This window comes from Solanum lycopersicum, chromosome 10 (assembly GCF_036512215.1).
Source record: "Solanum lycopersicum chromosome 10, SLM_r2.1".
Classification (NCBI taxonomy): Eukaryota; Viridiplantae; Streptophyta; class Magnoliopsida; order Solanales; family Solanaceae; genus Solanum; species Solanum lycopersicum.
This window is the reverse complement of record NC_090809.1, coordinates 37,429,365-37,501,453: the sequence shown is the minus strand read 5'-3', so window position 1 is coordinate 37,501,453 and position 72,089 is coordinate 37,429,365. Positions and strand designations below refer to the sequence as shown.

At 33.4% G+C, this 72,089-nt stretch overlaps 1 protein-coding gene across 3 annotated transcripts; it reads left to right on the top strand.

Annotated features, from left to right (window-relative positions):
- The first annotated feature begins 29,195 nt into the window (after nucleotides 1-29,195).
- On the top strand, nucleotides 29,196-33,224 carry LOC101248434 (tubby-like F-box protein 8). 3 transcript variants are annotated; one of them, XM_026033113.2, is made up of 6 exons: nucleotides 29,196-29,339; nucleotides 29,754-29,808; nucleotides 30,297-30,740; nucleotides 30,837-30,924; nucleotides 31,232-31,364; nucleotides 32,312-33,224. In XM_026033113.2, exons 3-6 carry the CDS (start codon nucleotides 30,393-30,395, stop codon nucleotides 33,021-33,023), a joined length of 1,281 nt encoding a protein of 426 aa, XP_025888898.1. In that variant the 5' UTR covers nucleotides 29,196-29,339; nucleotides 29,754-29,808; nucleotides 30,297-30,392; the 3' UTR covers nucleotides 33,024-33,224. The 3 variants fall into 3 exon arrangements, with proteins under 3 accessions (XP_025888898.1, NP_001294886.1, NP_001294885.1); NM_001307957.1 differs by lacking the exon at nucleotides 29,196-29,339 and adding an exon at nucleotides 29,392-29,616 and having other exon boundaries at nucleotides 32,312-33,219; NM_001307956.1 differs by lacking the exon at nucleotides 29,196-29,339 and adding an exon at nucleotides 29,392-29,644 and having other exon boundaries at nucleotides 32,312-33,219.
- Nucleotides 33,225-72,089: the final 38,865 nt, after the last annotated feature.

Genomic DNA, 72,089 nt, shown 5'->3' with positions numbered 1-72,089 from the left:
ATAATAATAATAAATAATTAAATTATTCATTGAATGCAAATTTCAGAAATTTTGATATAATTGGCTAGTTTCGGTAATTCTAATACTGAGAGTTAAATAGGATGTAATTGTAGATTTCAAATTTATATGGAGGAGTGAGATTACAAATTTTTAGTGGGATAATCTATATTTTATTGTGATATGATAATTCATTCATTTGCAAATTAATCTCATCATTGGAAGCCTCATTTAATAAGTTTGTGGTTCCTACTGTGCTTCATTAATTAATCGATTTTGAAAAAGAAAAGGAGAGTTCCGAAAGAAGTAATATTACTGGTCTCGGTAATGAAAAAAATATTTTGTTTTTAATGGAAATATTGCTGATTTAAAAACATAATATTCTCTATTAAAGGGAAAAACATTTTTGGCTATTTTGGGTTTTAATTATTTAATTTTACTTGTCTTTGTTCGCCCTAAATGCATGTGAACATTACTCCTCTTCCCATTCCCCTCTTCTGGAGGATTATCAGAATAAATAGAGGTGATTTCCATCAAAGAAGAACATCCTTTTCCCAAAAAGAAAAGCATTTGTCTACACAAGAATTTCAATGAAAGAGATTATCAGGAAAACATTAGAAAGTCAGAATTCTAAATTTATTGTTGTTGTTCATCTTGTATTCCAAACATACTTAGAAAATTTTAAATCTATAATCACCAGAGTATAGATATCAAAAACTCTGGTGTCAGCGAACCACTCAATGACAGTAAAGTACACTTAGAATATTAGATTTAGTAGTTGAAGAAGAAGTCCATGAATTCTATTTAAAATGAGAGGAAATCCCTCAATTTATAGAACATCTTTGTAAGAAAACAAAATTTAAGAACATTTTCACAACTAGAAAATTAAAACTAGTAGCGAAACTAGAATCAAAAATAGATTTTTTTAAAAAAAATATACTAAATATTTTTCTTAAAGAAGAATTGTTGTTAATATGTGTCTAAAGAATCTTACTGATTCCAACAAACTTTGCAGAAACACGAAGTTACCTAGTTTAATGAATCAGTGAAGAACAAAAGAATAGAAGAACTGAAATTAATTCACAAATTTAAAGTTTGTAAAACACATACCAGAATCTGGAAAATATTTAATAGGAAAAAGATCAAGTCCACTGAATTCACAGTGTCCCCTTAAGGAAGTTTTTTCCCTCTAGTATCCGAGGTTTGATTTGGAATATGACCTCCCAAGATAAAATGATCTCAATCACCGAGTATAGATACCAAAAACTCTGGTGTCAGTGAACCACTCAACGACAGTAAAGTACACTTAGAATACTAGATTTAGTAGTTGAAGAAGAAGTTCATGAATTCTATTTAAAAAGAGAGGAAATCCCTCAATTTATAGAAAACAAAGGATAATGCGAAAAGGTTCTTATTGTGCCTTATAGGAAATGTCACAAACCTTTGGAAAAATCACAATCTTTCAGAAAGGTCATCGCCTTTCATAAAAGTCACAACTTTCCATAAAAGTCACAATTTTTTATAAAAGTTACAACTTTTCATAAAAGTCGCAACATTTCATAAAAGTCACAACTCTTCATAAAAGTCGCAACTCTTCATTTTCCATTCACACCTTTTTAAAATCCAACAATTGCTTGTAAATTAATTGTGTAGAATCCTTGAAGACATTAATACATAACCGTTAAATTACTCCGAAATACTACATGATAAAGATGCTGAAATATAGATTGTTGCTATGAAATCTGAAATGGAGTCTATGTACTCAAACCAAGTATGGGATCTTGTAGAGCTTAGCACGGGTTTTCATCCCCAAACCTATGAAATTTGAAATGGAGTCTATGTACTCCAACCAAGTATGAGATCTTGTAGAGCTTAGCACGTTTTTCATCCCCAAACCGATGGGCAAGCAGAGCGTACCTTTCAAACGTTGGAAGACATGTCAACGACATATGTCATAGATTTTAAGAGTAATTGGAATGAGAACTTGCCACAAATAGAGTTTGCCTACCAATAATAGTTATCACACAAGCATCGGTATGACCGGCTCCCTTTGAAGCCATGTATAGTAGGAGATGTAGGTATCCAATTGGTTGGTTTCAGGTAGGTGAAATTTCTCGAACTGGTCCCAAATCATCTTATGGAGCTATTCAGAAGGTTCGTCTCATTAGAGAGAGGTTAAGAACGACGCAAAGTCGCCAAAAGTCTTATGTCGATGTGAGAAAAAGGAATCAAGAATTTGAAGTTAATGATTGGTCTATTTGAAAATCTTACCCATTAAGTGTGATGAGTCTTGGAAAGAAAGGGAAACTTATTCCCCGGTAAGTAGCTCCATATCAAATTTTAAAGCGCATTGGGAAAGTTGCCTATGAGTTGGAATTGTCAAATAAGTTCACCCAGGTTCACCCAGTATTTCGTGTTCTATGCTTAAAAAGTGTATGGGAGATCTGATGTCCATTATTCTGGGTTGGATGCTGATGGGAGTCTTTCATATGAAGAGGATCTGGTAGAAATCATAGATTGACAAAAAGAGGTTGAGAAATAAAGAAATAACTTATGTTAAGGTATTATAGAGGAATAATCTAGTTGAGGGTTCTACTTGGGAGGCCGAAGTCGATATGAAGTCCTGATATACTTATATTTTTCATTTTACCCCTATTCAATCTTGAGGTAAGTAGTTCCTCTAGAGGTATCTTATTTTGGAGGTCATGTGTGACATATTTGTTTCCATGATTTCCTTATCTTATTCATGTTTTTTAGAAATTCATATTTCGTAAGAAAATGAGTTTTCATTATTTATGTTTCTCATGTTGTTGTGCTTTTAGTATGAATTGCCTATTTGACTTCATGAGATGAAACAGTGTACATGCTTTAGTGTGCTTTTGAGAGTAAAATGCAAATTGGCTCCATGATGTTGTGTTGAGTATGTTTTGAGTTGGATAAGGTGGTTCCTCCCATGAATATGAGAAATGTTGAGTTTCATGCATAATGGGTTGTTAGATGTAATTCCCACTCCTTTATGTTGCATAGATTATGTTTTCGATGGAGTTGAAGTTTCCTCCTTTGGATTGTGCATTATCTTGAGGTTCATGCATGTTGGGCTGCTAGTTTTGAGTCTTTAATTCCATAAAGTGTCTAGATCGTCATTGAGGACAAATGTTCCCAAGGGAGAGATATTTTAATACTCTAGAAACTTATAGGCTAAACTAAAGCTTAACATGAGGGTTAGAGTCGTAAACGTATAACCTAGTACCTAAGAATATAGGGTTTTGTGTTACAACATCCAGGTACGACCCCCATGGACCAACCATAAGTCCTTGAGGAGGAACCAAAAATATTGCATGGGTAGTGACCCACGGAGGACACCCAAGACTCTTGGGTCAGGCCACGCCTCGTTGGTGAGGGGCGTAGGTCAAGGCCTGCAAAATAAGCCTCTAAACCCAGACCACAATCCAACATCAGTGGTTGGTCGTGGGTGAGGGAGAAAGTATTTGTCGAGACCACGAATGATCAAGACTTACCGTAGGCCCATCCATGGTCCGTTGACGTGGCCTTGTGTGTGAGGCCTGAAATTGCCAAATGGTAGTTACACTTAGGGGCATTATGGGATTTTTTAGTATTCATTAATATAAAGTGATGTCATTTAATACTAAATTATACCAACTATATTAGGTCTCTAAGTCACCAAATCAAGTCATCTTCCTCGTACTTCTAAAATTCTAAATCAAACCAATTTTCCCCCAAACCTTCTCTATCTAGAACTCCAAGAAAGAAGAAGAAATGAAGGTAAAACTTGGATTTGAAGGAACAAGGACTCCTACTCAAATTCTCTGGATTTTTATAGCTATGGTATATTAGTCCTTCATCTAGATAGTCTTCATCCATAGGGTCCCTCCAAACTCAATTCCAAAGATAGCACCCCACCCCTACCCCCAAAAAAGCTAGGGTTTTACTCCAAGTCATGTATTCCTTTCAAAAACAATTCTATTGATTTAATTACATTATATTATGATTGAATTGATGATTTATTATAATTTTATGATGAAATATCCCAAGAATCCATGAAATCCCCATATTCCCAATTTATGACTTTGTGATGCGGGTGAGTTGTAAAAAGACGAGTATTATAATATTATACTTGTAAAAATTGAGATATTTGAATCATGATATTATCCATATCTAATGTAATAATTCTAGATGTGTTGGTTTAATATGTCCTTGAAGGACAAAATATGAGAAGTATGATTATGAGGTTTATGTGTATGCATTAAGAACACTTTGAGAGTGAAGTGTCCATGATTATGATGATGTTGTTGTGTTGATTGAAAGGTTATTCTCATGAACACATAATCGACATAACGTGAAGGTTTTCTCACACAATGGAGACTCTAGATTGAAAAGCAATACTCACCTTATTGAATCTAATGTTTTATGTAGACATTAATAGTGAAAGGTTATTCTCACGCATGATCTGATGACCTATCCTAACGAAACAAGTTATGAATTAATAAGTACTCTATTGGGATAAATTATTAGCATTGAGTGGATATTGAATATGAGACGGAAGCTATCCTATTAAAAATGTTGTTTTCTAGAAGTAATCTCATAAGTTGGAAGCTCTCCCGTTAAGAAAGGTCGGGATTTCTAGTAACAATATCCTTATCCCATAACTACATGTCCCCTATGATATTTAGCTAGTCGATCCACCTAAAATATAACAAATGATGTCTAGCTTGTTGTATAATGGAGTCTGAATTCATCACTTTAGACAAGGCAGGTGAAGAAGTTGAATGACTTTGAAATTTCTTAGAAGATATTTCGTTTTGGCCCAAACCAACGGCTCGTATATGCATTCATTGTGATAGTCAAGATGCAATATGAAGGGCTGGAAACATTATGTATAACGGAAAGTCTTGTCACATAAGATGAAAACATAATTCTGTTAGACAACTACTCTCTAGTAGAATTATAACAATTGACTATGTAAAGTCAAAGAATAATGTGTCGAATTTACTTACAAAAGGCCTAACTAGAGAGGGAGTTGAGACATCATCGACGGGAATGGGATTACTGTCGAGAACAAGTCATCGTTGCGGTAACTCTACCTAGAAGAATGGAGATTCAATGATCTAGGCTCAAGGAGATAAAACAAAGTCATTGATGACGGTTCAACATTGTCAAAAATTATTTTTTGGTCCATTCTCGTTATGAGACAATGTTCAGTAACCAGAATAAAGGCATAAGGACTTTTTAGTGGTTTCTAATTTTGATAAAGGGTATATCAAATAGTGTATCTACGGGATAACACATTTAGAAACCACCTACATGAGTGTGAAGTGTAAGTCGCTTCAAGGAGAATTTGATAAGACTAGTTCTCTAAGAACTTATTAACCGAGATGTATTCATGGTTGAAACAAACAAAACAATGAGAACTAAGAACAATTAAAGGGTTGATTATTTATGTTGTCTAGGTATACACCAAAGATCGATGGTTCAAAGATATCAAATCTACCGATTGATCGAGTATATCAATTATATGTTCACTACGAAATGTTTAAAGGGAAACCTACTTATCCGGATGCGATTAACCCTTACTTACAAGACACACAAGTTATTCATGCAACATGCATATGTTCTAACAATAGACATCACCCATTCATGTGGGGAATTTTTGGATTTTAGCAAAATGTGAATGGAAAAAGAGAAGAGAAAAATGAAAAAAAATGAGGAAACCAATTTTGGAGAGAAAATGAAAAGTCATTTCTCCCATATTGGCATAAGAAAAGAATTGTTGTCCTTATATTAGGAAGCACTTCCTTTACTTCTTAAAGGGTTAAGAAGAAGGTGTCCCCTCGCGCCGTCGTCGTCGCTCGGCCTCAACATCGATTTCGATTTTCGTTTCGAATTTGAATTTGGCCAATGATTTGATTGATAAACTTTTTGGACAAAATTTATCTAATCAATTTTGTTAATCGAATAAATCTTGTTAATCGATTTCTTTTATATTATAAATTATTTCAGAATGTTAGTGCTACAACAATAACGATCTGAAGGGACCTATTTCTTTTGAAAAGTCGTTATTTTTTCCAAAAGACACAAGTTTCTAGAAAAAAACAGGTCTGAACAGATTTATCTAAACAAGCATGTTTCTTGCTGAAAATGGCCATAAAAATGAGGTCTTTTTCGTTTCTTCAAACACTGAAATTTTTCCTCTCTGCATATGTTTTCTCTCAAAAATAAAATTCGATCGATTGAGTTTGTGTGTGTACTTGTTACTAATTTTACATTCGCTGAAGTTTGAGGTAACGCTGCTTCTTTTACAGGTTAATACGTCTTATCTTGGGAGAAATTAATCTGTAATCTCGGGTACAGTGAGAGAATTAAATTTCTTAAGAAAATACAGTGATTTCTGTGGACTCGCATTCAAAGTTTTTCTGTCTATTTTATTTCTGTTTTCGTATTCTTTTACTAACCTTAATACATGATATAAGAATTAGAATTTAAAACATTCTTCTTTAAAATTTATTAGAATAGAACTTTTCTTGTATTTTGATGTTATAGTATTATTATATAAGTTTGTTTTAGGAAAATATGGATTATCAATTATAGTTTACCATTTGTATTATTAAAAGAAAAGATAGAATTAAAAATCATAATAGTTCATAGTTTCATCTTCATTTTACATATTCCTTAATTTGCTTTTGAAATTATACAATGGTTAGTTTATATATATATATATATATATATATATATATAAAAACTAATTTGTTTACAAAGAGAGAATGTTCCATAACCATATAATATTCAGATAGGTAATATATAGTAATTTTGTGTTTTAAAATAAAAATTCAATTTTTCAAAATTAAAATTTCATATGCAATATAGTTGTGATGGTGTTTTGGAATTAAAGTTGTGCACAAACAAATTCTTGAAAAGGATGAAGAGAAGAAAGAGCTAATGGGAAAAAGGTTCAAAAAAATAATTTGGTGTGAGAGAATAGTCATTGTTGTGTATCATTTAATTGTAACTAATAGCTAGTTTTAATTCTATCATGTGACGTTCTATTTTTTTTCTCCTGTTAATATTAATATTATTATGACAACAATAATAAATCATATAAATATTTAGGCTTGATATCTTGGAGGAGAAAAAATTTCTTTGGAGAATGTTGTAAATAATTATATATAAAAAGTTATTTGTGAATCTGCAGTACTTGAATTTACATAGAATTTATATTAACAATTACTTATAACAACAAATTTTCAGAAACATATACAACAAAGTTTAAAACATGTACTCAAAAATAACATTAATATCATAAGCATAAATTAATGAATGTAAAAGAATATGTCAGTGTCCATAACAATAGAATGAAAAAGAAATAAAAAATCGAGTTCATTGAATGCACATTGTCTCCTTAAGAAAATCATTCCCCTATAGAACCCGAGATTTAAGGAAATAGTTTCTCTTAGGATGAAACAATTGTATTCACCAGTGTAATGATACAAAAACAGTAGTGTCAGTGAGCTACAAAACAAGATCAAAGTACACAATATTTAATTATGAAGAAGTAGTTCAGAATTTTGTTGTTTTAAAATGAGAAGAAATCCCCTTGTTTATAGACAACAAAGAGTAGTGCGAGTAGTTACTTATTGTGTCTTACCAAAAAGGTCACAATTCTTTAGAAAAGTGACGACTCTTGAGAAAGGTCACAACTTTTCATAAATGTTACATCTTTTATTTTAAAAAAAATGACCTCCTTTTTTTTAGTTTGTTTAAAAAAGAATGACCTCCTTTTTTTTTAGTTTGTTTAAAAAAGAATGACCTTTTTTTGTAACATTTTAATTTCAACTTTCCACATGACATGTTTAAGGCTACAAGATTAAAGGAAAATTTTGTACATTTCATATATTTTAATGTAGGACCACAAAATTCAAAAGTCTTTTTATTTTCTTAAACTTTGTGTCAAGTCAAATTAGGTCATTCTTTTTTAAACAGAAGGAGTACAATGTTTCACAGGAAAGGTCACAACCTTTTTATAAAAATCGTAACTCTTCATAAAAGTCATGAGCAAATCATAGGGTTATATAACCAAATAAATAAATTAAAAGAAAATCTTTTTTTGTAGTGGCGCCACATAAGCAAATCATGGGATTATATATATATATATAAACTTATCCAATAAAACAGTGTGACACTACTTGGGTCTTAGTAAATTCGCCATTGATTCAACACCTCATCTTCATGACCCACCCCCACCCATACCCCATCCTCTCAAAAAATGCTCAACTTCACCATCCTACACCCCTAGTTCCCGCCTTGAACCTTTCATATTATTTGTGTAGATTATATTCATATAGTAATTTTTGTTTGTATATTTAAAATATAAGAAAATAAATAATGAACTCAGTAGAAAATATTTTTCGTTGGTACCCAACACACCTTTTAACATGGATTGAGACCATCAACTTCCCTTAAAATATTCTGTGTTATAGATAGAAAATCGGATATTAAATTGCATGTATATATTAGGAATGAGAATTGCAAAGAAGAAATTACGTTGAGAAGTCATATTGTTTTCTGTTTCTGGCATTCTTTTTTCATCCATTTTCTCTCTCTCACAAACATATATTTGAGTTTGTGAGAGGAGAGAGAGATAAAGAAAATGGGAGCTTGTGCAAGTGTACCAAAGGGCATGAGAGCTGAGGCAATGGCAGCCCCTCCACCAGAGCAACGGAAGGAGGAGGAAACCACAACCTCTGCCCCTGAGGTGGTCGAGGTGACACAAGATAATGACAAGCACCAATCTCTCGGATCTTTGCTCAATGAGGTAACTTTAATTACTATTGAATTGATTGATGAGAAATATATATTGAAAAAAACGAGATCCACCAACAATAAAATTGGGACTTGTTAATTACTGATTTTATATGTAATTACACTTTGGAACAGATTGAAGATGAGAAGAGCTCAGACACCAAAGAAACAAAGGGTGAGGAACTACCGATATCAAATGCAGCTGCAGAAGCCTCTTAATCAAATAATTACATTCTCTGTTGGAGGCTATATTCCTGCTTTTTTGGTGGATGTATATTGTTTTAGAAAATATATCTGAATATTTTTTCCCCCATATTTAATGGACTTCTCTTTATCTTATATATTTTGTTATTACCGTCTTTAATTTGCACCTCTTGAACAACCTGCTTTGCTAGCATTGAAGGAGTTGTGATTGTCTTTTCAAAAATTTGTTGGTTCCTCTCCTGCAAAATAAGGCAGACAGGACAGCTCTTGATTGCTTGCCTTTTTAGTAGGTATTTACCTCCTCGAACCTCCCCAGGACCTTTTTGCCACACTTGAAATTAGAACATATATATATATTTTTGCCAATCTGTGTTAAGAAAATCAAAAATTACTGGTTGTAATAAATCATTCAGAAACACGAAGTAACTGAGATTTTTAGAACCAGTAAATAAGATGAACAGAAATTTATTTGTAAAAAATAATTTAATCTGTAAAACTTAACAGAATGTTGAATACTCTTTTATTTCTCTTTTTAGGAAGAAAATCAAGTCCACTGATTTCACAGTGTCCCCTTAAGGAAATTATTCCCCTCTAGTATCCGAGGTTTGATTTGGAATATAACCTCTCAGGGTAAACTGATCTTAATCAGTAGAGTATAGATACCAAAAACTCTACTGTCAGCGAATCAATCCACAGCAGGAAAGTACACGAAGAAATATATGTTTTTTAAGAAGAAGGAAGATCAGAAAATTCGTTGAAAAATATTCTGAATACTGAATGGTATTTATAGGCAAGAATAATATATTCTGAAAGGTTGCTACCCTTTCAGAATTGACACGACCATTAATGAAAGGTTGCAAACTTTCAAATGGTATTGACTGTTCCTGAAAGTTGCAACCTTTCAGAACAGTCATGGCGGGAAATTTTATATATAACGGAATTTAAAACGGGTCACTCGCGCGGATCCGAGTCGGGTCAGGTTAACTAAAAAGTTGAAAACATTTCGGTTAAATTCTATTATCAACTAATTTATTGAAAAATAATTTTTGGCCATTTAAATTAATTAATAAATAATTAAAATAAATTTTGTCCAAAAAATTATCTCTCAATCGATTATTTGCCAAAGCCGAAGCCGAAGCGAGCGACGGCGACGACGGCGCGAGGGGGGTCCCTCTTTCCAACCCTTTTAACAATTAATAGGAGTGTTTATTTATTTAAACTCTCCTATTTTCATTTCCATTACCGATGAGGGACTATTACCTTTTTTCAATAAAGCATTAGAGGACTTTTCAAGATCCCAACCTTTCAAATTCTAAACTTTTTAAATTCCTCTCCTTCCCTATATTTCCCATCAATTCTTGCTACATACCCAACAATCCCCCACATTGATGGGGAATAGTTATAACATAGGAATGCACGAACAATTGTGTACTTTACAAGCAAGGATTAATTGCATCTGGATAAGTAGGTTTCCCCTTGGACTTTCCATAGTGAACATATGTCGGATATACTCGGTCAATCGGTAGATGTGATATCTTTGAACCGTCGAACTTTGGTGTATACGTAGACAACCATATGTCACACAATTAAACCTTTACTGTTTATGATTCTTACGGTTGTGTTCGTTTCAGCCATGAACACCTCCTGGTTTCATGAGTGTATAGAGAATAGGCTTTTGACATAAAATTCTCTTTGAAGCGGCTTCCACTTCACACTCACATAGGTGATTTCTAACTGTGTCATCTCGTAGATACACTATTTGGTCAAATCTACCAAACTTAGCAAATCATTAAAAACTTTAAGCTTTATTACCTCATTAACAAACCTTAAAGTTTTAACCTTTTCCTGAACATTATCTTCATCATGAGAATGGATTGAGTTAATTGACAATGTCGAACCGTCAGCCACAACTTTGTTTTTCTCCTTGAATCTAGCTCTTGGGATCTCCAGTCTGCTAGATAGAGTTACCGCCATGCTGACTTGTCCTAAGCCGTAAACCCATTCCCTTAGATGATCTTTCAACTGCCTCTCTCACTAGGCCTTTCGTTAGTGGATCTGACACATTATCGCTAGACTTTACATAGTCAATTGTGATAATTCCACTAGAGAGCAGTTGTCTTATGGTATTATGTCTACGTCGTATATGACGAGACTTCCCGTTGTACATAACGCTCCCTGCCCTACCTATTGTTGCTTGACTATCGCAATGTATGCAAATTGGTCCAACAGGTTTGGTCCAGAATGGAGTATCCTCTAGGAAATTCCGGAGCCATTCCGCTTCTTCACCAGCCTTATCCAAAGCAATGAATTCAGATTCCATTGTGGAGCGAGCAATACATGTCTGTTTGGAAGATTTCCAAGAGACAGCTCCTCCACCAAGTATGAATACATAACCACTCGTGGATTTTACATCATTTGACCCGGTGATCCAATTTGCATCACTATATCCTTCAATCACAGCGGGATATTTATTATAATGCAAAGCATAATGTTGTGTCCATTTTAGATAACCCAACACACGTTTCATAGTCATCTAGTGAGTTTGATTCAGATTACTAGTGTACCGACTCAGTTTACTAATAGCACATGCTATATCTGGTCGCGTGCAATTCATAATATACATCAAACTTCCCAACACTCTGGCATATTCCAATTGAGAGTCACTTTGACCTTCATTCTTTTTAAATGTACAACTTAAATCAATTGGAGTTTTGACTACATTGAAATTCAAGTAATTGAACTTATCCAATACTTTTTCAATATAATGAGATTGAGATAATGCCAGTCCTTGGGGAGTTTTGATAATCCTGACCCCTAAGATCAAATCAGCAACTCCTAAGTCTTTCATATCGAACTTGTTGGACAACATGCGCTTAGTAGCATTTATATCGTCAATTTCTTTACTCATTATTAACATGTCATCAACATACAAACAAAAAATGACTTCATGATTCATAACGTTTTTAATGTAAACACATTTATCACATTCGTTAATCTTGAATCCATTTGCCAACATTATTTGATCAAATTTAGCATGCCATTGTTTGGGTGCTTGCTTGAGTCCATAAAGTGACTTCACAAGTCTGTACACTTTCTTTTCTTTACCAGAAACTATAAACCCTTCAGGTTGTTCCATGTAAATTTCTTCCTCTAATTCTCCAATTAAGAAGGCTGTCTTTACATCCATTTGGTGGATTTTAAGATCATGCACTGCTGCTAGTGCTATTAACATCCTAATTGATGTTATCCTTGTTACTGGAGAATATGTGTCAAAGTAGTCCAGACCATCCTTTTGTCTGTACCCTTTGACTACCAGTCTAACCTTATATTTGTCAATAGTCCCATCAGGTTTCATTTTCCTTTTAAATATCCATTTTGATCCTAAAGGTTTATTTCCTGGAGGAAGATCAGTCAATTCCCAAGTGTGATTGCTTAAAATTGATTCAATCTCACTATTGACTGCTTCTTTCCAATAAGTTGACTCTGACGAAGACATAGCTGCTTTAAATGTTTGAGGCTCATTTTCAAGCAATAGTGCTACAAAATCTGGTCCGAAAGAAACAAATTTTCGTTGTCGAGTACTTCGCCTAGGTTCCTCACTAGTTAGAATATTTTCTATTGATTCTTCTCGTGGTCGTTTAGGTATTTCACTTGTTGACTCACTTTCAGTTTTATACGGATAAATGTTTTCAAAAAAACTCTGCATTATCTGATTCAATTATCGTATTAACATGAATCTCAGGATTATCAGATTTGTAAACCAAAAATCGACAGGCTTTACTATTCACAGCATATCCAATAAAGACACAATCTATTATTTTTGGTCCAATTTTAATCCTCTTAGGTAAAGGAACCTCTACCTTGGCTAAACACCCCCACACTTTGAAATATTTCAAGTTGAGTTTTCTTCCTTTCCACAACTCATATGGAATTGATTGTGTTTTTCGATGAGGTACTCTATTGAGTATTTTATTAGCTGTAAGGATGGCTTCCCCCCAAAGATTTCGCGGTGAACCAGAATTGATCATTAAGGCATTCATCATTTCCTTTGATGTTCTGTTCTTCCGTTCTGCCAAACCATTTGACTGTGGTGTATAAGGTGCAGTAGTTTGATGAATAATACCATATTCCAAACATATCTCTACAAAAGGAGATTCATATTCTCAACCCCTATCACTCCGAATCATTTTTATCTTTAGATTCAATTGGTTTTCCACTTCATTTTTGTATTGCTTAAATGCATCAATTGCTTCATCCTTACTATTAAGCAAATATACATAACAAAATCGAGTGCAGTCATCAATAAAAGTTATAAAATACTTTTTCCCACCACGAGATGGTGTTGACTTCATATCGCATTTATCTGTGTGAATTAAGTCTAAAGTTTTAGAATTTCTTTCAACAGACTTGTAAGGATGTTTAACAAACTTACTTTCCACACAAATTTCACATTTCGACTTATCGCATTTAAAATCAGGCAATACTTCTAGATTAACCAATTTTCGCAAGGCTTTGTAATTTACATGTCCCAAACGGGCATGCCATAAATCACTTAACTCCAATAAGTAAACAGAAGCAGAATTTTTGTTAATACTGTCAATAACCATTACATTTAGTTTGAAAAGACCCTTATTGAGATAGCCCTTTCCTATAAACATTTCATTCTTACTTATTACAGCTTTATCACTAACTAGGACACACTTAAACCCGTTTTTAACGAGTAGTGCAGCAGAAACTAAATTCTTCCTAATAGTAGGGACATGCAGAACATTGTTTAAAGTCAACACTTTGCCGGATGTCATTTTCAACATTACTTTCCCAGTTCCTGCAATCCTTGTTGTTGCTGTGTTTTCCATGAATAAATCTTCATCGTACTCAGCAGGAGTGTACGTTGCAAAGGCTTCTTTTGCAGAGCAAATATGTCTAGTAGCACCTGAGTCGAGAAACCACTCTTTGGGATTTCCAACTAAGTTACATTCTGATATCATTGCACACAAGTCATCTGCATCTTCCATCTTTTCCACGATGTTTGCTTGACTTTTGCCTTTGCCTTTGTTTTTGTCTTTGTCCTTTCTTGGAGCATGACAATCAGAAGATCTATGACCAGCCTTGCCACAATTATAACAGTTGCCTTTGAATTTCTTCTTGGCCTGTTCTGACTTCTGCCCATTGGACTTCTTTCTCTTTTTGTCTTTGGTAGGAGCTTCTTCAACAATATTAACTCCAATGATTGTTGAACTCTTACGCGACTTCTTTTCGGAATTTCTGTTATCTTCCTCAATCTTGAGATGAATCACAAGATCTTCAAGCTTCATTTCTTTACGGTTGTGCTTTAGATAATTCTTGAAATCATTCCACGAAGGAGGCAACTTCTCGATCATTGCAGCCACTTGAAAAGCTTCATTTACTACCATATCTTCAGCAATCAGATCATGGAGAATAAGTTGAAGTTCCTGCACTTGTGATCCAACAGTTTTACTATCTACCATTTTATAGTCTAAAAACTTAGCAACCACAAATTTTTTCAAGCATGCATCTTCTATCTTATATTTCTTCTCAAGTGCATTCCACAACTCTTTTGAAGTTGTTATTGCACTATAGACATTATATAAGTAATCCTCTAAAGCACTCAAAATGTAACCTTTACATAGGAAGTCTGACTGTTTCCATGCTTCAACAATCATAAATTTTTCCCTGTCTGGCATATCATCAGCAGGTACTGGAGTATCTTCACTTGTAAATTTCTGCAGACCAAGAGTGGTAAGCCAGAAAAATACTCGTTGCTGCCATCCTTTGAAATTCACACCTGTGAATTTACCCGGTTTCTCTGCTTGTGATACAAGAGTACGGGTTGGTGCAGCAACAGCCACTGTAACACCAGTGTTTTCCATTTCTGATACACAAAATTGATACAATATAAGTAAGCAATAAATTATAATTGCAGACTTAAAGGAGTATAAAATCACAAAAAATTTTGTCTCCACCAGAAACACAGAATTATATAATTTCCTTAAGATTTTTGTCAATCTGTGTTAAGAAAATCAGAAATTACTGGTTGTAATAAATCATTCAGAAACACGAAGTAACTGAGATTTTTAGAACCAGTAAATAAGATGAACAGAAATTTATTTGTAAAAAATAATTTAATCTGTAAAACTTACCAGAATGTTGAATACTCTTTTATTTCTCTTTTTAGGAAGAAAATCAAGTCCATTGAATTCACAGTGTCCCCTTAAGGAAATTATTCCCCTCTAGTATCCGAGGTTTGATTTGGAATATAACCTCCCAGGGTAAAATGATCTTAATCAGTAGAGTATAGATACCAAAAACTCTACTGTCAGCGAATCAATCCACAGCAAGAAAGTACACGAAGAAATATATGTTTTTTAAGAAGAAGGAAGATCAGAAAATTCGTTGGAAAATATTCTGAATACTAAATGGTATTTATAGGCAAGAATAATATATTCTGAAAGGTTGCTACCCTTTCAGAATTGACACGACCATTAATGAAAGGTTGCAAACTTTCAAATGGTATTGACTGTTCCTGAAAGTTGCAACCTTTCAGAACAGTCATGATGGGAAATTTTGAATATAACGGAATTTAAAACAGGTCACTCGCGCGGATCCGAGTCAGGTCGGGTTAACTAAAAAGTTGAAAACATTTCGGTTAAATTATGTTATCAACTAATTTATTGAAAAATAATTTTTGGCCATTTAAATTAATTAATAAATAATTAAAATAAATTTTGTCCAAAAAATTATCTCTCGATCGATTGCCAAAGCCGAAGCGAGCGACGACGACGACGGCGCGAGGGGGGTCCCTCTTTCCAACCCTTCTAACAATTAATAGGAGTGTTTATTTATTTAAAATCTCCTATTTTTATTTGCATTACCGATGAGGGACTATTACCTTTTTTTCGATAAAGCATTAGAGGACTTTTCAAGTTCCCAACCTTTCAAGTTCTAAACTTTTTAAATTCCTCTCCTTCCCTCTATTTCCCATCAATTCTTGCTACATACCCAACATATATAACGAAAGAATAAATGATTATGTTTCTCATCCATAGTTTCACAAAGGGTGCAATGAACATCTTCCACACACCCTCATGCAACTAATTTATCTCTTCTGAGCAGCCTTTTCTGTAGTGCTAAGTACAATATGAAAATCCAGTTTGGGACAGGTTGCATATACCATATAACAATTTAATAGATCCAGTAATGTCACCTCTACTAAATAGTAGTAGAAGATCATGATCAACAAAACTTATCACTCTTTAATTTGGATGGAAATTAATAAACACAAGAACATTAGTTCTACAAAATCATAAGCCTTCTTCATATCTACTTTAAATATATAAGTTGGAGACACTCCCTTCCTTCTATATATACTATCTAGAATATGATTCTGAAAACAACATTTAGGCTTAATTGCATACCATTCAATGTATTAGTTGTAAATATATATTGGAGTTTTAGGTAACTAAGTTTGAAAGTATTAATGTAAACATCTGTGCATTCTTTCATGATAATAAGACATCTAAAACTTTCCCTGTACGTGTGAACAGTTGAACTTTGTGTTTAATTAGCTTGTTGGATGTGATCAAGACATCTTTTCGTTCAAACATACCTTTTAATACTGATACTTATATACATTCTCTTTTGTTAACGTTTTTCGAACCTATAGCATAGTTCTTTCTGGATAACCATATTATGTTAGCATAATTTCATTTTATTGATTACTCTTATATTTGATCAAAAATTTCATAATGCACTTTGACTTGAAAGACTTTAATAAGAAAAGGAAATGAAGAAGAAAGAGGTGAATAAACTTAGAGAAGTACGGTTCTGCGGTAAAGAAGAGATAGAAAATGGTGCCCAAGTTATGTAAATATATATACTTGGTGTAAACAAAAAAAAGTATATGACTTGACTATAAAACGAATACAGGTGTGAAAAACACCCTTGTGGCAACTAAGTTAAGTAGGGAAATATTCAGAGGATAGTGGAAAAGAGAAAGTATCATTTAAAGTTGAAAGTAAGGTCAATTGAGAAAGAAGAGCTTTATATATATTGTCAATGTTTAAAGTACATGGGAAAGAGTAGTCCCCATTTGTAACCAAATACTCCTACAAGTCTCTTAAGTGACATTACATCAAAAAATAGTCATTTTGATCCTACAATTCAAATGCTTTTATTGGTTCAGACGTTCAGTAAATATGATATGTCTTGAACTTCATTCTGAGAGTGAGAAAATTGATATTGTCATGCCCTGCTTATATGAAACAAATGATGAGTGAAAAAGAAAATTTTTTTAATATGAGGGCATTAATTGACAGTTACACTTAGTAATTTAATGATTTCAATATTCCCATTTTTATCATGTTAATTAATCATATATATATACTTAGTGAATCAGAGTTTGTAAGCAACTTTGTCTAACTAGCAATGATGTTATAAATGGTAGCAATTATGTTATAACAGGTCTATATAGGATATGATGGGTTGTTCGAGGATAAACAAAAGGTTTAAGTATGAGGTGGTGATTTGAGGATGAGCTGTATTTACACATTCAAACATCATATTTTTTCCATGCTTTAGTTAAGCTATGAATATAAACTTGTTAATGTCACGTTTCGATCCTACATCCTAGACGTGGCCAGCATTCAATGGACATTGATGATTTAAGCGAACCGTTAACCTGACTTACTTAATTCAGGGAAAGACTTAACTCAATATAAGAAGATAATCTCATAATAAAACGTAAGATAAATAACTTGGCCAAAATGGTACTTAGTGTCTCATAGCAAAGTATCTGCAATACAAATAAGACACTCAAAACTAAATTGTCTGGTAGTTTAACTATCTCTGAAGTCTCTATAATACTAAGATGAATGTTGGGACAGACCCCACAACATTCTATAAAAGAGAAGACTGAAAAATAGTAAATATGTGTCCTCCAAAATGCAAGGAGGCTCACCACTAACTCTGAATGCTTGGTTGGATCAACGAGGTGCTAGGTGATGTTGATCCTGGTTACTTGCGTCTGCATCATGATACGATACAGGTCAACTGGCATCAGTACATTGAATGTACGAGGTTGCGAGTTGGAATGCTAACAAAACTTAAGCTTGAAAGGGAGTAAAAAGAAGCACTTACCTCGGCTCTGCTCAATTCATGAATAACTTGACTATATATATATATATATATATATATATACATACACACTTGTAAAACAATGTAAATACTTAGTTCGTCTAAGAAAATGCAATAACAAACTCAACTTTACTTATATATGAAGTAATTATAGTTCTGCGGGAGATTCTCTAACTGATAACCATCACTATGACCCTAAGTGGTGATACAACGTCTTTGCCACGCTGCCAGAACTTTCCTATACTTTGTATTCGCATAAAACTCCTTAACTTATTGGATCCACTAGCTTAATTAACGTGATCATCTAAAAAGTATGACCCGTTAATACCCATGATATATACATGATATATAGCTACATGATTTTCATGGACACTTGAGTTGGTATAAACTCTCATCCATCGGTGCTCAATACTACTCCCAAAATATACTCTAGCTCACGCTTTTAATATCAACTTCCTTTCTTTGGGTTTAGATAATGCTCAACACTTAGCTTTAAAAAGCTCTCTTGGAATAATGTTCCCTAGTTCAAAACTCTTTGGGGAAATCTTAGTTTCCTCATAACTTGAATGTGAAAACATTTATAAACTTTCTAGGGAATACTTAGTTCCCTTATAACTTTTGAGAAATGAACCCAACTATTTACTCTTTGCTTTACTTGAAACTTGAGTCTTAAATCAACTCCTAGGGAATACTTAGTTCCCTAACTTTGAAGGAAAGACTTCAACTTTTTACTCATTTTTTTAACTCAAAACTTGAGCCTTAAAACGAAGTTAAAACATTTAGTAAAGACGCTTGAAAACCTTTAAGAACTTTGCTTTGGACTAGCTTCTTAAGTTTAGACTTGAATTTTAACTTCTTTGACTTTGCTCTTAACTTTTCTTGAATTGGATTATGGATTCAAGGTAATGATTTGCATTCTTGGATGACTTCTAGGTACTTAGAAATCATTTGAAGTAATTAGAAACACTGGAAGGTGTTAATATACCTTAGAAGTACTTAAAAAGGGTAAACCGATCCGGACGCATTTGGGGCGCACCACGCCAGACTAGTTGGTCTGAGGAACCTTTCTGGTGCACTATTGGCGCGCCGCGCTGCCCAGGTGTGGCTAACGAGCTTCTCTCTTCATTTTTTAACGCTAAATCCTTTAAACCTCATAGTTCTTTTTTCAAACCCTTAGGATCATCAATACATTCAATACCCAACAGATCTAACTTGGAAACAACATCGGAACTACGAATAAACATCAATGAGCATTGAATCAATTCAATCACATAGGGATTCGACAAGATTCATCAAGAATTTACTTCTAATCATGTAAACAACTCTAAAATCACTGAATTGAAACAAGATTGGTGTGTGGATAAATTAACCCAACATGAAAGATCTCACATACATTAATAAGGATCACCCACAACGAATTGCACTCGAAATTCCTTAGCATTCTTGGCGAATCCTTGATCTTTCTCCCTTTTCCTTCTTCTCTTCTCTTTTCTCCAAGCCCTAAATGTAAAATATCTTTCTCATTTGAACTAAAACTTGTTTTTGCCCCAAATATATCCCTAAAACGAAATAGAAAATAAATGGGTGAAAAGACTCGTTTGCCCTTCCTTAAATCCGGTTTGGAACCATCCTCAATCCAACAACGCAACTTGCGATAGGCATATCTCCCTCATACGATATCGAAAATGCGCAAACTCGGCGCCGTTGGAAAGATATCTCCAAGGACATTCCAACCATATCAATAAGATGACCAAAAATTGTTAGGATCGAAAATAAGCAGGTGTAAATGCGGAAGTTAGCAATGCAAACCTCGAAAGATCACGAGTAAGAAGACAACGAGAAATATACCAAAAGACACAAAGATTTAACGTGGTTTGGTCAATCAACCTACGTCCACAAAGGAGATGAGCAATCCACTATAAATATGAGAATACAAAATACAGAGAGAAACAACCTCAACCTCAAATAATTTCTCTTCTAGGGCCATTCTAATCCAATGATATTTTCTACTAATATACTTGGACTTAGAATTAAAGGTAGAGTGCTTAGATAGATAGCACTTTGATTATCACAAAATAAGACAAATCTTGATTGTTCAAAATCAAGAACTTTGATAAACTCCGTCATTGAATCTGGCTCTGATACCACTTGTTAGGACCAGAAATAAGCAAGTGTAAACGCGGAAGCTAGCAAAGCAAACCTCGAAAGACCACGAGTAAGAAGACAACGAGAAATATACCAAAAGACACAGAGATTTAACGTGGTTCGGTCAATCGACCTACGTCCACAAAGGAGATGAGCAATCCACTATAAATATGAGAGTACAAAATACAGAGGGAAACAACCTCAACCAATTCACTCGGAATACATGGGAGGTTCACACAAGCGATAACGTATCAAGCTTGTGACCCATAAATTCTCCCCCTAACCAAAACTCTCAAAGCCCTTAAGACTACATTGTGAATGCTGATTAAGTTAGAAGGAACATGTCTCTATTTATAGAGTCCTAAACCTTTTCCTACAAGAAAAGGATTAGTCAATCCATAACCTTTTCCTACAAGGAAAACATATTTATGGTAAGAAATTTAGGGCAAATAAAACCCAACAAAAACCATTTCTTTAACATAGAAATGTTTTCCAGTTTTTCTCCTTTCTTTCCAAAAGTGATTATTTTTAGTTTCTTAACTATTTCGAGTTACGAGATGTTATAGTTAATTCCCATGTGCTTACTTATTACATGATGTGATGATATAATATACATGATAAGGTTGATATCAGGTAAAAAAAATAAGAAAGACCCGTAGTATGGGTTTGAAGGCAAAGTGTACTAATCCAGAGTAAATGGTGATTAAATAGCTACCAGAAAGAGTATAACACAATCCTGACACCTAATAACCAAACTTCATAGACTCAAAGAAAAGATGTAGGGCCCAAGATTGAACATGTGGCATTACATACCATTGCATAGCGCAATAGGCCTCATACCGGGAATCCTATCTTCAGAACTGGGTTTCACGTAGTTAAATTAGAGTTCGACTGATGACTATTTTGCATGTGTGCGTGTGGGGAAAGGTTTCTCTTGCAAGATACACATTGATTAAACATTCTTATACTTTATTTTTCAATCATGTTCTCCAAAAGTATAAATCATTATTGTTAGTGTTTACCACTAGTTATGAATAGCTAAACTCCTAGCTAGGGTTATAGAACTTATCGTAGAAATGATGGTGACATAATTTTTACCATAATTATCTTATCATGAAAAGTTGATCATTGTGTATTAAGGGGGTGTGTGGTATGGAGGAAAAATATTTTTCATTTTTTCATTTTTGATTGGCTTAAAATGTTTAGAAAAAGTTTTTGAATCAATTCATATTCCTCAAATATAAGGAAAATTATTTTTCTTCCAAAATTAAGAAAAACATTTTTCAAAACTCTATTTCATCCTCTAATTTCTTTTCTTACTCTACTCATACCCCTACCTGACCACCCTATTCAAAAAAATTGAAATATATTTTTATTTCTACACCCAACCCCCCAATCAAACAAAAAATTACAAAATTTAAGAATTATTTTTAAAATATGTTTCAAATTTTAATATTTTTTTTACCTCACCCAAGCCCCCCCTCCCCCTACAACCTCCTCCCCCCCCCCTCCAAAAAAAAATTACTTTTGAAAAAATTTCCAATTTAATTTTTTAAAATTCTTCATGCCACTCCCCACGGCTACCTGTGCCCCCACCTCCACTCCCCCGCCACTCTGATCATTTTTTAAAAAAATAATATTTTTGGGGATCAGTATTTCAAAAAAAAAAAATTAAAAAAAACATTTTTACATCATCCCTACATCCTCCCCTCCCTCCCCCGCGCCACCCTTACCCAGGCCACCTCCGTCAATTTTTTTTGGAAAAATATTTCAAATTTAAAATTTTTCATTTGTATGTCACCGCCTACTCCCCACCCCCACTCAAGCCACCCTGTCAAATTTTTTTTTTATTTTCATGCCTCCCCTAGCCCTAGACCATTCTCATAAAAAAATTATTTTTGGGAAATAATCCAAATTTTTTTAAAAAATTCATTTTGTATGCCACCCCGGTCAATTTTTTTTATAAAAAAGAATTAATTTTGAAAAATATTATAAATCCTTAAAATTTTCATTTTTTATGCCACCCCCACCCCCACCCCAACCCCCCGGGGCGGCCCCGTCAAAACATTTTTGAAAAAGATTGTTTTTGAATTTGTTTACTGGGTCGTATTTTTTATTTTAAAAATTATTTTTTATTCACTAGCCAAACATTTTAAAAGATATTTTCTACTCTTTAACCAAACAAATGTGGTACTTGTTCTCTAGGAAAACATTTTCATTTCATGCCAAATACATTGGCATCCTAAGTTACTTTGGCAATCAACATTTTCTCTAAATAATGAACATTATAAAGAACTCGCCTATATTCTAGCTTACTTTATCTTAAAACTTCAGATTAAGAAAAGGATCATAAATAAGGCTTTGGTGATATCAACCACCATCTACTACATAATCATACAAATACCTAATATATCATTTGAACAGTCCAAATAAAGCACTTTATTTCTTGAGTAGGTTCTTTAACTTTCGCTCTTCGACTAGCATTGGAATAGCGTAATGTCGATCAACAATTGTGCAAGCGTCATTAGCATCACCTTTTCAACCTTTAGTTCCTTAGAAATACCTATGCTAGGGTCCAAGGAACGCTGATCAGTTGGAAATATATTGTGCCAATGATTTACCGGTGTGTGGACATTTCTCCATTAATGAGAAAAATAGGGAATTAAAAGAATATGCGTGATGTGAAAAAGAAAAAAATCAGTGTGGAAGATGCTTATACTTAAAAAAGGAGGGGGAAAAAAAAGAAAAAAAGTTGTTTTAGAAATAATTGTAGCACCCAACAGATGATGTAAAAAGAATTTCATATTGTGATCCTAAGCCTACGTTACAAATCAAGTAAATTCCTATAGTGTTCCTAACCCAACAGTCTGGTATTTGAAGTGTAGAAAATAAAGGCGAGTCTATGGTATTGTGCATGCATCATTCGAACTTCATTGTGTGAGAGAGAGTGTTTGTTTTAGTCCTAAATTTCGAAAATCATGATACTATGTGTGTGATTGGGACTTTTTTTTAGTGAGAGCACACGATAGAATCTGTTGATTTTTTTATTGTATAGATGTTCGTCATTTGTGTGTGCAACCTTGTTTATTAATATGGTGATGTTATTCATTCATCTGAATGTAATGACTTGATAAATTATAGATGTGTGATACATTTGATCCACAAAGAGAAAGGTGTCAGTGTTTGTGAAATTAACTATTGAAAGTCATAGATGAGATTAGGAGAAGAGACAAAAATGTCTGATTTTTACATGTTTCCATGGATCTGTCATTCTTGTCCCTGGAAAATTACTGAGACTAACTATGCATTCATTTCTATTTATGAGAGGGTTCTATGACCCGTGAAAGTAATTATGACTCGTTAACATTGTCCGTAGAAGTTGTCGAACACTGTTTTCCTAGTTTGTTCAGAATATATTTTTGATGTCTACAAATACTTTTCTTAGTTTTTCTTTTACTCTTTATGCTCGTTTTATAAGTTTTTTCTAAAGGAAACAACGATGTTGATTTTGGTCTTGAACTTGGAGAGATTTTACACTTTGATTCTTGACTTTTGCTTTTGAGTTTTAATTCAAGATTTTGGGTTCACTATTCATCTTATAAGTGTATGATTATGCTTAATTTAATTATAATTGTTTGTCATTTTATAAGTATGAATAGCTAAAATTATATCTAGCATTGTGGGAACCACGAAGGATTAACAAAGTAGGCCTCATATTTAGTTAACTTTGAAAAGTGTTCATACGTGTATTTTCCCCCCTTCGATTTAATTAATTTTAGCGGTTGCAAATGTTAGAACCTGTCCTATTCTTACTTGCTGGACCAAAGGGGTAAAAATTTTCAAGGCAACCAACTCTCATATATTAACTTGACCATGTTTGATAATAGCTAATTTAAAATAAAAAAATAAAAGGTTAGTAACCCAGACACCCATGACAGACAAAGCTACGTGGTTACATTCACTTATATAGTGACATGTAACACCTTGAAAAAAAATCCTAATTTCAAATCAAACCCGAAGAAGTTGGAAAAGAGTTCTTCAAGAGTGTGAATTTTATGGACCATTCTGTGACCCACGAAAGAATCTACAAACTATAGATGATCTTGTGAACAAAGTTCTAAAAACCTTAGATTTTTTAATGTTATGAATCATTCTACTGTCCATAAAAGGATTTACGAATTGTAGAATGTCTCGTGAAACAAGTTCTGAATAATTAAATTAAATTCTAAATTTACAAAACTACGATTCGTATAAGGTTATATGGATCATAGAAGTGACCATAAAAGGGTTTACAACCCGTATAAAGGTCTATGGACCTAAAACTTCATAATCCAAAATTATAGACGTATATAATGGCTTCTACGATTACGGATCGTAGAATGACCTTGTATACTCCATCAATTTTTTTTCTTAAGAATGACTATTTTTAGTATTTTTCTACCCCTTTAAAGTCTTGTTAATTCCCGACTTTTTTGGGATATCCAATTAAAGTCCTTATCAATATGATACATCTACATTATTTTCATAATCCTTTCCAAGACTTAAAACAAGAATTAAGAAGCAAACTAGGGTTTCAAGCATATCCATCAAATTTCTTCAGGATCTTGTTCTCCGAAGTATATAAGAAAATTATAGTGAAGGACTAAGTCTATCCTCACGCTCTATATTTAGAATTCAATAGTGAGATTAAACCTAGGGTTATTACCCTAAGTTTCAAAGACTTTTAACTGTCTTTACTTCCTTATCATTGGTTTATAATTTTACCATTGAAATTGTAGTTTTCATGTATTTTTTATTCGTAATTATTGTTCATACCTATTTATAACATGAACCCTAATTTTCAAAGAATTATTTGAAAGTTTTTTCACCTTTACTTTCATGCATTCTTTTAAGAGTCAAAGTACGTTTCAAGTATTTGAAAAGAGATTTAAGGAAACCTAAGCATTCCTAATGTACTATATTCACAGTAAGAGCATGACTAGTTCTAAAGAAAGAATCATTAGTTTTAGAAAGAAGTTTCAGTCAAAGGAAAGTTCAGTATGATTTCAAAGAAGTATTTTTGAATATTAATTTACGACAAAGATTATAAAATTTATCCTAAAGTGGAACAATTTCCCTAAAAGTGGGACATCACACATTTATTAAACAAATTACATGTTTTGTGAGTAGCATTGAGTACTGAGTTAGGTAAGGGTTTAAATAACCCAAATCACATAAGATGTGCTACTAGTGTAAGGTAGGATTGTGCAGTTGATTCCGGATACTCCTCATACATTTCCTAGTAAGAGCTTAGAGATGGATCCATAAGTTCAGTCCATTCTTTACCACTAGCAAAGTGTCTGATGAAACTGACAACATGAAAAAAATGTTGTATCATCACAATCAAAAAATCAATGTCATGATAGCACACACCTCAAACCCAATTCGGTGTGTAAGCTGAAGAATCTAACTTAAGAATTATATCAAATGTTGCGAAAAAGAAGGTAAGCATAAAAATGAGAAGAATAAAGTCAGGCCCTAATAGAAGAAAACTCAGATACAACAAAAAATTTCCAAAACCTAGTATCACAGCGTTAAACAACATTCTTACATTAAATTCAACACTTGTCTGTGAACTCACATAAAGACAGAAATGAAAGATGAAGTTTGAATGATGATATGTACGACGATCAATTCAGTCTAAATTACCACACATATTAATGGCTACAACAAAAGATTACAAAAGTAGGGGTGAGTACAGTCCACATGTACTCAGGAGGTTAGACTAATTGAGCATAAGCAACTAATCAAATTAGGAAATAAACTATGAAACTTTCGCCTACACGTAACCCTACTCTGTCATTGGTTTCATCAATTTATATAATAACGACGTGAATAAAGTAAACACCCAAGGGTTCAGATAATAATCAAATCAATGTATAAGCAGGTCACACAATACAACAAACATGCCAGTGTGATGCAATAAGATGATGAAAAATGAATGATGTAGTGGAATCAAGGTCATCACATAACATATCGTATACACCTTACTGAGCTTTAGCTTCCAACAAGGATCTATGGGAGACTCGCGATCCACATACCAAAATCATAATCTCAATATTTCATCAACTTGTGACAAAGCTCGTGATCAAGGATATAAGTCACGTGTCACATTTTCTTTCTAAAAAAGTAAGTATGTCTCCACTTTCTCATATTTCCATGAAAAAATGATATGCTAAATGAGGATGAATGCATCACTAACACATAAAACACAAAGTCATAATAAATTCATGAAGGATTTTGAATAGCATTAAGTTTTTAAACTTACAATTCATTAAACACATCCTCAATGAAAACACATTCCAAATCGACTTTCAAATCAATAATTTTCGATATCTCTACATTGGATTTTAAATCTCCACTTTATGGAAAGAAATCATGAAATAAAAAAGGATTATTCTTGGAAATAGAGTAAAATAGAATTTGAAATATGTACCCAATGATTATGAAAATAAAAAAAACATATAAAATCATCTCAAACGAACCTTTATAACTCCCTAACTATCAAAAATACGAAATAGGTTCGAATAGATATTTAACTCAACAATTTTATCGCTAGAACCAAATTTTTGTTGCAAAAAAGTCTATTTTCTTCATCGTTAAAAGTGTTCACCAACGACCTTTTAAATATTATTTTGACCCTTGAAACTCATTCGGAATCCTATAAACAAAAACTAACTATGTGAATTCATTACAAAATATGTTTCTGAACCAATGTAATCATCAAATTTGAAGAAAAAATATTTTTATGACATAAATCCCCGCTCGGGGACCTATTTAGACAAAACATTCAACTTTTTATCTAAATTTGAAATCACAATCTAAGGTCTCAGACTCATAGTGATGACTATCGGTTAAAGAAACTCTTTGGAGAAAGTAAAGTATACTACTTTAACCTTTGATATATTGAATTGTCTCAATTATAAAGCTTTAATTATTTTCATTACATTTACATGTTTAACTTTCAGTTGGTTACTTACGAATCCCTTACAATATATCTATTTCAGTTAGTTGATGTTTCAATTAATAATTTTACTTATTATACATTTCATGTACTGATGTCTTTTGATGTTGCATCATGTTATCATACATGTACATGTGTTCAAGATCGACAACATGTGCTTCATTAAGATCTTATCTCCATTAGTTTTTTGTAAGACCTCCTTTCTTTCCGATAACTCCTTTCCATCTATATCTTTCAATTTTTATTAGACACTTCGTTATTATTCAGCTCACAGTAAGTCTTCTTCGAACACCTATCTCAATTTAGAGAAGCTTCATGGACAATTTAGTGAGTCAGTTCACTTTTTAATATTCAAATGTTTGGAACATTATTACTATTCATATTCAGTGTTATTTTTCATATTCGTGCACGTACGATTGAGATGTTTTAAGTGTGATTAAATGATTTTAAATGCAATACCGGCCAAAACACATACCGTACATTTATCGGACTTACCGGTACGAGAACCGAATCGGACCGACCAAAATCATGTCCAATTGTCAGCCTTACTCATAACCATAGACTAAACCTTCAATTTCTTTAAGAGGTGCCAATTCATGCTAAAATTTGATCTTAATATACCACTAAATTTTCTAACAGAAGGGTGTGGCTCGACACCCCTAGACCAAGGGTAGGTTCACCCTGAATACCCACATTATATCATATATTTATATAAAAAAGAACCCTAAGTCCGCTTACGTGGCGCCGCCACAAGTTAAAATTTCCTTTTAAATTTATTTATTTTCAAAACTAGTCTTCCCCTTTCATGAAAAGTTGTGACTTTCATGAATAACTGTGACTTTTATGAAGAGTTGTGACTTTTATAAAATATTGTGACTTTTATGAAAGGTTGTGACCTTTCTGAAGGGTTGTAACTTTTCTGAATGGTTGTGCCCTCTCCAAAGGGTTATAACTTTTCCAAAGTGTTGTGATCTTTCCTATAAGGCATAATAAAAATTTGTTCACATTATTCTTTGTTTTCTATAAATGGAGGGATTTCATCTCATTTTAAAACAATGAAAATTCTGAACATCTTCTTTTTCTACGCAATTAAATATTATTTTTGTATGAATACACTGCTGAATATAATCGTTCTATTATGAGAGGATCTATTCATTTAAACTTCTGTACTGGAGGGGAATAATTTCTTTAAGGGGACACTATGCATTCAATTGACTCAATTTTTTCTGTTATGTTTCATTCTACCTGGTATGTTTGTTTTATACTTTGTTGTTTATGTTTCGGTAAATTTATTGTTATAAGTATTTATAATACACATTAAATAACACACAATAATTGAGTATGCATACAAATTTTTCTACTGAAATTGTAGTTTCCATTCGAACTTCATCACTCTGGTATGTTGATTTTTAAAAAACACCCAAATAAACTTAATAGTCTTGTGTTATATTTTTTCAATCAATTATATTTAATAAGTTGAATTATTGTGCTATATGATACATTCTTCCTATAATATCTTTGGTTGATGTTTATTTGATTCCCTTGAAATACGAAATAGTAATACTTCTTGGAAGCAAAAGAATAAATTGTAAATCAAATTTAAGATGATCGATTGATTGATAAATGATAAGATGTTATAATAATCATTTTTCTTTACATTATTAGTGTTTTTTACTTGGTATTATATGTGAGAGAATATAATGTTTTAGTTTTAATAACTGATATGTTTTAAGTATTATTTTATAAATTTTGTGATATTAAATTTTGGCGTAAAGAGCAAATTATTTTCCTAATTATTAATACATATAAACTCTATTTAGCTACCAAATAATCCCTAAATAGTCAAATATATATAAATTTGATTTTTTTTTCAAAATATAAACTTATTACAATGAATTTCATAGAATGATGAGATAGAAAATCATAAAATGAAAGTAGTTTGAAATCACATGATCGGAAACGGCTGATTAGAAAATGAAAAGATGGTAGAGTTGTTCAAAGTGGAGGAAGGAAAAGTCAAAAGGTGTATTTTCATTTTCCATGGTAGTTGGTGTATTCTGCTCACGTAGTGACCAATTTAATAGAGTATTTGTACTATTCACACACTGAAAAGTATGCATACACCTCTCCTCTCTACTTTCTCTCTCCCTTTTCACTATTCCAAACCCAAACTCAAGCCTTTCTTGGAGGTTGACCCACTTTTCCTTTTTTTCATTACATCTCTCAAATTTCATCATACTTCACAGATCTCTCATTTTTATTCTGATTCTCCTATTTCACCTTCAGATCTTGTATTATAGGCATGTCATCCTTCTCTATTCTGAATTTGTAACGACTCTTCTGGATCCCTTTTCTACAATTTTGCTTTTGTTTCTTACTTTTTATATATTAGTTCATACTATAAAGTTTGTGTCTTTATGGATTTTTTTTTTTGTAGAGAAAGTTTTTCTCTTGGTTTCTCTGCAGGAGTGCTAGAATTTGCTTATTAACAGGTTTGTTCTAATCAGGCTTCTTCATAGATTTGTATATTATATTGTTTTAATTAGTAAATCTCATGAATCTATGGTGTGAATACTGAAAAATTTAGACCTAATTTTTTTATTCATAAATAGGCTAGGGTAAGAGATTGAAAATGAACCATTAAGAGAAGTAGTTGAATTGGTCTTTCTAACAAGAATCTTGGTTGAGATTGTTTGTTTTTTGTTCTTCTTGCTGGTGGTGTGTTGTCGAAAATTAGCAAGTTTACATGATTTTTTATTCTGTTGGCTTCTTCACTTTGTGATGGAATTGCTGAAACATCAGAAAAGGAGTTATCTTTCATAAAGTTGTATCTGATAAATATTATGTGATTAATTGTACTTTGGTATCCTTGTGAAGGTATCCTTTTTCTTTGTATGCCTTTCTTGTTTCTATCTCTTTACTTTTCTTCTTAGCAACTTATTCTTTAGTGAAATATGATTTAGTTTTTGCTCTTTCGCAGTTGTGTCCTTTGACAAGTTTGCTTCTGCTAACTGGAAAAAGGGCTTATATTTTAAGGAAGTGCAAAGAAAGAAGTACAGAACAGTTTTGCTATTAGATGTCGTTCCGCAGTATAGTTCGGGATGTAAGAGATAGTTTTGGCAGTTTATCCAGGAGAAGCTTTGATGTAAGGCTCTCTGGTCATCAAAGGGGTAAATCACTTGGTTCATTTCATGACTTGAGTGACCAGCCTCCTGTCAACCAGAACAGTTGTTGGGCTAATCTCCCACCTGAACTACTTTTTGATGTAATTAGAAGATTAGAAGAGAGTGAGAACTCATGGCCTGCCCGTAAGCATGTCGTATCATGTGCTTCAGTTTGCAGGTCATGGAGGATTATGTGTCAGGAAATTGTTAGAAGTCCTGAAGTTTGTGGAAAGCTTACATTTCCAGTATCGTTAAAGCAGGTTATGAACACCCCCACCTTATATAGTGGAGACGAGTATTTACGACTAGTAATCTTTTGGAGGAGAATTGACGAGTTTGTTTATTTCCTTTTGCAGCCTGGGCCTCGTGACGGAATGATTCAATGTTTCATCAAGAGGGATAAATCTAATTTGACTTACCATCTTTTCTTGTGTCTCAGTCCTGGTAAGAATTCGATGTATATTTGCTATTTTGGGGGCTCATAGGGGGTTGATGTCTTTTAAACATAGATGAGGCATAAAAGGTAATGGCGATTCAGAAACGCGTGGATAAATGGTGGCATTAATGTCTTTTCACTATTCTCTCGTTAGCTATAATCGACCACCCAAAAAAAAACCCATGTTACTAAGAATTTTCTAGGGTAGTACTGCAACGAGTGATTTCCTAAGTACTTGTATTTCCAGTTGCAATTTGATATTTGTTACGTACAAAGTTTTTCAGAGTTTGATAAAAAATCCCTGTTTCTTTGTAGCTTTACTAGTTGAAAATGGGAAATTCCTTCTCTCTGCAAAGAGAACAAGGCGGACTACTTGTACGGAGTATGTTATCTCAATGGATGCAGAAAACATCTCAAGATCAAGCAACACTTACATTGGAAAATTAAGGTATAGGAAAGGAACTATTCATTTTCTATTTTCCTGTATCTTTCGTGCGAGATGTTTCACGATATACTAATGTAAGATGAAGACATTCTTTACCCCTTACACTTGTCAAAGAGAAAAGGTTTCTCCGAAGTTAGCCTTGCATCAAATACCAAGCTCAAACATTCATAAAGGCTTGACATTAGGGATTACTTTAGTTAGTGCATTATTACATACATCAGGAACAGAATAAGTTATGTCCAGCTGGGGTGGGGGTGGGTGTCTAGTGTCTACCTGGTACCATAACATCTCAGACGTCTTAGACGAACTTTGGTCTCAAGTTCTGTCAGGGATTACACATAATTGGAGGGTACTAGATCCTCACTCCATTCTATTCAATCTAGAACAATTTTCTCGATTTTTTCCTCAAGGATGGGCAATGCTGATGTATTCCATCTAGTACAGGATCCTCCCTACATTCTATTCAGCCAGAGGAAGTCTATTTGAGGATGGCTGATGCTGGTGCAGATTAGGCAGAAAGTTATGCTAGCTAAATATTCTCTGGGATTTTTTTTTAATAAGAAGACGTGCAGAAACTAAAATTATCCACAAAAAAAGGAGCCGAGGAATTTCTCGGAGGGCGTTTAAGACAGAAAAGAATAAGTTCCCTTCAAGTAGAAAGGAAAGAAATGTTAATTTAGTGCATAATCTGGGTATCTGACTATAAATAAAGCCTTCTGCTGTGGGTTTGAGTGACACTGCGATGTCTGCTTTCTGCTGTAGGTTTGAGTGATACAGCGACACCTGCTAAACTGCTCTAAATAACGGAAAGGATCACGTGATTTATATTTCATATAACACAGCTTTTTAGTGCTTATATGCACTTAGTGGAGCGTGAAATGAATGTTTGTCAAGTATTTATTATTAATGACAATGTTTTCTGATGTATCTAATACTGATGTTCATTACAGGTCAAATTTTCTGGGTACAAAATTCGTTATATATGACACACAGCCTCCATACACCTTTGCAAACGTTCCGCCTCCAGGCCGCACAAGCCGCAGATTCTATTCCAAGAAAGTCTCTCCGAAAGTTCCAACTGGAAGCTACAGCATAGCCCAAATCAAATACGAGCTAAATGTTCTTGGAACACGGGGTCCACGGAAAATGCACTGCGTAATGCACTCGATTCCTGCCTCAGCAGTTGATGTGGGTGGGTCAGTGCCTGGCCAACCGGAACTTCTCCCAAGGTCCCTTGAGGATTCATTCCGTAGTATCTCTTTCTCAAAGTCGTTGGATCATTCTGCTGAGTTCAGTAGCTCACGGTTTTCTGATATTGTTAGAGCATCATCCAGTGCAGAAGATGATAGTAAGGTGAAACCCTTGGTTCTAAAGAACAAGTCACCGCGTTGGCATGAACAATTGCAGTGTTGGTGCCTGAATTTTAGAGGACGGGTGACAGTTGCATCTGTAAAGAATTTTCAGTTGATAGCGGCCCACCAACCACCTGCTGGGGGACCGACGACCTCTCGGTCAAGTCAATCAGATCATGACAAAGTCATCCTGCAATTTGGCAAGATAGGGAAAGATATGTTTACTATGGATTACAGGTATCCCCTATCTGCGGTTCAAGCTTTTGCTATATGCTTGAGTAGCTTTGACACCAAATTGGCATGTGAATAGAAGATTAGGATGGGATACTAAAACAAATTAACAACTGCAATTGACCTTGTTCTGGATATATTATGCTACTTTTGTTTTCCTTTTCGCACTAGTAGAATTAGGGATTGTCCCTAATCTTTCATTATCTTGTAAAAACACCTCATTATAATGGTGGCTTGTTCATCTTGACATTTATTTAAAGCCACTGAACTTTCTATTTGAGTTCGAGAATCTACTTTTAAGCATTTTACAATCAATGTTGTTTATATTAAGCTTCATCCAAAGTTCCAATAAGATGCCTTCCCTTAAGAGTCAACAGCTTACCACATAGCTCTAATTCCTCTACCAAAGCTTGCCGACTGGGTTGCCCATTTATTAATTTCTTATCCAAACCCCTAACCAAGTTTGCTAGACTCGACTTGCTAAAATTAATAGGCTAACATCTTTTTTTAACTTCATCTTTGTTGAGTTTGAGGAAGGACATCTCAAGCTATAACAAATCAAAGGTGAAAAGATAGATGTTTGCCTATTTAATTTAGTGAGTCGGGTCTAGCAAGAATGAGTTCGAGTTTGATTCATAAAGTGGGTTTGAATTAATAAGTGAATATCCAAGTAAGCAGCAAGCTTAGGTGGATGAATCAGTATCACGTGACTACGACCTGTTAATTTTTGAGGGCATTTGTTGTCTCGCAGAATAATGGCGGGAGTATTTCTTATCCCAAAATGTAATTGAGGGTATACATGATTTATTTCGCACAATTCAGTGGCAGTTTTGACCCTTTTGCCTAGACTAAAAAAGGGACTTTCCTTTAGGTTTAAACCTTATAAACTCACCTCCCTTGTGGTTTTGAATAATACATACACCTCCCGTGTTTTGATTTTTTTCAACCTTCATATATATATATATTAACATTATATATCATGATACCTGTTTTTTACTAAATTTGAATTTCACACTGCAGGTGAAACACTCACACCATTGCACCACAACCTTTGCTCGTATATATTAGCATACTTATTATATTATAAATGAGAAGCTTCCGAGATAAAAATTGGATTACAAAAATACCCCTTAAAAATAAGTGAAAATTGTATGATATAGTAAATTATTAATTAAAATAAAATACTATAGCCATAGTTTATTTTATTTGTAATTCGTAGCAAATATCCCCCTTTTTTTTTCATTTGACTCGGTATACAATTAGTCATTTTTTCTATACAATTATCCATTATTATACAAATGTATAAAATGCATTTTTATTTGTATAAAGCTAGAGAAAAATGTGTGCGTATAAATACAATACAAATACGTGTATTTTCATCCTATACACTTATAATTATACAATTATTTAGTTTTGTATAAACTGAAGAATTTATATAAAATTGAGAATCTAGTGAATTATAAAAACCAAAAGCTCCATAGCAAACATAAAATTTTCTATGGAGCATAATTATGCAAATTATAGTTATAACATACAAATATAATTTTTACATTGGCTTTATGTAAAAATTATTAAAAAGTTAACGGGTCAAATTATCTATTAGCTACAAGTAATTAGTATTGACTAGATAATTTTATATACTACTTAATGCTTCTATACTACTTATTTCACCATTAGAAGAAATAATAGAGGGAAGTAGGGTGCAAAAATAGTAGAGAGAAGGAGGAGTATACATGACCTGCTTGATTTTGATTTTTCAAATGTTAAATTAAATTATTTGTGTTAAAATTTTAAATTTATTAATCAAATTAAATTAACAAAAGTTGAGTTTTTATGGGATTTTCAACTTTGGGGTTTTCAAATACCAAATCAAACCATTTGTATCACATTTTTTTATTTTTTAATTTCTCCAAACTAATAAATTTTAGATATTTTGGATTATTGAATTTTTTCGATAAAGTATTCATCCAAAACATATAATTAACTTGTGCTTCAAATATTTCTCCAGTCCAACAAAAATACAACTATTTAAAACGTTTCTTAAGAAATTAACACACAATATCATAATTGATGATACTAAAGTATTCAATAAAAAATATTAATGAAATCGTATATAATAAATATTGCAAATTGAGAAGTTATAATGAAAAATGACCATAATTTAGAATTACTAAATCATGCTAAAATAAGTCTAATAAGTATTAATTACATGATTAAACATTAAATAAAAAATTAAAACTATGTCATGTATTTTAAATGACTAAACCAATGTAAAACTAAAGAATAAATATTCAACATTATTGTCATTCTTACTATTGATTAATTAATTTTGTCAGCATTAGTATTGATTTGATTTTGAAATCAAGCTTTATTAGATTTACTACTGTTGACACCCAATTTTGTCCCTCAACAATATAAATTAATATAGAGCTTCTTTAATTTTATACGATTTGAAATAATTAGTTTTATAAAATGCAATATATATTTTCAACTTCTAAAGTAATTTTCGCCATAAATATATTTTTATATAATTATTATATTTTATGAATATTCAAAAATCGTCTAAAAAAGATTTGGTTTTAATTAATTATTTGGTTACTTAGCTTAGTTATGTAATAATTTATAAAATAATTTAGTTTATAGTTAGATTGATTATTTTATTTCGTTAAGGTTAAGAAGCTCATTAGTTAATTATATTAATTCATCCTATTTACTTACTAGCCAAATTTACTAAATATCACACCCTTTTTTGCATATAGTGGTATGGTTTTTTCTATTTGAGGGACGTAATTGATTATAAATTATTTTATTTTTCTTTAGAGTCGCCACTTGGAATTAAGTTATGGTGTTCTAAGTTATTTTTTTGTTTTATCCCTAATCAAAAGGAAATGACTGCTAATTTTGGTTTGCGAACTAGAAATTCAGGTAAGAACTTTTTGCCCGAGGGGAAGGTATTAGACATCCCTCGAATATCGTGGTTCTAATACGGTCACTTTTATTGACTTATACTTGACTTAAAATATTTTTGGATATATTATTTTCAGGCCATGACTTATTCACATTTTTATTGTTGAACTTTTATTTGGTCTCAATCTAGATGCGTAACCGCATTTTTTACATTTAGAGACATAATCATCTTCTTTGCATCACACTTATTAACTTTATTTAAAAGTGTTATTTTAAATTAATGATATCGAATTATATTTTTAGACAAGATACGTTACCATATTCTTAAATTTATTTTATTGTCTCAAGAAAAAGATGTGTAATCACATTCTTTATTGAAATAAATATTTTTTACATGTAATATATCCGTCCTAATGCTTACCTATCACAAAGCTTAAGTGTATTATTAGTAATATATTCATGACAACTATTTAAATAATAGAAGTCTAGGATGACTACTACAAGTTATAACAAAGACATTAAAAATAAATAAAATAAAAATAAATGTGTAATTCTTCATTTCTTCTTTCTAGGATGAACATTCTAAATTTTAAAAGAAATTGACTAAACAAATTAATAGAATAATTTTCATAAATTTTGATTGGATACAAGAGATACATAATTGATAGTAGCCCACGATACAAATGAAAGATAACATAGAATAAAATAAATCTACAATGTTTCAATATTAGTGTCAAAATTAAACACACATAAAATTTAAGAAATTTCATAACATTGAAATTAAGTATTATATAATCATAAAAATAAAATATACAATCAAATCAACACCTCTTGTGAAAATTGAATTTACTAAAAAAAAAAATTATCCTAATAAGAAACCACGAAACCAAACCTCAAACTTGAGCTTTATGTGCGAGTGGAAAAGATACATAATGGAAGGGTGATCTTGTTTTCCTTTTTCGTGCAGATGGGTGCATGTACTTTTTTTTGTTTTTTCTGGTAATATGTGGGAATTTTTTTTGTGTGTTTTGCCACTGTGAATGCTGAATTTTTCTCCTCATTCTTCTTGTGCGTGTGGTGGCGTTTTTTGTTTTGTAGCCTTTTTTCTTTTGCTTCTCTGTGTGAGGATGTGTATATATAGTGTGTAGAAACGTCCTTTTTTCTTTTTTGGTCGTCTCTGTGTACGTATATAATAACTAGATATCAGGTGCCTGCATTAGCGCAGGTCTAACATATATTAGTTTTTTTTCTTTCAATTTATGTGACACAAATAAAATTTGAAAAAGTGAACTAAATTTTTTATACGTGTTTTTTTAAAAATATTTTAAAATTTTAATTTATATACCTTTTATGTCATTTTCAAATAATATATGTTACTACATCTATTTTATTTTATATGATTTTAGGAAAGTCAACGTAGTTTCTTATATGATTTTCACATATTTTTAGTTGTCATTTAACTGTGACTCATAACTTTTTAGTTCTTTCATTATTTTCAAACAATATATGCAACTTCTTTTGTTTCAATAAAAATAAGGGAGTCAATCAAATTTTAATATGTTTTTAACTATGTTTTTTTTTAAAATATCTTAAATTGTTACATTGCGTTTTAAGCTTCTTTTTTATGTAATATGTAACAAATTAAAAATTAAAACGAAAAATTAAAGTTTTCAAAACATTATATTTTTATATCAAAATGTTCAAATCCATAAAACTCCACATATATGCACAAATTAATTTCTTTTATATAGTATATTTAAGATCACAAAATTAAAAAATATTTCAATACACAAAAATTAAATATGCATATAAATTTTAACTTGAATTTTGATTGATTCCACCTAATATTATACTTGATATGTAATTATCAAAAACTAAGCGTAATCATTATTTATTTAATTCCATGTAACAAATAGATATTACAATAATTCATAAAAATGATGAAATAACAAAATGAGATAATTCTAATAATAATAACTAAAGATGTTTCTATAACTATTTAATTTTCTTGTTATCATTCTTGGTAGATTTTTGCTTTCATGAAATTACGTTTTTATCTTTGATCATTTATTCACTTGATATATAGAAAGATGTTTCTAGAATTATTTATTCTTGATAGATTTTTGTTAGAATAAAATTACATTTTTATTCTTGGTCGTCTTTAATACAAATATATTATCATATTCATTGTTATTTGTCAAGTTACTTTTTAACATCTTTTTCTTTAATTTCAATCTAACATATATTATTAATTTTATCACACTTATTTATTTTCAAGTGTATTAATTAGAGCTAAAATAATATAAAAAGTAGGCATTTTCTATAAGCATAATGAATAGAAAAAATATGAAAAACTAAATTAAAATAATAGTGAAATAGAGTAATAATAAAATAGATATCACAATAACTCACAAAAGAAAAGAAAGTGAAGTAATAACAAAATAAGTTAATGGTCATTACAATAACTTAAGATGTTTCTAGAACTATTTATTATTTTTGTTATCATTCTTGATAGATTTTTGTTAGCGTGAAATTATATTTTTGTCCTTGGTCATTATTCACTTCATATATATAAATATGTTTCTAGAATTATTTATTATTTTTCTTAATAGATTTTTGTTAGCATAAAATTACATTTTTGCCCTTGGTCGTCCACTCACTTCGCTCTTCTTTATAATAGAATTTTACTTTACTTTATTGTTCTTGGTTGATTTTGTTAGCTTGAAATTACATTTTTACTCTTGATCATTATTCACTTCATATATAAAACGATAATTATAGGATTATTTACTATCTTTTTAATAGATTTTTGTTGAATTAAATTAGAGTTTTTTATCCTTGATCGTCCTCCCAATTCATTCTTCTCTATCTAATAATAATAATTAACGGACACTATCACATTTTCATTAGCAAATACATTTTTTTAATCATACACACACTATCACAAATTTGTATATCCTAAAATAAAAATAATTGGGTACAATGTTTTAACTTTGTTTATTTTAAAAAGAAAAAAAAATTGAAGTTTTAGTTTTAGAGTAATTGTGAAATGTAAAAGATTTTTTTTTAAAAAACAATGTAATTCAGGTCATCTTTTTTATTGGCAGTCAGAAAAACGTAGGTGATTAATTGTGTGCAAAGATCGAGGCACGTGAATTCCTCATTGCAATTGCTACTCGTCTGCCACTCTGTAGAAGTCAGTATTTTAGTTATAAAATTACAAATACTCCCTTGGTCGTCCTCTCTTTTCATTTAGCTGTATGAATATTTTCTTCTTTTATTATAAGGAAAAGGATCAAATATACCCCTAAACTATTTGAAAGGTCTAAATATATCATCCGTTTAAAGTTTGGTTCACTCATGTCTTCACCGTTCAATTTTTGGTCCAAATATGTCCTTATGAGCGTTAGTTGTCATGTTGGACATATCCAACTCATTTTTCACTTCTTTAAATGCCACGTGGAATTGTCATGCCATTTTGACCTTATCACATAACATTTATATGAAAATGAAAAGATATTCGGACTCATAAACACCTAATTCGACCCATAAATCAGCTCCTTTTAAAATCACTATCCGACCCATTTTTAACAATTTTGTTTAATTTTTATTATTGGGGTAAATCCCAAAAATGAGTAATTGATTAATAAAAAATAGAAAAAATATGAAAAAATATAAAATTAACGCAAAAAATTCACAAATAAATATAGTAACCGTAAATCTAACATTTAATTTTTTTTAAAATTTTTTTATAAATCTCGAAATGGGTAATTAATTAATAAAAATTATGAAAAGTATGAAAAAATAATAAATTAATGCCAAAAGTTCACTAATAAATATTAGTAACATTTCAATCTACAATTTTTTAATTTTTTTTATATTTTTCGGTAAATCTCAAAAATGAGTAATTTTTTAATAAAAAGGGAAAAATTTGAAAACAAAATAAAAGATTTACTTCAAAATTCACAAATAAATATAGTAAACTTAAATTCAATAATTTTCAACAATTTTTTTTCATATTTTTCTATTTTTTATTTCTGATTTTTTTGCGTAATTTTTATATTTTTTCATATTTTTTGTTAATAAACTCATTTTTTGAATTTGTGGAAAAAATTAAAAATTAAAAAAATATTGAAATTTTTTTCATACTTTTTATTAATCAATTACTCATTTCAGGATTTATCAATTTTTTTTTTAAAAGTGTCTAAATTGAATTTAAGGTTACTATAATTATTTATGAATTTTTAGCGTTAATTTTATACTTTTTTCATATTTTTCTATTTTTTTAATTAATCAATTACTCATTTTCGGAATTTATCGAAAAAATAAAAATTAAACAAAATTGTTGAAAATTGGTCGGATAATTTATTTAAAATGGGGTTGATTTATGGGTCGGATTAGGTGTTTATGAGTTAGAATATCTTTCCATTTTCATATAAATGTTATGTGGTAAGACCAAAATGACATGACAATTTTATGTGGCATTTAAAGAAATGAAAAATGAGTTGGATATGTCCAACATGACAACTAACGTCCATAAGGGCATATTTGGATCAAAAGTTGGATGGCGAGGACATCAGTGAACCAAACTTTAAACGAAGGGTATATCTAGACCTTTTTAAATAGTTTAGGGGCATATTTGACCCCTTTTCCTTTATTATATTTTCAAAATTAAATGATTTTCTTACTATACCGTAGATTACATGAGAAAAGTTAGAAAACAATGTTTAGATTACATGAGAAAAGTTAGAAAACAATATTTATAATTTATGTATTCATTTATTTGATCTTTTAAAATATTTTTTTCGCATTTATGTAATGAAAATAATTCTCACTGAAACATCTAAATTTACTCATGTATTATGACAAATGCCACTTTTTTTTTAATTGTGACCTAAACAGAGAACTTATCTAATATTAAAAATATTTATTTCGACACACTTGATCATAACATCTACACAAAAATTTCTATATAAAAGATATTTTCTTTTGTTTCATTTCAATTTACCTTTTATATGAGTTATAAATCATCAAAACTGTCTGGACTTTCTCTATCACATTCGCACTGTCGACACGAATGCGACTCTAAAAGTGAAGAGTTCAATCAACTTAGCTTAAAAGTATATAAAATTGATATTTTATTTTTCAATAAAGCAAACAAAGACCACTTAATTAATGTGACATTTTCTCAAACAATTAGCATTTATTAGAAATTTTTACTATATAAGATCAATATATGAAACAAATAATATCAAATAGAAGGCCACAATCATGAAGTGTAATTAATCAATTATTCATACTTTGATGCAATCCGTGTAACAATATCACTCATGTTACATAAATGTAACGACCTGTTTAGTCGTTTTGAGCAGCAGATTTTATTCTGGAAAAAATGGCTGAGACAACAGACCTCACGACGGACCGTCATGGGCACGACAGACCGTCGAGGGAGTCTCGTTTCAAAACACTTAGAAATTCTGAAATTTGGGTACTGAAATCGACTCTCTGAACTCCGTAACGGAATGGCAGGACGGACCATCGTGGGTACGACGAACCGTCACAGACTCTTCAAGGAAATTGAGTCTCTGAACTCTGTGACGGGACAGTAGGACGGAACGTCGCAGGCACGACGGGCCGTCACAGGCTGCGTAGTCCCAGGCTGGGTCGGATTTCTTTAAATGTTTTAAGGGACGTTTTTGACTATTCCTGCTTAATTTATAAAGTTAGTGGGTTAATGTTAATAAGTCTAATTACTTGGGGGTTAAAAGAGGTAACCTTAAGTTAATTAGTGGGTTATTATTGCCATCTTTTATTCTTAATTATATGCTAATTAGGGTAAAAGAAAGAGGGTTTTGAATAAGAAAAATAGAAAGAGCAAAGAGAGAGAGAGGATCGAACGAGAAGAGGAAAACACAAAGCTTTGGGGAATTTGCTTGCTTGATCACTAATCTTCGGTGGAGGTAGGTTATGGTTTTTATGCTATTCGTAGTAAACTCTTAATAGCGAATGATATGTATTGGTAGCATTGTAAACCCTTCTATATGCTTAATTGTATGCTTGCATGAATGTGATTATGTAATTGTGATAAAATAAGCATGATGAAGCTATTGAATCCTAAATCTTGAGAAACCCTAATCTGCTTTGTTAATGATGATGCCTTGGTATAAAAGAAGGCTTGATGAACGAAAGTAGTGAGATTAGGGGATCGGGTGCCACGTTTCGGTACCAGGATAGTATATGAGGATCGAAGTGTCACGTTCCGACACAGGATAGTATATGGATCGGTTGCCACGTTCCGGTATCAGGATAGTATATGAGGATCAGAGTGTCACGTTCCGACACCAGGATAGTATATGGATCGGGTGCCACGTTCCGGTACCAGGATAGTATATGAGGATCGGAGTGTCACGTTCCGACACCAGGATAGAATGAGGATCGGAGTGTCACGTTCCGACACCAGGATAGTATATGAGGAGCGGAGTGTCACGTACCGACACGAGAGGAATAAAGATAATGAATCTTGAAAGATGTTAATATACTCAATCTAATGAACCTAATTCCCAAATGAGTATGATGAGGAGGCGTGAGTCCTCATTGATGTGCTTGGTGTTGTGACCAAGGGTTATGGTAATTGTAAATGCTGCATGCTAAGGATATTAGTTGATTTTATGATGTTATCTGATATATACTGTTTTCTATTATGAGTTGGCCGATGATATTTACTCAGTACTTGTGTTTGTACTGACCCCCTACTTTTATGTTTTCTTCTTTGTTATTTGTGGAGTGCAGCAAACGTGCCGTCGTCTTCAACTCAACCGCAATTGTAGCCAGTCTTCAATTTCACCAGATTTCAGGGTGAGCTAATGCTTCTAGCTTGGACTGGATCTTCTTGTTCATGTCTTGATGCCTTGAAGTTCCGGCATGGACTAGCTTTTACTTGTTTTAGCTTCTTAGAATACTCTTAGTTTAGTAATTTGATCATAGATATTCTTGTGATGATGACTTCCAGATATTGGGGAATGATAAGTATTGAATTTTAGAAGTTATTAATTGATTTCGCTAATGAGTTTTAAGTCTTCCGCATTATATTGTGTTATTATATTGAAAGGTTAAGGTTTAGATTGGTTGGTTCACTCACACAGGAGGGTAAGTGTGGGTGCCAGTCGCGGCCCGATTTGGGTCGTGACAAACTTGGTATCAGAGCATTAGGTTCGTTGGTCTCATCACATAAGAACGAGTCTAGTAGAGTCTTAAGGAACGGTAGGGGGACGCCTTTACTTTTCTTTGAGAGGCTATAAGACTTTAGGAAAATTTCATTCTTTCTTTCTTTCTTTCATGCTATTACTTGGGTCCAATTGGTATCTAGGTGATACAAATTGGTATCTGACCATCTTCACTCTATTTCGCAGATGGTTAGAACTAGAGCAACAACGACTGCACCAACACCAACATCGGCAAGACAAGAAGCGTCTGAGCCAGTCACTGGGCCTGTAGCTCGAAGAGGAGTAGTGGCAAGAGGCCGTGGAAGAGGTCGTGAGAGGACGTCCTCTAGAGGAAGAGGACGAGCACCTAGCCCATCTGGTACTAGGGCGGTGACTCCCCCACCGACTGAGGAAGTAGTAAGAGAGGGTGAGAAAGGGGAGAATGAACAAGTGCATAATGAGGAATTGCCACCCCAACCTACCCCAGAGATGATCAATCAGGTTCTTGCTTATCTTAGCGGGTTATCTGATCAGGGTCAGACACCTCCAGTGTTTTCTGCACCAGCACCTCAGGTTCCGGAGGTACAACATGCAACTACTGTGGCCCCCCGCATGGATGCCTCATTGGAAATAGGCACGTTTCCTCGTCTGACTACAGGTCCGATAATGACAAATGATCAGCATGAACTTTTCAGTAAGTTCTTGAAATTGAAACCTCCAGTCTTCAAGGGTGCTGAATCTGAGGATGCATACGATTTTCTGGTTGACTGTCATGAGCTACTACACAAGATGGGTATATTAGAACGGTTTGGTGTTGAGTTTGTGACTTATCAGTTTCAAGGGAACGCCAAAATGTTGTGGCGGTCATATGTTGAGTGTCAACCAACAGAGGCACCACCTATGACTTGGGCATCATTTTCTAGCTTGTTTATGGAGAAGTATATCCTCCGGACTTTGAGGGATAGGAAAAGAGATGAATTCTTGAGCCTAGAGCAAGGTAGGATGTCGGTTACTGCATATGAGGCTAAGTTTCGTGCACTTTCCAGATATGCCACTCAGCTTTGTTTCATTCCACAAGAGCGGATTCGCCGTTTTATGAAGGGGTTGAGGTCAGAGTTGCGGATTTTAGCCTTACAGGTAGCGGCTACAACGAAATCCTTTCAAGAAGTGGTAGACTTCGTGATAGAGGTAGAGGGAGTGAAGCCAGAAGACTTCACCATGGCAACTACATCAAAAAGGTTTCGAAAGGGAGGTGAGTTTAATGGTTCTTACTCTAGAGGACAGGGTTTAGGAGGTTACTCAGTCCGACCAATCCAGTCTTCACTACAGACTGTAGTTGGGGGTCCACCTCAGACCGGTCAACACTTCTCTGAGAGACCTATGCTTGAATCCAGAGAGTGTTATGGATGTGGGGAGACTGGACACATTAAGAGGTATTGTCCAAAACAGAGTTACAGACCTCCAAATGTTAGAGGTAGAGGTTGTTAAGGAAGAGCCCGTCATTCTGGAGGATGTGGTGGTCGAGGTAATGGTGGTCACCAAAACGGCCGGGGTGATGGGCAAACTGGAGCCACTACATCACAACATGGTAGGGGCAACGGACAGACAGGTGAGAGGGCCTATTGTTATGCTTTCCCTGGGAGATCTGAAGCGGAGACATCTGATGCTGTCATCACAGGTAATCTTTCGGTTTGTGATTGCATGGCTTCTGTATTGTTTGATCCTGGATCCACGTTTTCTTACGTATCTTCTTCATTTGCTACTGGTCTTAATTTACCTTGTGAATTACTTGACATGCCTATTCGTGTTTCTACTCTGGTGGGTGAGTCTGTGATAGTTGAAAAAGTATATAGGTCTTGTTTGGTAACTTTTGTGGGGAGCAACACTTATGTAGACTTGGTTATCTTAGAAATGGTTGATTTTGATGTAATTCTGGGTATGACTTGGCTTTCTCCGAATTTTGCGATCTTGGATTGTAATGCTAAAATTGTGACATTAGCTAAGCCTGGGACAGATCCGTTAGTGTGGGAGGGTGACTACACTTCCACTCCGGTTCATATCATCTCCTTTCTTCGTGCGAAGAGAATGGTTAGTAAGGGTTGTTTAGCTTTCTTGGCACACCTCAAGGATGATACTACTCAAGTACCTTCAATTGAGTCGGTTTTGATAGTCCGCGAATTTTTAGATGTGTTTCCTGCAGATCTTCCTGGTATGCCACCAGATAGGGATATTGACTTCTGCATTGATCTTGAACCGGGCACTCGCCCCATTTCTATACCCCCTTATAGAATGGCTCCCGCTGAGTTAAGGGAGTTAAAGGCTCAACTTCAAGAGTTGTTAGGGAAAGGCTTCATTAGACCAAGTGCATCTCCTTGGGGTGCTCCGGTGTTATTTGTGAAGAAAAAGGATGGGAGTTTCCGGATGTGCATAGACTACCGACAGTTGAACAAGGTAACTATTAAGAAAAAATATCCCATTCCTCGCATTGATGACTTGTTCGATCAGTTACAAGGTGCTTGTGTCTTCTATAAAATTGACTTGAGATCCGGTTATCATCAATTGAAAATACGAGCAACGGATGTGCCAAAGACTGCTTTTCGGACCAGGTATGGGCATTACGAATTTGCAGTGATGTCTTTTGGTCTTACGAATGCCCCTGCTGCTTTCATGAGCTTGATGAACGGGATTTTTAAGCCATATCTGGATCTCTTTGTGATCGTATTTATTGATGATATACAGATATACTCAAGGAGCAAGAAAGAACATGAGGAGCATTTGAGAATGGTATTGGAAATGTTGAGGGAGAAAAAGCTTTATGCCAAATTCTCCAAGTGTGAGTTTTGGCTAGATTCAGTGTCCTTCTTGGGTCACGTGGTGTCTAAGGATGGAGTAATGGTGGATCCTTCTAAGATCGAGAAAGTGAAGAATTGGGTAAGACCTACTAATGTGTCAGAAATAAGGAGCTTTGTTGGTTTAGCTAGCTATTACCGTCGATTTGTCAAGGGATTCTCTTCCATTGCTTCCCAATTGACGAACTTGACTAAGCAGAATGTTCCATTTGTATGGCCGGACGAGTGTGAAGAAAGCTTTCAGAAGCTCAAGACTTTGTTGACTACTGCACCAATTCTCACCTTGCCCGTGGAAGGTAAGAACTTCATTGTTTATTGTGATGCATCCTATTTTGGTTTGTGTGCCGTGCTAATGCAAGAGAAGAATGTAATTGCTTATGCTTCGAGGCAATTAAAGGTGCATGAACGTAATTATCCAACCCATGATTTGGAATTGGCTGCGGTAGTGTTTGCATTAAAGCAATGGAGACACTATCTGTATGAGGTTAAGTGTGAAGTATACACGGATCATCGTAGCCTACAGTATGTCTTTACTCAAAAATATTTGAATTTGAGACAGAGGAGATGGATGGAACTACTGAAGGACTACGATATCACTATCTTGTATCATCCGGGAAAGGCTAATGTTGTGGCAGACGCCTTAAGTAGAAAGGCAGGGAGCATGGGAAGTCTAGCTCACTTGCAAGTTTCTAGACGCCCATTGGCTAGAGAGGTTCAGATTCTGGCTAATGACCTTATGAGGTTAGAAGTAAATGAGAAGGGAGGATTGTTGGCTTGTGTGGAGGCAAGATCTTCTTTTCTTGACAATATTAAGGGAAAACAGTTTGATGATGAGAAACTGCGCAGAATCCAAGATAAAGTATTGCGAGGAGAGGCTAAGGAAGCACAAATCGATGAGGAAGGTGTTTTGAGAATCAAAGGAAGGGTATGTGTACCCCGAGTTGATGATTTGATCAACACTATTCTGACAGAGGCTCATAGTTCAAGGTATTCTATACATCCTGGTGCAACTAAGATGTACCCGTGACCTAAAGCAACACTTTTGGTGGAGTAGAATGAAGCGTGATATTGTTGATTTTATTGCCAAATGTCCAAATTGTCAACAAGTAAAGTATGAACACCAGAGGCCTGGAGGAACACTTCAGAGAATGCCCATTCCTGAATGGAAGTGGGAAAGGATTGCAATGGATTTCGTGGTTGGTCTTCCAAAGACATTGGGAAAGTTTGATTCTATTTGGGTAACTGTTGATAGGTTAACTAAGTCTGCTCACTTCATTCCGGTCAAGGTGACTTACAATGCAGAAAAGTTAGCCAAACTTTACATCTCGGAAGTGGTGCGATTGCATGGGGTTCCACTCTCCATTTTATCAGATAGAGGTACGCAGTTTACTTCTATGTTTTGGAAAACATTGCATGCGGAATTGGGTACTAGGTTGGACCTTAGTACTGTGTTCCATCCTCAGACCAATGGTCAGTCTGAGAGAACGATTCAAGTGTTGGAGGATATGCTTCGTGCATGTGTGCTAGAGTTTGGTGGACATTGGTATAGCTTCTTACCCTTAACGGAGTTTTCATACAATAATAGCTATCACTCAAGTATTGATATGGCCCCATTTGAAGCATTGTATGGGAGGAGATGTAGGTCTCCCATTGGTTGGTTTGATGCATTTGAGGTTAGACCTTGGGGTACTGACCTTTTGAGGGATTCATTAGAGAAAGTGAAATCTATTCAAGAAAAGCTTTTAGCAGCGCAAAGTAGACAAAAGGAATATGAAGATCGAAAGGTTAGAGACTTGGAGTTTATGGAGGGTGAGCAAGTCCTACTGAAGGTTTCACCCATGAAAGGGGTGATGCGGTTTGGTAAGCGAGGTAAACTTAGCCCAAGGTATATTTGTCCATTTGAAGTACTTAAGCGAGTAGGGGAGGTGGCTTATGAGTCAGCCTTGCCTCCAGGGCTGTCCGGAGTGCATCCGGTATTTCATGTGTCTATGTTGAAAAGATACCATGGGGATGGAAACTACATAATCCGTTGGGATTCAGTTTTGCTTGATGAGAATCTATCTTATGAGGAGGAACCGATTACTATTTTAGATAGAGAAGTCCGCAAGTTGAGGTCGAGGGAGATTACATCCATCAAAGTTCAATGGAAGAATCGACCCGTTGAAGAGGCCACTTGGGAGAAAGAGGCTGATATGCAAGAAAGATACCCACACCTGTTTACAAATTCAGGTACTCCTTTTTGCCCTTGTTTTTTTCTTATGATCGTTCGAGGACGAACGAGGGGTAAATTGGTATCTATTGTAACGACCTGTTTAGTCATTTTGAGCAGCAGATTTTATTCTGGAAAAACTGGCTGAGACGACGGACCTCACGACGGACCGTCATGGGCAAGACGGACCGTCAAGGGAGTCTCGTTTCAAAACACTTAGAAATTCTGAAATTTGGGTACTGAAATCGACTCTCTGAACTCCGTAACGGAATGGCAGGACGAACCGTCGTGGGTACGACAGACCGTCACAGACTCTTCAAGGAAATTGAGTCTCTGAACTCTGTGACGGGGCAGCAGGACGGACCGTCGCAGGCACGACGGGCCGTCACAGGCTGCGTAATCCCAGGCTGGGTCGGATTTCTTTAAATGTTTTAAGGGACGTTTTTGACTATTCCTGCTTAATTTATAAAGTTAGTGGGTTAATGTTAATAAGTCTAATTACTTGGGGGGTTAAAAGAGGTAACCTTAAGTTAATTAGTGGGTTATTATTGCCATCTTTTATTCTTAATTATATGCTAATTAGGGTAAAAGAAAGAGGGTTTTGAATAAGAAAAATAGAAAGAGCAAAGAGAGAGAGAGAGGATCGAACGAGAAGAGGAAAACACAAAGCTTTGGGGAATTTGCTTGCTTGATCACTAATCTTCGCTGGAGGTAGGTTATGGTTTTTATGCTATTCGTAGTAAACTCTTAATAGCGAATGATATGTATTGGTAGTATTGTAAACCCTTCTATATGCTTAATTGTATGCTTGCATGAATGTGATTATGTAATTGTGATAAAATAAGCATGATGAAGCTATTGAATCCTAAATCTTGAGAAACCCTAATCTGCTTTGTTAATGATGATGCCTTGGTATAAAAGAAGGCTTAATGAACGAAAGTAGTGAGATTAGGGGATCGGGTGCCACATTCCGGTACCAGGATAGTATATGAGGATCGAAGTGTCACGTTCCGACACCAGGATAGTATATGGATCGGGTGCCACGTTCCGGTATCAGGATAGTATATGAGGATCGGAGTGTCACGTTCCGAAACTAGGATAGTATATGGATCGGGTGCCACGTTCCGGTACCAAGATAGTATATGAGGATCAAAGTGTCACGTTCCGACACCAGGATAGAATGAGGATCGGAGTGTCACGTTCCGACACCAGGATAGTATATGAGGAGCGGAGTGTCACGTACCGACACGAGAGGAATAAAGATAATGAATCTTGAAAGATGTTAATACACTCAATCTAATGAACCTAATTCCTAAATGAGTATGATGAGGAGGCGTGAGTCCTCATTGATGTGCTTAGTGTTGTGACCAAGGGTTATGGTAAATGTAAATGCTGCATGCTAAGGATATTAGTTGATTTTATGATGTTATCTGATATATACTGTTTTCTATTATGAGTTGGCCGATGATATTTACTCAGTACTTGTGTTTGTACAGACCCCCTACTTTTATGTTTTCTTCTTTGTTATTTGTGGAGTGCAGCAAACGTGCCGTCGTCTTCAACTTAACCGCAATTGTAGCCAGTCTTCAATTTCACCGGATTTCAGGGTGAGCTAATGCTTCTAGCTTGGACTGGATCTTCTTGTTCATGTCTTGATGCCTTGAAGTTCCGGCATGGACTAGATTTTACTTGTTTTAGCTTCTTTGAATACTCTTAGTTTAGTAATTTGATCATAGATGTTCTTGTGATGATGACTTCCAGATTTTGGGGAATGATAAGTATTGAATTTTAGAAGTTATTAATTGATTTCGCTAATGAGTTTTAAGTCTTCCGCATTATATTGTGTTATTATATTGAAAGGTTAAGGTTTAGATTGGTTGGTTTGCTCACACAGGAGGGTAAGTGTGGGTGCCAGTCGCGACCCAATTTGGATCGTGACAATAAAAGAATTATATTCACAAAAAAAAGAAGAAAGAAGTAGCAACAGCACGGAGCATGCATATATGCAAAATAATGTTGAAGCTACTGGTAAGGGTAAGACTGATCAACAGAACGGGACGTACCGGTACCGTTATGGTTGCTTACGGGAGGGGACGGGATAGTCTGAACCGGTACACGGAACGGGATGGAACCGTGATTTTGTATCGGTGTACCGGTACGGTTAATCCCGATTCATTTCGGTTCCGTTCCGATCCGGTTCGATTTCGATCCGGTTTATTTAATATATATTAATATTTTTATATTTTATATTTTATATAATTTATATTTATATTTTCTCTAAATTATATTTTATATTTCCTGACAATTGGCACGAGGCAGTTGCCCTGCCCGGCTGCCCGCTGCCCGCCCCTGGCCCCCCTGCTGTCATGCAGTCTGCACTCTGCAGCTTTATCAAAAGCTGCAATGCTGCACTGCTGTCTGCTCACTGCTGCAGCCCCGCCCCTCGCCCCCTACCCGATTTTGGCCCTTTTCCCAAGTTCCAACGGTCATTTTAAACGGAAAAAATTAAAACGGCTATTTTTTTTGTTTTACAAATTAGAATTGATTTCTAAAAATTTTATATACAAAGTTACAACTTACAAACATAAGTTTGAGTCTTTGAGAAAATATATATTTCCATTCATATTTATAACTTATAAGATTTAGCAATTACGGATTATAAATTCTAAAATTTCAAATTTTCAATATTCAATTCAGTTCTATATTCTTAATATCATTTGGTCATTTGGTCATTTGGTGTATTTCTGAGGAGGAATCTTCTTCAAATTTAAAGTTTCGACATCAATATTTTAATTTTCATTATAATCGTTTGTTCTTACACAAACGTTGGTAACTTCGTTCCACTCTCTAATCTTATATTTATTTTTTGTATTTATTATTTGTAACTTGTAAGTTGTTCTTGTTATATTATTGTTCTTGTTAAGTTTTGTATTTTGTAATTTATAATTTTATATCATGGAGTCTTCTAAAAAAGTGGAAGTAAAAAAGGTCTAGTAGAGTCAGTAAAAAATTTAGTTAACAAAACTAATAAAAGAGCTAGTTCTTCTAAATCTAAAATTCCTCTTGTTAGAATGAATACAGATGAATTTACGCATGTGAATGAAACTAGTTTTTCCCGTCCCGGTCCTATAAATATTAATTCGGATACTCCTATGATTCCCTATGAACTCTATGAAAGACATTCTGGTATTAATCAAGAAAATGAAGAAGTGGAAATGCATGAACAATTAAATTTAGATGAAGAAGTAGATTTAGATGATACACCGACTAGCCCCAACCTCAATAGTATAGGTGCTGAAGCTTCACTTCCGGTTGGAACACTCGTCCCCCTATTATTCCAACTAGAGGTAAGACTAAAGTACAACGTTCTTTAAAATCACATGTGTGGAAATTTTGTTATTCGAATGAAGAAAAAACTTTTACTATATATGTAATCTTTGTAAACAACATTTTAAATATTCATCTGGTGGGACTGGAGGTTCAACGGGGGGATTAAAAAAATTTGATTAACAAGCATAGTAAAGAGTGGTTTGCATATATGTCTTCTCTTGAAGTTGTTGAAAATTGTAATGTTGAAGTATCGGCCAGAGGATCAAATATGGTTCAAAGTGAATTAAATACTTCGAACCCAAGTGGTCCTCTTACACATCGAACCTTTAACAAGGATCGTGATCGTGAAAACTTTGCTAAAATGGTTGTTGTTTGTGGTTTACCTTTTAGTTTTGGAGAACATCCGGGTTTTATTGCATATATTCGTGAAACATATAATCCTAGTTATAAAGGTTTATCAAGAAGCATGTTAAAAAGAGATATTTATGAATTTCAAGAAAAACATTGTCAATATTTACGTGCCTATTTTAAACTAGTGGATTGTAGAGTTGCTATTACTACTGATATGGGTCGTAGTCCTAATGGTTTTGATTATTCAACTGTTACTGCGCATTGGATCGATTATAATTGGAATTTACAAAAAAGAATTATTGGTTATAAAATTTGTCAAAAGAAAAAATCGGAATTTATATTGCTACTATTGTGTTGGAAATTTTAAATTTTTTCGGTCTTTGTGATAAAGTCGTTAGTATTACTTTACATAATGCTTCTGCTAATTTAAATGCTATTAATATTCTAGAACCTATACTTTGTCCTATTAGTAAATATGCTTTTCATGTTAGATGTGCCGCACATATATTAAATTTGGTTGTTAGTGACGGTTTGAAATTATTTGAAAATAGTTGTGATAAAATTGACAATGCTTGTTTTTACATTTTTAATATGAGTAGTAGTAGTAGAATTAATCAATTTAAAGAACTTTGTAATGCATTTAAACTTCTGTTTAGAAAAGTTCCGAAGCATGTAAAAACTAGATGGAATTCCTTTTATGATATGCTTGAAGTTGCTTATGCATATAGGCAACCTATTACTACGCTATTTAATAATCATAATGTTTATCCTGAATTAAAACTTAATGATAGTGATTGGGATGAAGTATAAGAACTTAGAATATTTTTGAAATCATTTTATGATGCTACTAAAATTTTTTCTGGAATATATTATCCTACTATTTCTGAAATTTTAATACACATATGTGAGATTTCATCTATTTTTTCTGATTATAAAATAGATACTTTATTTACCTCTGCTATTGAAGCTATGATTACAAAAATTTAAGAAATATTTTTTTCCTATTCCTCAAATTTATTTAACTGCAATTCTTTTCGACCCCGAATATAAAGAATATGGTGCAAAAGCTTTAGTTGAATGCATTTATCAGAATTTAGATATTCAACCTGAAGAAGAACCCGATTTGGTAACATGTCAAAATGGTATAAAATTCTTTGCTAAAGAAATGTATGATAAACATTCATTCTTAAATAATGTTGAAAATCCTCAAACGTCTATAAATCAAGTAGGTGCTCATGGACGAGTGAAACATAAACTTGGTCTTGAATCTTCTAATATATGTGAATTTGTTAAATATCTTGAATAGGGTACGGATGGTATTACAAACGATGAAGGTATACCGCAACTATTGACTGGTGGAGGAATCGTGGAGCTCAATTTCCAAAACTTAGTAGGATGATGAAGGATGTGCATGCAATTCAAGGATCATCAGTAGCTTCAAAGGCAGCTTTCAGCGCGACAAGATTTCAAACTGGAGACCACAGACATTCGTTAGCAGAAGATAGCTTGGAGATATCAGTGTTATCTAGAGACTGGATAAATGCTGAGCGTAGAAATCAAGGACTTCCAAAGTTAGATAGTCAATTTGAACTTTTCATAGATTCAACTATTAGATGTGGTAGTGATGATTACATCTAACTTCAAGATCTCAACGAGCTTTACCAAGACCAGAAGTTGATCACAATCAATCCACAGCCAAGTTAGAAAGAGGATTTACGGAACTATACAACTATTAGTATTACATTCGAGACTTAGTTGAAACAGAACCCTTCCTAGAAGGTGGCTGCGTGAGCTATGTACCCTTCTAATAGTTGTAAATTGAAATTGTAATTTGTTACAAATTTATATAAATTAAATTGATATTTTTTAATTTTTGTAATTATTTTATCCTTATTTTAATTTAATTTTTTTAAAATTACAAAATTTATTTATTTAATATTTACAAGATACAAGTTATAAATATATCTTATAAAATAAATATTAATGAATATAAGTAATAACTTATAAAGTATAAACTTCAAAAGATTTTTAATTTTGAAAACTTTATTAGACTTTACTTGCAAACTTAATAACAAAAAAAAATACAAATAAAATATCTTTAAAATAAATTTAAGTAAAAAATAATAGTATAAATTTAAAAAATATTAATTTATACTTAAAAAAATAATTATATTTTCGTAATTCCAAAAAATATCATCCCGTTTATCCCGTCCCGTTCCATCCCGGTCCGTTCCGGTTCCATCCCGGTATATAGTGGAACGGGACGGAACTGATGAATCATTCCAGTATTTCCGGTCTGATTCATCCCGATATCGGTCAACATACCGGTCAACGGGTTCCGTTCCGGTCCGGTACTGGTTCATTCCGGTCCGATGAACCGGTTTCGGTCCTTTGACTACTCTTAGTTAAGGGTAGTATAGAAAAGGCAAGAATGAAACACCAAGCACACAAATAGAACGGAGGAAAAAATTGTAGATACAATTGTCCAACACCATTCCTTCTTGATATATGTAACCCAAATAAGAATTGGAATCAAAAGAAAATGCATGATAAAATATAATTACACTAAAAACTTAAAATTAGAAACTAAATAAAAAATCGAATTGATTTTATTATTTTATAAGAAAGTAGATTAAATTGTAATAATAACTGATTGAGTTGGTACAAATGAATTTGGGTCTACTTTTCGAAATATATGAGGTATGTGGAGAAAGTCAAAAATGATAATTTTCTACAACAAATGCATCAAACATACCTTTATATATAATGATGAAATATTTGGATGGCTCTAGATGTTACTGCTCTTAATTAAGAACTGATTCGTCTAGAGCCCAAAAGAAAAAGAGATTTACTTGAGATCCTTCTAGATTTTCATTCCATAGAGATGTAATTACTATTTTACCCTTTGCCTGAAGTTAAATTTTCGAAGATGCCAGTGATCGTCCATCACTTGACTCTTCTATATTGTAATAATAAAATAATATAGTAGTGTATGTGTGTGTTGTGTTGTACAAAAATGGGGTTAAGGTGAGTGGAATGGGGGTAATTCGGTGAAGTGGGGTGAGGGTAATCGAGGTGAATTTTGGTAGTGGGAAGATGTGAGGGAATGTTAAGTTATTATTATTGTTATAATTATTATTATCTTAATAAAATATAATATAATATTTTTAAACGCACAAAAATTAAGTAGCTAATAATAAATTATAAATAAAAAATACTAGCTTATTTATTAAACTAAAAACAAAATAAAACATATATTTTTTGTTATTTTTAAATATTTTAAAATAACTTACTATAATAAGATAAAAGAAAAATATCTAATTTATATATAAAAGCAATATTTATGTAGCTAAAATGGTGTAATACCTTAAGTTTGGTACAAAATTACCTGTCTACAGTTTGCCCCACTTTGACTGGAAATAGGAAGACTTTTTAGACAAAGAAGTAGAGAACACAACAATTTTGACCGGACTCTTATTTGAAAGGAAATATTTGTGTAACCGAGTCTTTATTTTGGACATTTGACATATCCCGGGTTATAAGGAAATTAGGTCACAAGGAGATGTGATGATGAGTTGGAAGTTAAGTGAGGTTTCATCCAGGTTCCAGGTCACGACTCTTGTCCTTACATTAAAAAAATGAAAGCTAATAGTCAAAAGGAAGACAAGAGTACAAGTTCATGTCTATGCAGCTTCTCTTGAGTCTTGACTTTCAGATATCACCTTGATTTTTTGGGTGAGTATCTTGATCCTCAATTGGATTGAGGCTTAACTTGCCGTTTAGTGTAAGTTTTTGACACTCTTCAAAATGACAATTTAAATATGATCTTGAATGACTGCATGTTTTCTTGATCTACAGCTAAATAAAAATAGATTTCAGTAAGTCAGGCTGCTACAGGCATTGAAGAAGTTGATTTTGGCTATCATGTGATTGATCATTCTTAAAAGAATTGAAACTTTGTTCTTGAATTTTAAATTCATATTTCGCTTGAAGAAACCTGAAAATCATCATAAACAAAAGAAATAAACAAAAATTTAGCCATAATTTTCACTGGAAAAATTTTGTGAGTTATTAGCAAATGTGAATTTAATAAATAAATAAACTCGTATTAGAAAGTGTTTATCCTAGGAGAAAGTAATCAAATCCCATTTTGTAGGAGGGTCCTACTAATCCCATTGTCCAGGAGGGTCCTACTAATTTAAGAATCTCATTGTTTAGAACGGTTCTGCTATTCTAATTCACATTGTTTAGGAGATACTCTAAATTCCCATTGTTTAGGAGGGTCCTGCTACGCTAATTCTCATTGTTTAGGAGGGTCCTGCTACGCTAATTGTCATTGTTTATGAGGGTCCTGCTACGCTAATTCTCATTGTTTAAGAGGGTCCTGCTACGCTAATTCTCATTGTTTAGGAGGATCCTGCTAATCTAATTCTTATTGTTTAGGAGGGTCCTGCTAATCTAATTCTCATTGTTTAGAAGGGTCTTGCTAATCTAATTCTCATTGTTTAGGAGGACCCTGCTATCCTAATTCCCGTTTGTTAGGAGAGTACTGCTAATCTAATTCTCATTGTTTAGGAGGGGCCTGCTACTCTAATTCCCATTGTTTAGGAGGGTCCTGCTAATCTAATTGTCATTGTTTAGGAGGGTCCTGATACTCTAATTGTCATTGTTTACGAGGGTCCTGCTAATCTAATTCTCATGGTTTAAGAGGGTCCTGCTAATCTAATTCACATTGTTTAGGAGGATTCTGCTAATCTCATTGTGTAGAAGGATCCTATTAAACAAAGTCACATTATTTAAGAAGATTTTTCCAAACCGAATTATCAAATATAATCACCATAACATTTTATTTTTTATTTTATTAGTTTAGAAAATATTTATTCTAGGAGTAAAATGAAAAATAATTGTCTCAGACTACAAAATGTTTATTCTAGGAGAGAAAGAAAGAAAGAAAACAATAATAATGATAATAACGGTCTTTGAGTTGGAAATGTTTATCCTAGGAGGAACAATGCACTTAAATTTTCCTTTTTTTTTCTTGCAATAATATTAATAAATTTGTGTCTTCAAGATTTCTTTATGTCAGGAAGATTTCCCTGTTAGAAACAAAGAATATTTATGATTTTTTTTAATGGTGGTCAATTTGTGGCAATGACTTTGAGGATAGTTTCTCCCATTGTTGCCAAGAGATGTCACATCCCTTGTAACGACCCGGGAGCACCCCCTAGAAGTTAGACGGCGTACTCGAGCTCTCAGAGGTCTTATACAAGCCTCTTAGCTTTCATTCATTATATAGGTATGAAAAGTAATGCGGAATTAAAAATTTTCACAACATAACTAATAAGAAATTCTTTTATAAAACGAAGGAACACATTTCATCATCTCAAGCCAACTTCGACATGTCTTAACATCATAAAGTCACAACCCTTTACATTGAAAGAAACATACTAAGTCATAAAAATAAAGAAACTAAAAGAAACATAGTTCATGTCCTCAAACATATGAGGAAATACCAATCTTGAGAGAATCAACTTCCCAAACTTCACCTTCTAAGAACCTTCACTTGCCTTCCACCTATACTTTTAGAAATATTGAAGAGTATGGAGTTAGTACAAACATTACATTAAGTATGACAATATGCAAAAACATGCTTAAAGAGGACATTTAATTAAAACATACTTTTCATGCTATTTTAGTAAAACCTTCATGGATCAAGTTTTACAAAGCATCTTGCAAGTCATCATTTTACATACCAGTAATACTTCCATAATCCTCAACATTTAGTGACATTCATCAAGTAATCCATTAATCAATTAGACCTTCCTATCCAAAGTAATCCTAAGACTAACCTAGATAAAACATGAAGAGACCGCTCATACAAGCTCTTCAATACACACCTAAATGATCCTTAAGACTATCAAAGATGAACATGCTTCATTTCATTTCAACAAGTCAACTTCCATTACTAAAGAAACTATAGTAAACATACATGCACTTAGGAACTTCACATAGACCATCCTCAAAGACAACATACATGTCTTGACACTTAATTTTGGCCCTCCAATATATAAATTAATCATCAAGCTTCTTAAATTCCAAATTTTTTTAAATAATTGAATCTATAAGATTTTAAATATTTTTCAAGTTATTTTAAGTAATTTATCATTTTAAAAATAATTCATATAGACTATATAATTTTTGTATATATTTATTATATTAGTATTTGAAAATCATCTCAAAAAGATTTTGGTTTTACTTAAATATTTGATTAATTAGTTTAGCTAATTTATAGTTTACATTTTTGAGTTAATTTTTTTATAATAAAATGAATTATTTTATTTCGTTAAGATTAAGAAACTCCTTAATTAATTTAATAAAAATAACACCTCATACACATTTAAGGCTATATATATCGAGTTATAAACATATTTTTTAAAAATAAATCACTTAAAACAGATTATTATCGAGTTATAGAATATCAATTAAAATATATTTATAATTAAAAATAAACTGTAAGTAATTATTTAAATACTAATTAATATATTTAAATATTTATTTTTATTTTTACATTTAAATTTTATTTTATTTTTAAATAAAATAAAAAGGTAAAACACGTTAATATATTAATTGGTAAGTAGAATCAATTATGAGATTTGAATTAATTTTCATTAATAATAGATGATTAACAAATTAACACATATTAAGGAATTCAAAAAAGATTTAAATTATTCAGTTTCCTTAAAATGCTCAAATTAATTTTAATCAAACTAAAACATGAATTTTTCCTTTTTTTCTCTCTATCACGTTTTTCACTCTCCTGTTTGCAGAATATTTACTCTCTTTTTTCCTTGACTGAGTATTTTTTATGTGAAAAAATTGTGATTTATTTTGATGGAAATAACTTATCAATATTAATTAAACATGGTGGCAGATGTGATTCGTGTTGTTGGTATTTGTTATAGTTTTCTGATTTGTTTTTAGTAATCTCTGTTAATTCATTGTATTAAGAGTTATAAGATTGTATGATATTTGTTTTTTTTGTTTGGTAATTTTTTTGTTATTTGTGGATATGTGTAATATTGATGAAAAAATCATATAAAATTGGTCAACATGATGTTAGTTGTCTGAATTGCATATTAATATGGTATGAAATATGAGATGCTAGTTTGTTTGTCTGTTTCTGATTTGTAAAGCAATGTTTGTACTATTTTTTTTGACATTTATAATATGAAATGTGTATTATTTTGATATTAAAGATTTTTATTTTATTTTTAAATGGCATATTTTTTGGGAACTATTTTTAATGAGCATTGATTTTCCATGTTAGATGATACCATGACGGTTGATATGTATGCTATTGTTGAAGGACCAAAAATTACATAGTAAATTTAAACACAAGGTGTGTAGTTGCGGGAGATTTCACCATTCATGTAATTGCAGTTCTTAGATACAGGATACTTGCATGAAGCATATTTCTGTTCTGCCTTTTATAACCTGAAGAATCTCAGAGGTGCATAAGTCACCCCTGTTGAATCTATCTCCTGCGAGAGTACGTGGATATACCCAGTTATATTTCAAAGCCTAAATTGATGGCATACGATCCAAGAAGATCAGATAGAAAATCGCATGTTGAACGCTGGAAGGAGTTTGCTGATGTGAAAACTTAAAAAAACAATGGAAACAACTTAGTTCGTTAAAGAAAATGCAACAAGAAACTCAACTTTACTCCTATAAATAAGTAATATAGTTTATGTGGGAGATTCTCTAACCAACAACAACTACTATAAGCCTAAGTGGTAATACAACGTCTTGCCCACATTACCAAAACTGTCCTATACTTTGTCGTTATATAGAACACCTTAACTAAGTGGATTCACAAGTCCATGAAAAAACAACAACGTAAGGAGTCATATAAAAAGTATGATTCTGTATACTCATGATGACTACATGTTTTATGAGACTTGAGTTAATATGAAGTCACATCCATATATAGGTACTCAATACTAATCCTACAATATACGTAGCTCATTTTTAAAAACAAAACTTGTTTCTTTGGTTTGAGATAATTACTCAAAACTATAGATTAAAGCTCTCTCTGAATCGGTCTTTACCGTTCTTGTTCAAATGTGACAACATTTTTAAACTCTTGGGAATACTTAGTTCCCTTATAACTTTTGGAGAAATGATCTGAGCTCTTTACTCTTTGTGTAACTTTTAACTGAAGCCTTAAAACAAAGTTAAAATGTTTGTGAAAGACTTCTTGAAAAGTCTCTAAGAACTTCATAGACTTGACTCTTAAATTTACTTGAATTTGAATTTTTGGATTCAAAGTTATGATTGATATTTCTAGATGATTTCTAAGAGTTTAGTATTCATTGAGAATTGTTAGAATCAATGGAAAGTATTAGTACACTTTAGAAGGATTTATACATCTAAATGATGAAAAACTTGTGAAAAATGATGATTTGGGTAGATTCGAGGCGCGCCGTCCTAGGCCATAAGTTGTTGGGGATCATTTCTTGCAATTGCTGTCATGTCTCCCCAGATCTCCTGGGGCAGGGGGGTGCGTCTCCCCAACCCTTTTGGTGCAACGGGGGCGCATCACCCAGGCAAAACTGATGAACTTTTCCTATCGTTTTTGGACCTTAAATCGATTTAATTAGTTTTCTCTCTTAAATTCACATTAGATTCATGTAACCAAATCATATACACAAGTATCTAACTCAATGTAACTCTAATAATTGACATTAAACTCTCAAGAACTCCTCAATCTCAATCAAAATTCAAGAACAAAAGATTCAAGAACACAGATCAAGAATATTCAAACTTCCAATCTTTTTAGGATGAATTTGTGCTGAAATAAATATGTTTGGCACGTGGTGAATGAACCCAACATTATAAAAGTCTCACATATCTTGTAGGATCAAATTCTTGATGAAACCCAAAGTCAAGACGTAATATTGATCTTTTTTCTCCTTTATTCTCCTTCCTTTAATTTGTATTGTGAAGTTCAACTTTTCTAAACTAACTAAAATCTTATTCTCCCCCAATTAATCACTTTAAAACGAATTAGAATAATACGGTATAGAAAATACCACAACACCCTTCCAAAATCTGGATTGGACATTTCCTTATTTGAATAGTCCAACTTTCACTAGGCATATCTCACTCATACAAACTCGATGGCATTCGAAAGATTATTCCAAGATTTTTCCTACGATGTATGGAAAAAAGTCTAAATCATCTTGATCTAGGATTTATGATCTATTTAATTTAATGAAAGCTCAACTTTAACACACTTAGAAAATTCCCCAAATTTTATATTCTTTCAACAAATGACCATTTCCAATTTATAACTTTTTTCTAGTTCTTTCTAGTTACGAGGTGTTACAATATCTACCACTTGGTAACATTCATCCTTAAATGAGATCACTCTTAGTTGGCTAAGGGTATAACATCTAACATTCATCTCAAGAACCCAACAAGCAATGCAAAATACAACATGCAATCTCTTAATTAAAGATTACTAAGAAGAGAATTAGTACCTTGATGTGGAATTTACGAATTTGAAGAGATGTGGGTATATTTTCTTCACATCTTCTTCAGTTCTCCAAGTAGCTTCCTCAACAAACTGGTTCCTCCAAAGAACTTTGACTAATGCTACTTCCTTAGTCCTTAACTTGCGAACATGGAAATCTAGAATCTGAACTGGATTCACTTCATGAAATAAGCTATCCTTGATCCCAGTATCTTCAGTTGGTATGATCGTCGAAGGATACCCATGCACTTTTTCCATATGGATATGTGAAAAATAGGATTGAACGACGTCTAACTCTTGTGGAACCTCCAACTCATAAGCTCAATACCCACCCTTTTGGATATTCAGTAAGGACCAATATATCAAGGATTGATTTTCCCTTTCTCACCAAATCTCATACACCATTCATGGGTGAAACTTTCACGTAGACCCACTCATCTACTTCAAAATATAACTCCCTTCTCCCAACATCAGTGTAGGATTTTTGACGACTTCGCACCATTTTCAACCTCTCATGAATCACTTTCACCTTCTCCATAGCTTAATGAACTAAATTTTGTCCTATCAACCCCACTTCACAAACTTCAAACAATCCAATAAGAGATCTTCATCTTCTTCCATAAAGATCTTCATAAGGAGACATTTGGATGCTTAAGTAGTAACTATTGTAGCGAACTCGACTAGAGGTAGGTGATAATCCCAATTACCTTATAAGTCATTAAAAAAAGACCTCAATATATCCTCTAAGGTCTAAATAATGAGCTATGCTTGTCCATCTATCTGAGGATGAAAGGCAGTACTTAGGTTCACGTTTGAGCCCAAGCCTTTTTGGAATGCCTTCCAAGTCTGTGCAGTAAATTACGCACCTCTATCTAAAATAATGGAGAAAACAACCCCATGAAGTCTAACCACGTCTTGATTATATAACCTGGAATATCTTCTGCTAAATGGGCAGTATTTATCGGCAAAAAGTGGGCTAATTTTTTCATTCTATCGACAATCACCCAAATAGAATCATGTTGCTAGCAATACCTTGGCAAACCTGTGATGAAATCCATATTAATCATCACCCACTTCCATTCTAGAAGTTCTATATTCTGATTCAAACATCCGGGCCTTTGGTGCTCTACTTTAACTTGTTGGCAATTCAGATACCTAGCAACAAATTCTGCATTACCCTTTACATACTACTCCACCAATAAACTTATGTTAAGTCACAATACACATTTATGGACCCCAGATGAATGAAATATCTGGAGCTATGAGCTTCCTCGATGATCCTCTCTTGTAGTTCATCCACCCTTGGTACACACGATTTACCTTGACACCTCAATACGCTATCTTCCCTTGTTCAAAAGCCAATACTTTTTGCTTATGAAGATTTTCTTTCAACTCAAAAAAGTTGGGTCTTGATCTTGCTTCCCTTTAAATTCTAACACTAATGATGATTCAACCCTATTCATCACCACTACTCCTCTTCGGTGGAATCCATTAGTCAGACTACCAAGCGTACTAGTCTATGCATGTCTCTTTTTAGTTTATTCTTCTATTCCCCCCAAATGAGCAGTAATACTCATAGACAACTTTCTCAAGGCATTAGTAACAACATTGGACTTATGTGGGTGGTAAGATTACTCATGTCATAATCATTAAGTAATTCTAACCATCTCTTTTATTTGAGATTAATCTCTTTCTGAGTGAAAACATATTGAAGACTCTTGTGGTTAGTGAACACATCAACATGAACACCATACAAAAATGATGCCATATATCCAAAGCAAACACTATAACAACCAACTCGAAGTCATGGGTTGGGTAATTCTTCTAATGAATTTTCAATTGCCAAGAGGCATAAGCAATAGGTTTACCATTTTTCATTAAAACACAACCCCAAACAAACTGTACATGCATTACAATACACCAAAAAACCTTGAGTACCTTTTGGTAAGGTCAAAACTGTGGTAGTAGTCAACCTGTTCTTCAATTCCTGAAAATTTTTCTCACAAACTTTACCATTGAAGTCTCATTGTCTTCTGAGTTAACTTGGTCAAAGGGAATGAAATAGATGAGATCCCATATAAGAAGCTTTTATAATATCCATCCAAACCCAAGAAACTCCAAATATCAGTTGGAGATGTGGGTCTAGACCAATTCTGCGTTGCCTCGATCTTTTGGGTATCAACTCTAATTCTACACCGAAACTATGTGGCCAAGAACACCACATACTTAAGCCAAAACTCATATTTATAGAACTTAGCATATAACTCCTTATCTTTGAAAGTCTGAAGAACTATACTAATATGGATAGAATTATCTTCCTTATTCCTCAAATAGATTAGAATGTCATCAATGAAAATGATAAAACATATCTAAATAAGGCTTGAATACTTTATTCATAATGTCCATGAATGTGTAGGTGCATTGTTTAAACTGATCGACACGGACCAGGAACTCATAATGACCATAAAAAACCTTGAATACTGTCTTGGGAATATCACACTCCTTACTTTGAACTGATGTTAGCCAAATCTGAGGTAATTTGTTTTTAAAAAAGAAGCTCCCTGAAGCTGATCGAAAAGATTAGCAATTCTTGGAAGAGGATACTTGTTCTTGATGGTAGCCTTGTCGAACTAATGGTAATCTATTTACATCCTAAGAGATTCATTTTTCTTTATCACAATAAGACTAGAGCGCCTTAACATGAGATACTTGGTCGAACAAAACCCTTATAAAGGAGATCTTTCAACTAATATTTTATCTCTTTCAGCTCTGCTGGTGAGATTCTGTATGGCAGAATAGAGATAGGATGAGTATCAAGAAGAATGTCTATGACAAAGTCTATTTTTTAAGGAGGGATTTCGGGTAGATCATTTGAAAAATATTCTACCATAAGAACTGACTAAATAGGAGATATCTCAACACTTGAGTCATTAATCAGACCAAGTGATAGACACACCCCTTAGAAACTAATTTTCTTGCCTTAAGGTGCAAAATGAAACTACCCTTAGGCACTGATGAACTACTTTTCCACTTTAAGACTGGATCATTAGGAATTTGGAACTTAATTAATCGAATGGAGGAATAATAGACATAAAGCTGGTCCATACCTAGAATGACATTGAAATCTACTATGTCTAACTCAATTAAATCATCCATGGTGTCTTTGTTATTAATGGAAATTACAAAATTATGATAAACTAACTTTGCTAGAATAGACTCCCCAATAGGTGTAGAAACACAAAAGGGTTCACATAGTTTGTTAGGAAGAACATCAAACTTATTATCAACATAAGGGGTTACAAAAGATAAACGTGCTCCTAGGTCTAGCAAAGCATAAACATCAAAAGTGAAAACTTTTGTCATAAATGTGACAACATATAGAGAGTTCTCTTTCTCTTGGACACTAGTGATCATATAAAGATGGTTTGTCCTCTACCAGTCCCTAAAGTAGCTACTCTAGGTGCAGCCTTGTCTGGTGGGAAAACTAATCAAGACTGGGCTCTATTACCCTGATTCCCATAAAATTTCTTGTTCTTATGTCACTTCTTGAAGTGACCCTCTTGTCCACACTTGAAACAACCTGGACGTCCATCACGAAACTTACATGGGTAAAATGTACCACACCTAAAACATGCAGGATCCTAATCACCTCCTTGTGCCACATTATCCTGAGATTGTGAAGGTATATTTATGATGTTTTGTGAATTATGACCATTATACTCACCCTTTGTTAATGGGTGCAGGTGCACTAGAAGATGATGAAATAGATCCCTTTTGGTTTGATGAATAGTTCATATTATTTTTTTGCTGTCTGGACTCTTTCTTTTGTTTCTAAACTCGTCCCTGTCCCTCAACTTTTCTTCCTCAATCAGCTGCACATAAATCATCAATATCGCTATATGCATGTCCCTAATTAGCATAGCTGCCCTGCCTTCTTTTCTTAACAGACAGGACGACCCAACAACAAACAGGCTCATCCTACTCCTCATATCCGCAACCATCTCTAGAGTATAACGAGATAGTTGGGTGAAATTCAACCTATACTCATGAACACTTAATGACTCTCGCTTAAGAGTGAGAAACTCTCGTACGTTGGCCTCTTTAAGTTCAAGGAGAAATAAACTCCCCAATAAGGCCTCCTCAAAACAGGTCAAACTAGCGGTGGTGCATCCTCAACTCTATTCTTCTTCCATTGATCGAAATAAGTCCTAGCAATATCCTTCATCTAATATGTGGCTAATTCTACTCTCTCAATATTGATAACAGGCATAACATCAAATAACCTCTTAAACTCCTCAATAAAATTTTTTGTATCCTCAGTAGTGTCCGAACATGTTAAGCTTAGAGGGTTCATCCTCAATAAGTCACGAATCCATGTAGTGTCACCGTTATCTTGTCGAGATCCTTTTTATTTCCCAACCTGGTTAATCACAAATTGAATTAGCAACCTTAGTAATTCCCTGAACTCAACATTAGTGACTTCCTCTTGAAGTTTTACTTTAGGTGCATTTGGAAACTCTTGCTCCTCAATATTATGCCTAGCAAAGTCACCTCTGACAACACATCATGAAGTCATGATTATATGAAAACACGAGCAAGCATGAATTAGAAGGAAACTTTTTAGAGATCAAACTCTAACACATGAAATGAGTATGAAAGAAGTGAGAAATTTTCCTAAGTGTTGCAGACTCCTAATTATAAATGTGGCATGCTTTACACAGATAATTAGGACTCTACATACATTAATTCATCGAATTAATAAGACTGTTTAACTCTGTGCTCTGATTACAAGTTTGTCACTCCCTGAGCCTACACCTCGGACATGGCTGACACTCTAGAACCAATGCTTGTCCAAAGCAAACCCTTGCCTTGCCTTACTTACTTAGCGATAGACTTAACTTAAGAAGATAAACTCAAACAAAACTTAAAATGTTATAGAGAATACATTTAACTAGCTAATAAGGCAAACTCAATCTCAATATAAGATAATCAAATGAAAATACTAAAGAACTCATATCTTACTGTCTATCAAGCCTCTAAAATAAAGAGGGATGTATGACAAAACCCATGATCATCCTAACAAAGAAAAACTGAAAGCAACAGAAAAATAGTCCTCCAAAATGAAACAAAGGCTCACTAACTTACATCGAGTGCTCAACTAGATCAACGAGTCGTTGCGTTCTGATCCTTGTTACATGCTTCTGCATCATAAGATGATGCAAACCAATAGGCATCACTACATTAAATATACGAGTATGTGAATTCGAATGCTAAACACAACATAGGCTTGAAAAGAATCTAATTGAAACAGTTACCTTGACTTTACTCAACTCCTCAATAACTTAACTCAAATATAAAGTAATAAAGCATATTACAACATGTAGAGAACTTCTAAAAACAGTTTAAAAAACATAGGTTATTAATGAAAATGCAATAACAAATTCAACTTTACTTATATAATAAAGTAATATAGTTTTTGTGGGAGTTTCTATAATTTACAACCACCATTATGAGCCTAAGTAGTTGTATAACATCTTGCCCACGCGGCCACAACTTTCCTATAATTTCTGTCATATAAAACGCCTTAACTAAATGGATCCACTAGTCTATGCTAAAAAGAAACTTAAGGACTCATCTAAAAATTATGATCCTTTATTAGCCAAGATGAATACATAGTTTGTGGAGACTTGAGATAATATGAACTGCATCCCTATTGGTGCTCAATAGTACTCCACAAATATATTTATCTCATTTTGTTTTTTAAAGAACTTATTTCTTTGGTTTGAGAAAGTTACTCCAAACTTTAGCTTAAAAACTCTCTTAGAAATTGATGTTTCCCTTTCTTGTTCAAATGTGAAAACACTTTTAAACTCTTGGGAATACTTATTTTCCTTAAAATTTTTGGAGAAAAGAACTCAACTCTTTACTCTTTTTTTAACTGAAAACTTAAGTCTTAGAACAAAGTTAAAATGTTTGTGATAGACTTCTTTACCAGACACTAAGAACTTCACAGACTTGTTCTTAACTTTCCTTGAATTTGAATTTATGGATTCAAGGTTATGATTAATATTTTTGGATGATTGAGATTATTCAGAAGTCAGTTAGAGTAGTAAGAACCAACGGAAAGTGTTATTAAACTTTAGAAGGACTTAAACGGACTGAACAACGAAAAACGAGGTAAAAATGACGATTTGGACACATCTCGAGCGTGCTACGCCAACCCCTATGTTAGTGGAGCTCATTTTTGGTGCACTGCTTGCGCGTCACCTCTGCCCATATGGGGAAACAGGGGCGTGTCACCCCATCCCTCTTGGCGCAATAGGGGCACGTCGCCCCAACATCGCCCCAGGCAAAACTGATGAACTTTTCCTCTCATTTTCTGACCTTAAATCGATTTAATCAGATTATTTTTCTCAAATTAACATTATATTCATGTACCCAAATTATATACACAAGGATTTAACTCAAAGTAACTCTACTAATTGACAATAAACTCTCAAGAACTCTTCAATCTCAACCCAAATTCAAGAACAATAATCAAGACCATTCAAACTTCCAATCGTTTTAGGACAAATTCACGCTGAAAGAAACATGTTAGGCATGTGGTTGGATGAAATAAATGTTATGAAAGTTTCACATACCTTGTAGGATCAAATACTTGATGAAACCTGAAGTCAATTCCTTACAAACACGACAAAATCTTGATCTTTCTTCTCCTTTCTTCTACTTTGTGTTTTCTCCAAGCCCTAGCGTAAACTTCAACTTTTGATAACTAACTAAAATATGAATTCATCCCAATTAATCATATAAAATGAATTAGAATAATAGGTTATGGAAAACAAAAAAAACATCCTTTAAAAATCCGGATTGCACAGTTCCTTATTTGAATAACCCAACCTCAAATAGGCATATCTAGCTCATACGAACTCGAAATTGCGCAAACTCAGTGGTGTTGGAAAGATTATTCAAAGATATTTATTAGAATATCTGGAAACATATATAACTTATCCTGATATAGATTTTATGTTCGATTGAAAACTTTAACACACTTAGCAAATTTCTAGATTCTTTTATTCTTTCCAAAAATGACTATTTCCGATTTCTAACTTCTTTCTAGTAACGGGGTGTTATAGATAATTTATTGAAGCATTCCTTGAATGGTTATTTCATCCATATAAAATGATGAATCGAGAGAAGATATTCATAATTTTGAAAAAATGAATGGAGAACTCACTCATAAAGCGTGGTTACACTTTAAAAGTGTGCTGTTGCAATGTCCAAGATATGGCTTCCTCGATGAGCTACTACTACAACAGTTTTACCAAAGTCATGCTATTATGAATAAACAATTATTTGATTAACTCATTCAGGGAGGTATAACTAAGAAACCGTTAATAGAAGCGCCAAGGTGCTTAATAAGATGACCAAAATTAACCAAGATTGGTAATTATGTGTCACTTCCATGCTTGGGGAAAAGGTACATGAAGATAAAGACCAAAAGAATTGCTAGACTGACTAGTCAACTTGAAACATAATCAAAATATATTATTGGAAGTGGGGAAATTTTAATGAATGTAATGTCACAGAGAGTGTATTATGACAGGGTTTACATGAGAGGTGAAATTTTTTAGGATTTTTAGCAAAGTTATCTAAGGCTAATTGAAAATCAAATTTGGACAAAAAAGAATGATGAAACTTTGTTCAAAAAGGAATGTAAAGATGATACATACACGCAACCTTTCAATCCATATGATATGATGAAGAAACCAACCGATCATTTGTTGACTATAATCTTCAATAAAATGGAGGGTTAACATATAATTTTGCAAGGGATGAAAAGTGGCGTATCGTATTTTATCCACCACTGTAATCTCACATTCATCCTGCGTTAAGTCTCTTGAAGAAAATATGGGTCAGCTAATTGCTCTTGTGCATGGTAATACTTCTGAGAATTCTAAGTCTGATGGAAATGAAAATTAGAGGGATCCCATCAAAGTTTCAGCCGTAGTTACTAGATCTTGAAAGACTTTCCATAAAATAACAAGGCGCGATAATGTAGATGCTCAAAGGGTGATTAACAATGATAAATTATCTAAGAGAATGGATAAGACACAAACAAAAGAAGTTGAAGGTGAGCCGAAGTAAATGCAAAAGAGGTCGGTATTGAAGCCTCATCTACATTTCCTCAAATTAAGTTAAAACCTTCTTCTCCCCGAAGAATAAAAAAGAAAAATGACAATATAAAATTCAAAGAGTATACGAAAATAGTGAAGGATTTGAAAGTGAATATTCCATTAGTGGATTCCTTGACGGAAAAACAGGGTTATACCACATATATAAAATAATTGGTGACAGAGAAGAGGGAGATAGATGGTGAAACAATTGAATTACTACAAACATGTGGTGCAATACTGACAAAGAATATAGTCCTCAAGAAAGATGATCCAGGACCTTTCACTATTCCATGCACTATTGGTGCATGTAATTTTACAAATGCCTTGTGTCATCTTTGTGCAAGTATAAATTTGATGCCATTGATGATATTTAATAATCTTGGGCTTGATGAAACACGACCAACAATTATGAGGCTCTTAATACCTGATCGTTCAATAAATATGTCAGTTGGTATGGTCTATGATGTGCTCGTGAAGGTTGACAAATTTGTGTTCCCGGTTGGTTTTGTAGTGCTTGTTTGAGATAGATATTGACATGCCAATTATTCTTGGTAGACCATTCTTTTCCATTATAAAATCTTTGATTGATGTGGAAGGTGGTGAGTTGAAGTTCTAAGTTAATAGTGAAGTAGTTAGCTTCAATATTCATAAATCATTGAAATATCCAAGTGATATGAACATTGTATCTCACATCGATCAGATTGATGAAGGTGTGGTAAGTATTGGAGAGGTGGTTTATCGTGAGAATTCATTAGATTAAGTGCTACTTAATTATGATAAAGCCAAAATTAGTGACTATGATAAAGTCGTGGCTTCACTTGTAGGTGTAGGCTCAAAAATTTCATTTGAAACAAAGCATCATCTTGATTTTCTAGTCGAGAAACACCACTCACCAAGCTATCTATTATTGAACCACCAAAACTATAATTTAAAGAAACACCCGCCTCATCTTAAATATGTCTCTTTGGAGTCCAACAACACACTTATGGTTCTTATCTCTATTGATCTTAAACAAGAGAAAGTGGAGATATATATCACTGTGTTGAACATGCACATTAGAGCCTTGGTTGGTTAATTACCGACATCGTGGTAATTTTGCCTAGTGTATGTGCTCAAAATAATTTATTTGGCTGAATATTGAAAACCAAACATTGAGCATCAACGATGGATAAATCCTCTAATGCAAGAAGTGTTGATAAATACGATTATAAAGTAGTTAGACCCATGAGTCATTTTTCCAATTGCGGAAATCCAATTGGTAAGTCAAGTTTAATATATTCCTAAAAAGGGTGATATCATGGTAGTTCCAAATGAGGAAGTTTAGCTTGATATTGCTAGAATGTGACCTGGTGACCTGTTCATATGGATTATCAGAAGCTTAACTCATGGACCATAAATGATCATTTCCCCATGCCATTTATCAATCAAATGTTTGATAGGCTTGTGGGCAAAGGGTGTTATTGCCTTCCTGATAGATATTAGCGGCATAACCAAATTTTCATTACACCCGAGGATCCTAAAAAAATAATTTTTATATGCCCTTAAGGAACACTTGCCTTCAAGCGTATGCCTTTTGGGTTATGTTTTGTGCAGACTACCTCTCCACTATGCATGTTATCAATCTTTATAGATATGGTAGAGGATTCCATGGAAGTGTTCATGTATGGTTTTTTCAGTCGTTGGAGACTTTTAAAGAATAGTTGAAGTGTTTGGAGATGGTTCTTAAAAGTCTAGTGTCAAATTTTGTCCTTAATTGGGAAAAAGCCGCTTTAGGTGATAGATGGAATTGTCCTTGGGCATGAAATTCCTGGGGATATTATTGAAGTTGATCAACCTAAAATCCAAGTATTTGAAAATTACCTTCCCGAATTTCGGTAAGGGGAGTATGAAGCTTCCTTGGTATGTTAGGTTTTATAGGGGTTTATCAAAGACTTGTCCAAGATTGCTATTCCGTTGTGCATGCTTCTTGAGAAACAAAGCACGTTAGTCTTTGATAACACATGTCTGGATGCTTTAAATATGTTGAAGGAGAAACTCGTCTCGCACCCTATCATTTTAGCACCCAATGTAATCTCCATTTTGAAATGATGTGTTATGATAGTGGCTTGGCACTAGGGGATGTTCTTGGGCAACATAAAAATAAGTTTTTTCATCCCATTTATTCTCCTAACATAACCTTGAATTGTGCTAACAAGAATTACATCACCTTTGATTTTTTCTAAAAAAAATTACTTCATGACTGAGCAGGAGTTGCTAGATCTTGTATATGGGTTTGAAAATCTTAGAGCCTACTTTGTGATAGTTAGTGGCAAACAAAGAGGAAAACCGATGTGTGTTCCTTCTTCAAGAATTTTGACTTTGAAATGAAAGATAGAAAGGGATGTGAAAACCAAGTAGTTAACCACCAATCAAGGCTAGAACAAGATCCGAATGTGGTTGATTAGAGAGATATCGATGATGATTTCCTAATGAATTAGTAATGTTAATTTCTACACCCTCTAATCCTGCATATTCTGATTTTGCTATATTCATTGTATGCAGGTTGTTATTTGATGATTTGAGTAGACATAAAAAGAGGAGATTAT

What these genes read in the sequence shown, in the direction of transcription:
- LOC101248434 (XM_026033113.2), top strand. Translation starts at nt 30,393, where the DNA reads ATGTCGTTCCGCAGTATAGTTCGGGATGTAAGAGATAGTTTTGGCAGT. An exon ending in TTCCAGTATCGTTAAAGCAG is followed by an intron (nt 30,741 to 30,836) that starts GTTATGAACACC and finishes TTCCTTTTGCAG; the next exon opens with CCTGGGCCTCGTGACGGAAT. An exon ending in ACTTACATTGGAAAATTAAG is followed by an intron (nt 31,365 to 32,311) that starts GTATAGGAAAGG and finishes TGTTCATTACAG; the next exon opens with GTCAAATTTTCTGGGTACAA.